A 72,089-nucleotide genomic window follows, 5' to 3' on the forward strand; every position below is an offset into this window, starting at 1 on the left:
TCCATTGTAATTGCGATAGAAAATGCTGATATTATTTATTTTGGCTGGTTTTGAAACAGTTATTACGAAATCATGTTAATTTGTTAAAACCAATCGTTCTCAAGCTGTAACTTCTCTATAAAATCAATCTATAACGATTTGAAAAATATAACCAAGACTAGAATATGAATCCATTGAAAAAGCGTAAGCCACCATACAATTGTTTGAAAATACATTTATTTCGCTTTATAAAAGCGCTTTAAAATGTATTATTAAACGTTCGTTGAAATACCGATTCCACTCAAAGAGTTTAAAAGATTAAAAACGTTCTAACTGATACAATCACAATATAAACCATGTAGCGGTACTAAAGCTTGTACTCAAAAGAATGAATCACCAATATTCCTTTGAAAGGAAAAAAAATCCAATCTACTTATGAAAATACCAATTTACGAATAGTGATGAAAGAGCTCGATTTTGCAACATCGTAAAACACGGCTTTTCTCTTTATTCGACCTCAACAAAGGATTAATCCGATGGTTGATTGGATCCAATAAGGATCTTCGGAGATATACATACATTAATATAAATACGAAGTCAGATAACTTTTATTAGATCGTGGCTATGTTGTTTGAGAATGTACACCTGGCTTCTTTGTTACATTATTTTTGTTTGAGAGTATTCATCAAATCGATATTCTATAAAAGAAAAACTCTTGATAGAACTGTCACATGCACATTCGCAGAAGTATTGCAATCGTAGCACTTTGATTGGTTTTTTTTATATGAAAATATTCAGGAATTTCCGGAATGAATTTTACTGTACGTAAGGTCCATGTTGTGAATCAACTTTTGCTTTTGCTTTATGGCTTACGCCATTTTATTAGGTAAGTTGTTAGTAAACGGAGCTTGATAAATCTAATCTGTTGCAACACAGCTGCGGCAGTGAAGACATAAAATTATTTATTGAAATATGTTAACCAATTCGCTCGTCTTTTGTTTATAGATACTAGAAGACCAGCCATCTCGGTCTGACAGCGATTTTTCATTCAATTAAACCAAAATCGTGTTCCAATGTTTTATATCTAGTTTCATATATTTGGCAATTGGAAATACGGACCAATGACAAAACGGACTTGAGATGTTTTAAGCCCGTACGCTAGGCTTCTACTCTTAAGAATAATCTGCGTACATACGCGCATTTATCATAACTTACATGAAGAGATATCGGATAACCGTCACGTACGTCGCCTAAACGTTCCAAGTTCCAAGTTCTATTGTTATTTACAGCGAACTAAGTCCCTAATCCTCGTAATGGCTTCGGCAAATTGCTGATAGAGAAACTTGCTCCATAACAAATAGACACAATTTGTTAGGCCGTAGGGCGTAAATTGACCAACTTTGACCTAAATTGGTGGGTGCAGCGAATATTAATCACTTCCGTAAAGGTTTTTAACTAACTTCGAATATATACGTAGTGCTGATCAATTTACAAGGCCAAGGCATTTTGGGTCACAGACCCAGTGAACTGAGTGCCTTGGAGTTATACATATAAATAATCGTATTCATTTATTGAATGAAACGTCAGGGCTGGAGAGGGGGGGGGTCCTAATAATAATGCTAATTAGGGTGACGTCACCCAACGCTACATTACGGCCGTTAGATAACGGCACCGCTTTTCTAGAAAACCTAAGCTTTAGTGCACCATGTAGCACCACGATATATCTAAAAAATTGGAAGGCGTTGGATGAAAAGCGTGGCGAAACGGTCGTCCTCGAAATTTAGGTCTAGCAGAGGATGTTAACAGGCTGATTATATAGTAGCTTACACAACAGACCACAGTTTTATTTATTATTTAAAATAATATCTAACATTTAATAATACAATAATTATAATTTTATACAAGTGAGGGTAGAAGTAGAAAAGTATAAAAATGCCAAACGAAAACTGAAAATATATACTATATTGTAAGCCAGTTATCGTACAGCGTTTTGAACAACACTAATAATTGTACAATTAATATGGTTTTATTCTAGATAATCCGTAAATGTACCAAAGTGCTTTAATTGGCAAACGCTTAGAAGTTTGTGTTTGTTAGAAAAGTAATTAAACATTGTTCCCAATAATAATTAGAGTGGAACAAAGTTCATAATTAATTTTATCTTCAGTTGGCCTTTTCCGGTTTGAATGTTAACTTTTTAATGGTTTCTTAAACATATTTTGTTTTAGAAATTATGAACAATAAACAAATATATAAATCACGATCGATTCTTTGATATGCTATATACATTTGGTAAAAGTAGGACAGAACACTGTAGTACATTATTTTTATGTGGCTGATCTGGTCTGGGTTTGCATGGTCAGTTGAAACTGGCTATTTAATGGTCACGCCATGCATTGAGTTAAAGGTATTCTCAGGGCCAGTTGTTTCAAAAAATGTTCGGCTAACTCATGAATTAATCGATTCTATCATCAGAATACCATTTTCCGACTGTCCTTTATTTGTCATATTTTGTCCCTTTTTTTAAATTAATAGTATGATTGTTATATCAAAAATAATCGTTGGATTTGTTTTATTTACAACAAATTTCTTTAAATTAATTCAAGTTCCATTCCCTATCTATTGATACATAAAAACACATTTTATATACAAGTATGTTACAGATCATCATAGCAACAAGAACCGCAAGGCATATAATTTTTTTTCAATATCCATTTTAATCAGATTTTAATAACACTTTAATACATTTTTTGAGCGTTGGAGTAAATAATTACATAACAGTTTTCGACGTGTAGCAACCTAATTTTGTAAATCAATTTTCCGAGCCGCGTTCGTCTCTACATCAGATTAATGGATTAAGGTGGAACCTATTTAATTAATTTGCTGTTTAAATTCATGTACAGATATTAGATATTTTGCTACTATACTATATTGCCCGCATTGGGGTATTAGTTACACAATTATGTCCTATTAGCAAGGTGTTTAGGCTAAAAATACTTTAATTTATAGATACACCTATGTCTGGGAATACACACATAATATTACTTTTCTTATATAAACATATGTATAAATTGGTTTCTATTAATTACGTACGTAAAAATAAAAATAACATTCTGTGAATCTAAACCTAAAAGCATATAACATAATAACTAAAATATATTATTAAAAGGAGTCCCTTTAGGCAAGGTTCCGAAGGTGCTGGCAGCGTTCCCCCTTTGAATAGCTAGACTAATTCTTTGTAAAATATTACTCATTTCATTGTGTGTTTTTGTATGTTTTTTTGCTCGTTAACCAATAATACAACTTATACCTTACATAAGTAAAATATAATAATAAAGAATTTTCGATCGCGTATGTAATAACCATATGTCTTTGTTTTTAGAAGTTACTTACCACTTATGCTGTAAATAATTCTTCTAAAATAATATTTAGAGATAAATATTTCATGCTTTCTCAATCAGACTGTAGAAATCGATAGACTGAATCTTGAATAGCCGAGGCTGAAAATAGAATCTAGAATCGGATTATGATATTTGTGGCCATCTTTAATTAGGGGCATACATTGACGCTACAAAGTAAGTTTTATTATGTACATTGACTTTCGTTTATTGGAGTAACAATTGATTTAGTATAAATAATATAATATTATTGTATTTTATGATCTAATTATAAATAAAACACTATTTCAGCTCAATAAATATGTTTTATCTTTATTGTTTTCTTGTATATAAAGTTGTGTAAATAAATAAATACATAAGAGTGTTTCAATATTGAACTTTACATAATATATAGATTTCGCTTATCGAAACGTTCTAGTTAAGTACACACTCAATAGTTTCACTAATAATTTTATCATTTCTTGTGTGTGTGTGTGTGGCTCTACAGCAACGGCCTAGACCTGTTTGTGTATCTATATCATGTTTCTTAATAGGCAATTAGATAGTCTCTTGTGCCTGGCTCTTGCCCTCGATTTTTGGGTCTAAGGCAAGTCAGTTTGACAATTATTAAGGGTTATATGTATTTTTGTATGCTGTATCATAAAAAATAAAAACAAAAAGTTTTATCTAAAAATTAAAAATATAAATTTAGGGACCACCCTTAACATTTAGGGGGATGAAAAATAGATATTGTCCGATTCTCAGACTTTCTGAATATGCATTTAAAATCTCATAAGAATGGGTCGAGCCGTTTCGGAGGAGTTTGCGAACGAATATTGTGACACGAGTAATTTATATATAATACATAATGAGAGCACATAACATAGTTTATTAATAGTAAAAGCGTTGATGTGAACAACTGTTAAAGGTCACGGAGGGCTGTTAAATAATATAGTTTCGCCGTGGGTGGGTTGGCGCTGCGTTGGAATAGAAATTTAGAATGGTTCATTGATGTATATACAGGAAAACTGACTATTTTAAGCACGCAGTACATTTGAATGGTCCTCGCAAAACTCGCAATGTATTTTAATAAACTACGTATCCAACTAATTAATTAACTTTATTTTACTTTATTTCGGTTAAAATACGCATTCATTTCAGTTGAAATATTAATAATTAATATTAAATGTGATTGAATTTTTGGGGTTATAGTAGTTTGAAACAAAAATATGTATTTGCAAATTAATTTTAAATGAAAAAGTATTATTAATTGTTAGTTGTAATATGTGTATGTTTAAATTTATCAGTATTTAAAGGAGGCGTGCAAACCTGACCTATACCGTTGATTCCTTACGATCTCTACTGCATAAGCTCGTGTTTACCTATTAGTGTACAGCCGGGGATCGAACCTACGTCCTACGAGATTAGAATCGCACGGTGAAGCCTCTAGACCAACACTACTCTCCTTCAGGTTAACATAAACACGCATTTATTTTAACTTGAGTTATTTATTTATTCCACTTAGGGTCCTTCAAGAAAAGAGCATACCAATTCTTAAAAGGCCAGCAACACACTCGCGAGCCCGAGAATATACATTCTTATATGTACGCATTTCACATTCGATCGAACGGTGAAGGAAAAAAGCATGAGGACACCGGCTTGCCTTTTAAATTGACAAATTATCATGAAACAGATGCAAAAATCTGAGCCCCAGACCTAAACAGGTTGTAGCACCACTGATTTATTTATGTTAATTTCGTCGTCTAAAGATCGTCTAAAGATAAAAACTTATCTTTCTGATAAATAATAAATAAATATATAATAAATATAAAAATAATAAATTTTGTATGAATTTAAACAACAGTTATGTTTTAAATTTCCTGAATTAATGATAAATGTCACAGTTAAATTATTTTAATAACATTTCAATGTGGCATGTTCATATTTTAACGATAAATATTGCAAGTCAAGTCAGCAATGTAGTAATTTTGGTAGTAATGAGCACATTGACAGGTCATATATTGTGAATTTATTAGTCATTATATTTTTGCTTTCAAATATTTCACTGTTATCATTTTAAAGATTTTTTTATCATAGCTGCGAAATTAAAAGTATTATTCTAATTATAATGCCAGTTTGTTTTTTACATTAGTAATAACTAATTTATTATGTAGCGTTAGTAACAATTAGATATTAGTTGCTATGTTAGTATTAGTTAGTAATCAATACATACAGTTTAAATTTTTAAATGAAAAAGGCCCTACAATATAATTTCAAATGCTCACAGAAGTTAGATCAAAACGAGAACTTCAAAACTGCGTTTTAACTTCTTGTGGCATGTATTAACTTAAAGATATAACGGTGAGTGCTTCAATTTTAGAACGTGTACAAACAAATCGTGTCGCGTAATAAAACATTCATAAATTATAGATTTTTCAAATGTGAAATTCCAAAAATTTTTTGAAAAATAATTTAAAATTTCTTTTTATAAATTGATCCTCTTCCAATCTTATTTAAAAGTGAAAGGTGGTATCCATGAGTTCACGTAGCCTTTTAAATTGCTGCTGCTAAACTAGTCTTATTCTAATGGCACCATCTCCTTTCGAAGGTTGGCGACCATCATGGATACTTTAATTTTGGATGTCGCGCTTCTGAACAAGGGTTTCGTGTTTGAAACCAATACAAATTTGATTGACGCATTGATGGCATTAATTCAATCTTAGCAACTGATATTATCCGGCTTAACCCAAGTTCGATAAGGTTCTTTCCGCGTCCGCAGACGTCGCAAAGTAATCGCTATTGGAATTGACATGGTAGCCATATTGGAGTTTGAGTATTTGACTTCCGGTTAGCGGTTCCGAGATTCTTGTGTCGTAGTTGATGAATTTATTGATTTATGAGAAATTGAGCCAATCCTTGTGTAAGTAGGCTCGAGACTGCATGATTGTGAATATACCCCTGAAGTGGATGATGTGGTCATAAAAACACATACAAAAATGTGAAAGAACCATATTTCGTTTCATTTAAATTTTACCAGAGTTTATTCAGGGTTAATTTGTAGGTGTAAAAATGTTAAGTCACTCAACTTTATTTAGGTTAATAACATAATTTAAACTCCACTTTCGGCCGTGTAATTAAATTTGTCTTTTTAAGCCTTTTGAGTAATTTTTATTAAAAATTACTAGATTAGATGCAACGCGTTTATATACGGTGTGTATTAAAAAGTCCTAAGGGAAATGTTTCCATGTTTAAATTTCTTAAATATGTAAGGTTAATGAAAATAAATGCGGCCTCGTTACCGCCGAGATTTCGCTTGCGACGTATTTAATAAAGATATCTAATCAAAAGCGAAAGCACTCCAGAGGTACTCCGATGCCTAAGTTTGTGCCTGGTGAGTACATAAGGCAGTGCAGACAGTCAGTCCATACTTTCGGCGAATTAAACTTATAAACTGTATAAAATACTTGACGTTAATAATGCGTTGAGTGAACTAGCAAAAACTTTTCTTTTGTAGTCTATTATTTAACATTTATTTTATACAAAACTGGACAGACCAGCCACAATCCTACCTGATGTTACGTGAGATGCGACCTATTGGAGGGCACGCATGTTCAGGCCTATATGATCAACACTTAAATTTACCCATGTTAAACTGTTGTTGAAGATGGAAGGGGACAAGGAGTTCTTCTCTTTGCTGTATTTACAGAAAACGACAATTTAAAGCGTGCGGCACATGAGTATATCAACTAAGAAGGGGTGATGTACAGCGTGCTTCTAGAAGAGCGTTCTTTGAATGGGGATGACGGAATCAGGTTATCGGATTGAATAAGCATTATTTGTCCACATCGTGTACCTTATATATTTTAGAAATTATTAAAATTAATTGTCTTTACATTTTAATTATTTACATTTGTTTTGTTCTTTTGTTATGATTAAGTTTTGCACCTTGAGCGCGTCTCAATATATTTTTTACAATATACTTTTTTTCTCAAAAGGTTACCTGGAAGAGATCGCTCTACAACAATAAGGCCACCCGTTGCCCTCCTCATTATTTAATTAATATAGCTTGTACTGATTTATGCAACGAAAGTGTTAAATAAAATAATATAGTTGTCCAGTGTAGCTAAGCGGGTATGTTATGATAATTGAATTTTATTTGCTAATTCCTTTTATAATTTTTTTCTATTTCGTGTCTCTGTTGTTATTATACTACTACTACTTTTAAAATGTTGGTCAGTAACACGCGTATTTTTTCGATAAAATCAATTTTTGATGGGTTAATACGTCACCTCTTTACTCGTATGCTACCTTTTTTAAGTTCCTTGAAGTCAATTTTAGTCCTTTGTATCTTAATAAGCGATTGGAGTTTGTAACAGTCTTACGTAGACCAGGATTGCTGCACTCGCAACGTCGAATTAGGTAAATATTATTAATTAAAACTAAATCAATTTAATATCGTAACGATAATAAATTGATTTAGCCTTAATAAGTAACGATAGATAGTACCTCTTTATAGTAAATACAATTTGATAGAGAATCGTCGAATTTGTATTAGTATCGCCATCAAAGGATGAGCATACACCACTTAGGGTTTACAAGATGTTAAACAATCATCTCCTACTAAACTCTCCTTAGTCATTAACAACGAACAGTCGAAAAATCAGTCGTATCACTTTAAGCAAGCACTTAAAATGTAAACAGTAATTTGCATACAAACCGAGTAGTCAAAAAATTCACAAAAAGATCCTAACCGTACCATACCTCAATGAATAATTTCACTTGGGTAAAATACGCGTTTCGGGGACCGGCGTGTGTTATACCTATGTTAATATTAAAATATGCAAATCAAAGTATTACCATGTTCCTTCCAGGTCGACATGTAAATGCACTCGATATTAAAACGCCAGGTGTAAGTGAAATATACAACAATATGTAATCGTTTTTGTGACTTTGAGCGATTTAGTGCCTTATATGATTTATATGTATGAAAAAACAGTGGCGCTACAACCTGTTACGACTGGGATCTTCTTGGGTTTGGTAATAATAAAAAAACCAGTTTCATGACAATTTGTCAATCTAATAGACAAGTAAGTGATAAGCCTTCGGGGCCGTTCAAGTATTACGTAAGCAGATTTACTGCAATTTATCAATTCAATTCAATTCAAAAATCATTTATTCACGTAGGTAACACAATGTACACTTGTGATTCGTCATTAAAGAAATATATATTAATGCTTCTAATTTTACATTTACTGCCAGTTCTCAAATCAAGGGCGTAGAACGGAAGAGAAGAACTGGCAATAAACTCTCCGCCACTCTTTTTAATCGGCATGTTTTTTTTTTTTTTACACAACGTTTGTAAGGAGCTGCAACCATTACACCATGTTCCACATGACATTTTAAGTAATTAATAATAATAACATAAATTAAAAACAAAGACTTGTCCCCTATCAGCAGGAGGCATGGTGAAATAGGAGCACGCACTTACATTCTCGTGGGAACAACACGCAAACACATAGTCGAAATAATTAACATCACCGCATACACAAATTCAAGTACGACCAGTCACCACAAGAAGCACCCGCTCACGAGTATGACGCATGGCCAGCCATCGGCCCCCTCGACATATTTTAGGGAGAGAGACAACCCGACGCATGGACGCCGCCACAAGCAATCCCCCAATATCCCCCCCCCCTTCCTCTTTTCAGCAAAAGTAAACAAAAGTAAACGTATTAACTTTTTGTAGGAATCCTCGAAATGGATTTCGTTTTCAAGCATAGACAAAGTGTGGGTAATATGTGTAAAAAAGTAAATAATTACTGTTGTCGTAATCACCAAATAAGAAAATCAAAGACCCTAAGAAGTGCTTACGTAATACTTGAACGGCCCCTTCTATGCCTGATACACACAGTCGATGTTTTGAATCTAAAACATGCCGGTTTCCTCATAATGTTTTCCTTCACGGTTCGAGCGAGTGTTAAATGTGCACATATACAGAAAGTCCATTAGTGTACAACTGGGGATCATACGTACGACCTCAGGGATGAGGCACTAGACACTCTACACTGCTCTGCTCTATTTATTAACCACATTAATAAAAAAGTTACAATATATTTTTAACTGGAGGTCAAAATATTATTACGTACAAATTACTACGTTATCATGTTAATTCATTTATCAAAGGAAGCTATTATTAACATATGACGTCACATTCAGTAGGGCCTATTAAGCCGGACCTCACAAAGGAGTCTCTTGGGGTCCCTAATATTATTTACTAAGTTGTTTAACTTGTTAGAACCTTATAGAGTGCTTCTTAGGGACATTGTTAACTTTAACGTGATAGTGCAAATCAGAAGATTATTGCTTTCATGGGAATCGAAACCAAATTCCATTTAACGGATATTGAAGAAATTTACGTTTTAAGTGTTTAAGTTATGCTTAATATAAATAAATAAATAATGCGAGTAGCATTTTTTATTTTGAAGTGTGTTTTAACATATTGAAGAAGTGTCAAAAAACCAAAGGTTAATATCCTACCCAATAACACATAATTACGGTAAAAGGGTAGAGTGCGAATCAACAATCATACTTCATACATTTTGCATATACATAATATTATGTTGATACGTACTTAATAGAAAGATTTCAAGAGCTTGTCTAGTTTGAAAATAAAATTTGAAATTTGATCAAAGGTGTTTCAAACATCTTTCGTTAATATCTATAAAAGTGCTAAACTAAATCACTTTGAACTTTTAAATCTTTTTAAAATTATCTTACTGATATATATTTTCATTTTCAAAGAGATATTTTCTATCATAATAATTGTCTAAGACATCGTCCATTTAAAAATAATAATATTTTTCATAGTTTCAAATAAAACTCGCTATTCAAACTCTGAAGTTTGAACAAGTAATCTTTTAACAATTATCTTACCGATAAAATTAAATCATATAACTAACAGATTTTCTTTTTCAATGTGCTTTATTTTGTAACATCAATATAATAATTGTCAAACATCCAATTAATTTAAATAACATTTAAAAATAATCATAATTTAACACCACCACCGACACAGCTGATCATAACATCCGCCATCTTGTCTGTCAAGTTCCAAGGTTATATTTGAGGATTAAACCCCTCTTAAAGAATCTTATCGATGTAAACATTTGAATACTGTTTTAAAAGTTGAGTCTTTTATCAAGCAGTTGGTCTAGAGGAATTATGGTCGTAGTCACAAATAACTTGGATAAACGTGTTACAAAACAAACCCTGTGACTTAGTGGTTAGCGTACTTGGATCCGGAGCTTTTACGCTCAACCCCGCCAAAAAATCTGCTGGCAATACAGCCGTAAGCGTACTATCTTAGTGTCATGGCGCTGGTTAGCATTTTATTCTACATGCCTCGCCTGTTCCATAAAACCTTCATCTGTTAAGACTTCAAAAATACCATCCACATTATTTTTTTAAAAGCATCTAGAATTTGGAGTTATTTTATCATCTTGAATTGAGATAAAAAAGTTCACTTTTAACAATCCCGTTAATATATCAAGCTAAGTGGAAACGATTAAACTGGACCACAAGGCGGACTCCGAAGATTATTCACGTGATAGTGCATAAACAGAATAAAATACTATATGGTTAGGTTAATAACAAACTTAAACAAACTCTTCAGCATTATCTATATCAATATTATAAAGAAGACATAGACGTTACATTTATTACTAACTAAACACACTCACAGAAACACACAACATCTTAAAAGAAAAAAAAAGGAATGAGGTGGATTTTAAGTGTGTAATGTGAGTGCGTTGTGGTAGTAACTGGCCCTGGCTCAGCATTATGCTGTGGAGCAGACGCGTTCCACAGCGCTGGTCATTCTGCCAGGGACCACAACAGTTAGTTTGCGCCACAGACGCAAAAAAAGAAAAAGAATTTAATAATAAAAATATTAGAACAATTAATAATAGTAAACATTAACAGTGTAAGTAAAGAAGAGATATTTGGTTATATGTGTTTCCAACAAACCAACACAAAAATTACTGGACAGATTTTAAAAATTATTTAATTGCATTATATTGAAGTAACATAGACTGCATTTGTTTTTAAAATTTCAAAGCAATTTAAATTTTAAGGCTTGCGAAGCTACAGGCCGTAAGTTATATTATGAATTCTTTTGATATAGTAGCTAGGCTTAAATATGAAACGTAAAATATATACACAAATGTCTAATTAGTTATCTCTTGCTTTGTTCGGAATGTTTCGTTACCACTACTTAGAAATAGTTTTTTCTTCAAATAAACTTTATTTGAAATGACAAAAACTTTATTCATTCTCATCAGTAAATAGTGGTAAAACTCTATAAAGCAAGATTTCAGAAAATAATGTTGTCTATACTAATATTATAAAGAGGAAAGATTTGATTTTTTGTTTGTTTGAAATGAATAGGCTCCGAAACTGTACCGATTTCAAAAATTCTTTCACCGTTGGCAAGCTACACTATTTCTGACATAGGCTATGTTTCATTTTCAAAAAAAATTAGGGATGCTTACTAAAACTTGAATAATCTAACCCAAGGTGTAAAAAAATAAACAAAAAACTTCCTTCAATCGCGTGCGCTGCGAAAACTATTAATGATAGAACAAAATGATGTATTTCAATTTTTCAGGATACATCACTATCTATAAAAAATTAGTATGTCTCTATCTTTTATAGTTACGTCACAATAAGCGTCCTTTTATTATTTTTTTGTTAATTAAAATACCACCGCTAGAAAAGGCTCTTTATTCATACCTAGGTATTGATCCTTATCAAAATAATCACCAACGTTTCATATAAGCTACAATTTAATGGCATAACCACCAAAAAAGCATGGTGGATTGGTGTTCTCCTGCCGTTTCTCTTGAATAGTTTACTACTATGTAATACATATAACAAAAATCTTAGCCACAGCAACGCTTGGCCGAGTCTACTAGTGTTTGAATAAAATATCAATAATTCGTTTTGGTAACACAATAATGAACGTAAAAAATAAACGATTCTAAATTTAGAGTAAATATCAAATCTCAAATCAAGGAACGGTCTAAAACTGGTAATAAAATCTCTGCCACTATTAATTTGATAAGTACAATACTGTGCAGTGTTAGTCAAAATTCAACAATGTATAAGACGAGTATTATTAAGAAAATAAATATCCCATAATACCTTTCCTTTCTACTAATTAATATAGTTCGCATACATTCCTGCTCAAAGTATATCAAAAAGTAATAGTCTACTAACTATTCAACGTAGTTGATACATCGTAAATCGAAAATTCATCAAACGTACTAGTTTAGAGGCTCTACGCCCAAGGCTTTAGTGCATTATTTACAGCGGTGGAAACTCCAAGTAAATTGTGACCATCAAATATCCAACGGCAACCTTTTAACGCAACTATTTTAATACAATACGGAGTTGAATTAAATAACCCATATACAAAATCAACTACTTACAAAATAAAATCTACTATCAAATAAAATATTATTATAATATATTCTAATGTTAAACTCTAATAGAAATTTATGAACTTATCAACATTTAAATTTCTAACTAACCTAACCAAAGCTAATGTAAAATATTTTATAAAATTAAAAAAATATAAGTACCTTTCTTTATCTCCGTAATGCTTATAACATGTCCGAGTTCACAAACAAACACTACGTTATATAATATCGTCTGTACGTTCGAGAGACGCGATAGTACTTTGCACGCGTGCAACCCCGCTTACAGCTGTGAGAATACTGTTTCGCGTCAACTCTGAAGCTTTAAGCTCAAGAAGAATGGTGTGAAATGCGCAAGTCACGCTCTAACTTACCTCAGATTCAAATTGTCACTTATCTCTTTATTTAGTTGACTCGCAATTCAAAACAAGTTCTATTAAATGAAAATTGTAATTCGAGTTAAGATTTTAAATTTATATTCACCTGAAGTTAAGGTGTAAATTATATTTAACGGCTGTGGTGGTAACCAGTTCAGATGTATTTTACAATCTCGTTAGTTTAGCAGATATATATCCGTGTCTGTAATAAATTAAAAACTTAAGCATTGTTATTAATATTGTAATAATTACAAAAATATATTACATATAATACAACAATATGGCTTCCTAACACTTAAAGTGTTACTGTGAGAAACATAATAAGTTTAGGTCATTCATCTTTTGGTTTTAATATAATTCGCTACTTTTCATGTACCGAACTGAGCCTTATATAATTAATAATATAAAATAATTCGTTATATGAAGTTTTAATCAAGTTTTTTATTAATATTTTATTTTTGTTTTATAAATTATATTCCGCATTAAATATTCCGGAAAAAAGGATTGGAAGTAAAACTGTTGGAAGAAGTGACTTCACTTTGTTTTCTTTAATTAGTGGTGTTTGTAAGAAAATCGCTTTGTTTTTCAAGTTTATCGTTATATAATTGTGTTCAAAAAAGTGTGAGTAAGACATAAAATATTAGTTGTAAAGAGTTGTATTTCTCTTACAACAGATAATAGTTTTCTATTTTACGTGGATCAGTTTCAGCAGTTTTCCGAATTACAATATCGACTGTATTCGACCAGCTCAAGTAAAATGAAAACATCGGCCTTTTCCAATATTTTCTTCAAGATAAGATGTATCTTATACAAGCAATAAGATCGTTTTGTTTATGTTGACGACGGTAGAACCCACGGAGAATCGAAGACCAGTTACAGTTGACCTACTTCGGCTATCCCTAACTATTAAAGGTCTGCAAGATGAGGACTTCATTATGTTGTTTCAGGGGTCTAGTTATTATGGACGTATATGTAATGTGTGAAGCCGTACAGAGTACCCAGGGGATAGATCCCAACTCTGCCATACTTTGATATCAGAATGATGGACTGCTTTGGTTTTTAGTTTCGTTGTATTAGTGAATATAAGTCTTGAGAGAGATCTTTGTAATATTTTGTAGGGCTTTCGAATATATGCTGTAGAGAGATATAACGTCAGGGGTGGTAGTGATTCTATTTCCTTACAACATAAAGCGATACGATAAAAACCTGATAGGGCAGGGTAGGGTTTTTACCTTTTCTTATTTTTCGAATCTTCGGGGTTTTTTTTTCGCTCTAGTTTCACAGAGATTCTATTCGATAATTAATATTAAAAAAATACGCTATATTTTTCTATAGGTATTAATAAATTATTTTGTAACAAAAAATGTGGACCTTAGGAAATTTACGTTCTAGGGTCGATTTCAGTTAATTAAATACTTTAAATCGTGAAAATTAATACGCGTGAAGTGAATTATGGAAATTTTTAAATTAATTTTTGATACCGTGAAAATAATACAGAAACAATAAGAATTGGTCGGTCTTTATTGCCAATTGTTATTATAAAGAGGTAAAGTTTGTGAGGGTACCTAATCTCGATCTACTGAAGTAATACAAAATGTTTTATTACCAATAGAAAGCTACGTTATTTGTGAGTGTTATAGGAAATAATAAAAATAAATAAATAAAGCAGTGGCACTATAACCTCTTTAGGTCTTGGCCTCAGACTTCTGAATCTGTTTCGTGATCATTTTTAAATCTAATAGGCAAGTAGGTGATCAGCGTCCAGTGCCTGACGCACGCCGTCCACTTTTCGGGTCTAAGAGATGTCGGTTTCCTCACGAAGTTTTCCTTCACCGTTCGAGCAAATGTTAAATGAGCACATAGAAAGAAATTCCATTGGTGCACAGCCGGGGATCGAACCCACGACCTCAGATATGAGAGCCGCACGCTGAAGCCACTAGGCCAACATTGCTCTCAATAATAATAGCCTTTAATTCAGATACTATTACATCTAAATAAGTTTATATTTCAATCGTTATTTAGGTATCTGTGTGTCCTTTTTTGGAGGAGGCTCCAAATAATAGTCAATAGTCATAGGCAATATATTTACCCAAAAAATAACAAGAAATACTTTGTCGAGGTGGTCAAATTTGCAAAGTAAGTCGGTGTAAAAGGGGTCGAACGATAACGTTTCTTACGAACGCTGAGAATTAAATTGAGTACTGTAGACAAGTTGTAGAGCTTGACCAAAAAATTCAGCGACAGTATAGCGCAGTCTTTTATATTTTATAGAAACAAGTCCTCTGCCGCGTCTATCGGTCTGTTCGCGATAAATTCAACTGCGCGAAATTTATTGCGATTTTTCATATCTAGAACCACGATGAGGAAGGTTTTTGTACATAATTCGTCAATATTTACGGGTTATGGTAGCTCGTGCGTAGCGGGTCGCTAGTTTTTATATATACACACATATGAACACTACAGAATAAAATCGTGTCCAAATACCGTAATTAATCTTCTAAAACACATACAACCATACTTATATGGTTTTTATTTGGAAACAATCTTGGTTAAATTGAACATATAGCTTGGTACACCTAAAATTTTCATTTATAACGACAACTATTAATTGTTTCGCTATCAGATAGATAATTACTTGATATCCGAAACGTATTGAACCGTACATCTAACCATTAGTCAAATGAGAAATAAACAGAATTGTTAGTGGTTAGTTATTGTGGTTAAATATATTAAACGTGATTTAATAGACTGTTTAATTATTGACGGATTAACCACCTACGGTCTGAGTTTAATATTTAAAAAACGTTTTACTTTATGTATACTTTTACATACACGCGATTTTATCTAACTCGATGTTATAAGTGCATTTAGCAATCGTGGTCAGCGAGATGTGTCAAATCAAGTTACAGAAAACTAATGAATAATATAATTAGAGTCTATTGAAATGGTGAACAATTTGTTACCGATTTTAATGACGTAACTATCAAATTTTCAGTGAGAAACAAAAACACATCATCGATGATACACTATTAATTTACATTATTTTTATATTCATACATATCTTATTGCCTACAAAGTATCTCCCTATCTTAATATTTAATTTCTCAAAGGTATCAATCTTTGGCAAAAAATAATTGCTTTAGAGCAGTTATTATAATAATAATAGCGTTTTATTTCATATACTTCTACACTTATATTTCTATTTATATTTCTATCTTTTCAGTTTTCATTCGTTCTAGATAAATGTGTTTTTTGTGCCCTTTTTTGGCAAAAGCCTTCTCCAAATCTCGACATTTCTGTCTGCACTGTGCCACTTTCTGCCATTTACCACCTTCGGTTTCCTTAATCTGGTACGCACCTTCAAACTTGTCTTCCTCTTTTGCGTTTTTGTATCTGGGCACCAGTACTTTATTGAATACTTTCTTGCTCCACTTTTCAGTTTCTCTTGCCATGTGCCCTGCCCATTTCCACTTAAGTAGAGACTCTTGGGCCGTGGGGTTCAAGTGAACTTATTAAAGATATAAGTTGGCACCTGGCGCCGGTGACCCCAGAGCTAATGCTTTCCTGGCTCAACGAATAAGTATCGCAATACAGCGAGGAAATGCTGCGGGCGTTAAAAGTACACTGCGACGGAGACCAAACTTTTAAGTTTGTTTTAATTTTATTTTTAATAATTTTTATTATTACTTTGTAGGTTAAGAAAATTGTTAATACAAACACATAACAAGAAATACTAATTTATTTTTTGCGACATCTGCTACCAAATTATTCTTATATTTGTATTCTTTATTTTATCTATTATTTTCTTCCTCATCATACATCGTCGCATCGATCTTTGACACATCTCTAGCTGTGTATGCTGTACTTTAGTGGGCGCCCAAGTTTGAGATTAAAGAGTCCTAGTTCATACTAAGTGTAACGAAGTAAAAACACCCCTAAAACGAAACCTCCTTTGGGCTTATACATAGACGAAATAAGAGCTACTATTATTCTAATTATACAAGACCTCACCTAAAAACACAGACTGAATCAATACAACTATCAAAGCTTTGTGAAAAGCTTAGTTAAACACTAGTTAACACTAAGAGCGTTATCATCAAAACTTTAGTATTCCGAGCGATTTCTGTGGGAATTGTTTAATTTGTAAACAATAAACACCGGTGGTTCATTATAAGTCTTGGCATGTATTGATACTGTAAATATTGATATATCTTGTAAGTAACTTAATGATAGCTAAGACTTATGTTTAAAGTATATATGTACCATTGCTATATTCTATCCTCTTTTGCCATGTTATAGGTAGTTCATTGATCCCTTTACTAAAAAACCATTCGGACGAGAAGCCCCATCAGAGTTGAATTTTTTACCTTGCAAGAAGGTGTCAAAAAAAGGTAATCTAGATATAAATAGCTGTAAAAAATGATTTGGAATTCCTAATCAAAGTGGAGAGGTCAAAGTGGCCAGTACTACAAAACGCCAATTTCATATGTACGGACCTAATATATGTATGCTATAAAAAGATTTGACCTTGAAAGTAGGTCTTATACAGACGTTTAGATATCCATTGTATCCTCCAATTGGCATTATAATAGAATGTTGTACAAGTCTTGTGTGTATACCAACATTCTGGAAAGAAAATATGTCATAACAATGGCCACAAATATGGACTGTCTTGGAAGAAGTTAAGCTTGAAGATTTGCCAGTGTACGGGCGTAGTTACGGCTCAAATTGTCTCATACAGTTTCATAGTATTACATCTTATTATTATGAGGTAATGGTACTGCAGAATACTAATTTAATTTAATACTAATCTAATTTATAATCTCAGTTCAATAAAGACTATACAATGGTTTAGTTCGCAGTTACTTGTGCAACGTAATGGTGTGGGCCCCATAAGAAGCTAAATACAGTCTCATGTTAGCGAGTACAAAATAAATTCACCCGCCAACTCTACAGTATGGAGTATCCTTTGTATTCGCTAATGTACCCGACTATTTTGTTCTGTAACCATTACAGGGTTATGATCAGTTACGCCTTAGAAGAGAGCTTTCTAGATCAGTGTACCTATTTAGGATATATAATGTGGTTGTCACGAAGAGACTAGTTCTACGGGTTCCATGCAAGAACATGACGCGAAGGTCTGTTGGATGTACTGCGCGCACGCTGTAACTTGGTTGGCGAGCCGCCACTCACGCGAGCGATACACTTAGTTAATTAATAAGATTTCAATCTAGGTAGACCTATTTGTTTGTACTCTGGCTGAGTTCATAAAAGCTGCTTGTTATATTATTAGTTATAATATCAAGGTATATAATTGTATGTTTTATTGTAGAATTATCATTGTATTATTGTACTGGTAATAACTGTACAGATAGAATAATTATGTAGGAAATGAAAAAATCATTAAACTTGCAGCATTAATTAGCTCTGAAGTCGATCAAACCAGGCTGTGCAGTATATTGAGTATTTTAACAATAACATTATTCGCAGTACAGTTGACTACTTAGACTGAATAGGAAATCCATATATTCTATTCTATTTTAAGTATATCTTTGCGAGACCAGATTACCTTTATATAACATAAATCTGATATTTTATTCTCTTACCTATTCTTAACTTTTATATCTCGAAGAGAAATATTATTGAAATAAATCCTAAAAGCCGACAACGGGTATCAATTTTAAAACGCATCAAGCTATTTTCCCAGCAAATATCTTAAGATTATTTAAATAAACATCAAGTAAATTTTATTAAGTCTCTTTGAAATGTCAACATTTGCTTATAATAAGCGTAGTCGATACGTAAAAGCTCTCTGATTCTTTGTACTTTTTTGTGAGATTCAGGTTCATTGGTACCGAATCACGACACCATTGTATTTTCTTTTTACGTATACAATTAGTACTCACTTGATAAACACAATGAGAAAACCGCCATACCTTATATATATCGGCCTGTGTCAGGCATATTATGCTGATCTATGACGGATACTATAAACGTAGGCTCAACATTGTATTATTTATTGTCAACAACGTAATGATTAATACCAATGGCCACATGCCTTCAATTATCAAGCAATGGTAAGTAAATAATAATAATTACAATCAAATTTGCCTAATATTAAGTAATGAAAAACAGAAAATCGAAAATGTTTTAAAAGTGAAAAGTCTTTGATGCCTGTAAATTACCGTGCCGGATATACGCATGTCAAACACAAACTAAGATTATGTCAAAATAGTATCGGAAGGAATATTCTAGGTCTGAAATTGATAGATAGAGTAAAACTTCAAGAAATAAAAGACATAATAATAATCTTTCACATTATGGGAGAAGATAAAGATAAATGGACAAAAGAATCGACGGAATTGTTTCCTCGCTATGACAAAGGAAAACAAGGAAGTCAAAAAAAAATATGGGAAGAGGATATAAGTAGAGTAGCTGGCTCTATGTGGCTACATAAAGCTAGACACCGAGACGAGTGGAGGCTCTTAGAGGCAGGCCTCTTGGCCTCATGTCCAAGGACAAGCTGTAACACGGAAATTAATAGACTTGCCAAATAATTATTAGTGTACTTCACACTTCAATAAATGCTATTATTATTATATTATATCAAGGTATAATAAACTTTGGTTTAATAATTTTTAAGCTGTTTTAGTAGTTTCCAAAATGACAAACCAGCCCCCGCACTTAACCGCTAAAATATATAGTATGAATAATAATTTAGTGGTTCTACAATCCTTTATGGGTGTAGGCCGCAGATAACATCATCAGTCTTCAGTGCCTGACAGAATCTATTGGTGCATCCTTGATTCGAACGAACAACCTCAGGGATAAATTCGTACACCACTAGGCCAACAATGCTCATATAGTATATGAGAACTTATTTTAACGTTTGAGAAAAATAAAAGGCCGGGCTAGTCATGTATTTGAGCGCAACGGTTTACGCTTCGATTATGCGTCTTTTTATAGAACAAACGAACAGAGGGCTCATCTGATGTTAAGTGGTACCACCGCGCATGGATACTGTCAACGCCAAAGCGAGTGCGTTGCCGGCCTTTTAAGAATTGGTACGTTCTTTTCTTGAAAGATCCTTCGTTGAATTAGAGAATGGGTAGCGTTAAGTCAATAAAAAAAACAACTACGTAAACCTACCACAGCGTCTCTATAACCAAAAAATACCATAAACGTTTCCAGTCTGAAACGAGCGAGTAGTTGGAAAGTCTGAGTAGAACAGACGTCCCGCCTCCAGTCCTGGGACGCGTAAAATTAATTAAATGAAATGCAAAGCATTATTCTGCGCGAATTGCAGTGACGTGCTAATCCCGGGAAACCCTGGGCTTGAGTTAGGACAAAATTGTTTGTACGTGCTCAGTTATAGGACTTTGCATGTAGGGCGGAAATATCAAAGGGCTTGGGTGTGATTTATTTTATAGGTTATGTTAAGGTTACGTTTTTGGTTCTGGGTGGGGCAAGTTTTGTTACTAGTATGTTTCTTTCATTTAAAAAGAATATATGAATATCTGATTTTATAAAGAGGATTTTGAGGGTTTTGGGTAACTTGTAACAACTACAGCGATTTTGGAACGAAGTTCCTTATCGCGCGTTGTGAAAGGGGGCTAGACGGAAAAAATTCTTACGAAAAGTTGTCACGACACTTTTTTGCTATTTGCTATTGTAATACACCGGTTCTCGTCCGATCACCGAAGTTAAGCAAGGTCGGGCGAGGTCAGTACTTAGATGGGTGACCGCCTGAGAACACCTCGTGATGTTGGCTTTTTTGTAGGAATAAGAAATGAAAATTATTTTTGGAATCACTTAACTAAATTAGTCTTGTTGAAACGAAGTTATCGAGCGTTGCGAAAGGGGCTAGGCGGAATAAATTAAGACCAAAAGTTGTAACGACACTTTTTGCTTTAGTTGTTATATTTAACATTTTCGATTTAGCTATCGCCAACGTCCATACCACGTTGAATACACCGGTTCTCGTCCGATCACCGAAGTTAAGCAACGTCGGGCGAGGTCAGTACTTGGATGGGTGACCGCCTGGGAACACCTCGTGATGTTGGCTTTTTTTTTCGTCGTAAGATTGGTGTCGAGAAAATCTATCATACTGTTATGATACCAATTAACATACAAATTAATCGAAAGGAATTTCGTTCCATCCGGGTGTCCCTTGACACCTCTAAAGTTTTTTAAAATTATTTCGTCATTAGAATTCTATAATATTCTTGAGTACATTATTAATTTCTAAACATTATACCAAACATCCACCAATGCGAATTCGAGAAGCTTAGATAGACAGATAAAAGCATAAAGAATGTACAAATTATAATGAAATGATATTTGGACTATTGTCGAAAAAAATGTTTTATACATTTTTTAGGAACTAAAGCGCGACGCGGCCAAATATTCATATACTAACCTAACCTAACCCATCTAAATAATATTTGTTTTTTTGGACAGCTCCGATCTAAATAATAATTGTTTATTCAAGCCTCGGCTTCTCGGCGTCCTGGTCGCCTTTGGCGACCAACTATTCATATACTAACCTAACCTAACCCATCTAAATAATATTTATTTTTTTGGACAGCTCCGATCTAAATAATAATTGTTTATTCAAGCCCCGGAAACTCGGCGACCAAATATTCATATACTAACCTAACCTAACCTAACCTAACCTAACCTAACCTAACCTAACCTAACCTAACCTAACCCATCTAAATAATATTTGTTTTTTTGGACAGCTCCGATCTAAATAATAATTGTTTATTCAAGCCTCGGCTCCTCGGCGTCCTGGTCGCCTTTGGCGACCAACTATTCATATACTAACCTAACCTAACCCATCTAAATAATATTTATTTTTTTGGACAGCTCCGATCTAAATAATAATTGTTTATTCAAGCCCCGGAAACTCGGCGACCAAATATTCATATACTAACCTAACCTAACCTAACCTAACCTAACCTAACCTAACCTAACCTAACCCATCTAAATAATATTTGTTTTTTTGGACAGCTCCGATCTAAATAATAATTGTTTATTCAAGCCTCGGAAACTCGGCGACCAAATATTCATATACAAACCTTACCTTTCCTAACCTAACCCATCTAAATAATATTTGTTTTTTTGGACAGCTCCGTTCTAAACAATAATTGTTTATTCAAGACACGGCTTTTCGGCGTCCTGGTCGCCTTTGGCGACCAAATATTCATAAACTAACCTAACCTAACCTAACCTAACCCATCTAAATAATATTTGTTTTTTTGGACAGCTCCGATCTAAATAATAATTGTTTATTCAAGCCTCGGAAACTCGGCGACCAAATATTCATATACTAACCTTACCTTTCCTAACCTAACCCATCTTAATAATATTTGTTTTTTTGGACAGCTCCGATCTAAATAATAATTGTTTATTCAAGCCCCGGAAACTCGGCGACCAAATATTCATATACTAACCTAACCTAACCTAACCTAACCTAACCTAACCTAACCCATCTAAATAATATTTATTTTTTTGGACAGCTCCGATCTAAATAATAATTGTTTATTCAAGCCCCGGAAACTCGGCGACCAAATATTCATATACTTACCTAACCTAACCTAACCTAACCTAACCTAACCTAACCTAACCTAACCTAACCTAACCTAACCTAACCTAACTCATCTAAATAATATTTGTTTTTTTGGACAGCTCCGATCTAAATAATAATTGTTTATTCAAGCCTCGGAAACTCGGCGACCAAATATTCATATACAAACCTTACCTTTCCTAACCTAACCCATCTAAATAATATTTGTTTTTTTGGACAGCTCCGTTCTAAACAATAATTGTTTATTCAAGACACGGCTTTTCGGCGTCCTGGTCGCCTTTGGCGACCAAATATTCATAAACTAACCTAACCTAACCTAACCTAACCCATCTAAATAATATTTGTTTTTTTGGACAGCTCCGATCTAAATAATAATTGTTTATTCAAGCCTCGGAAACTCGGCGACCAAATATTCATATACTAACCTTACCTTTCCTAACCTAACCCATCTAAATAATATTTGTTTTTTTGGACAGCTCCGATCTAAATAATAATTGTTTATTCAAGCCTCGGAAACTCGGCGACCAAATATTCATATACTAACCTAACCTAACCCATCTAAATAATATTTGTTTTTTTGGACAGCTCCGATCTAAATAATAATTATTTATTCAAGCCTCGGAAACTCGGCGACCAAATATTCATATACTAACCTAACCTAACCTAACCTAACCTAACCTAACCCATCTAAATAATATTTGTTTTTTTGGACAGCTCCGTTCTAAACAATAATTGTTTATTCAAGACACGGCTTTTCGGCGTCCTGGTCGCCTTTGGCGACCAAATATTCATAAACTAACCTAACCTAACCTAACCTAACCCATCTAAATAATATTTGTTTTTTTGGACAGCTCCGATCTAAATAATAATTGTTTATTCAAGCCTCGGAAACTCGGCGACCAAATATTCATATACTAACCTTACCTTTCCTAACCTAACCCATCTAAATAATATTTGTTTTTTTGGACAGCTCCGATCTAAATAATAATTGTTTATTCAAGCCTCGGAAACTCGGCGACCAAATATTCATATACTAACCTTACCTTTCCTAACCTAACACATCTAAATAATATTTGTTTTTTTTGGACAGCTCCGATCTAAATAATAATTGTTTATTCAAGCCTCGGAAACTCGGCGACCAAATATTCATATACTAACCTAACCTAACCCATCTAAATAATATTTGTTTTTTTGGACAGCTCCGTTCTAAATAATAATTGTTTATTCAAGCCACGGCTTCTCGGCGTCCTGGTCGCCTTTGGCGACCAAATATTCATATACTAACCTAACCTAACCTAACCTAACCCATCTAAATAATATTTGTTTTTTTGGACAGCTCCGATCTAAATAATAATTGTTTATTCAAGCCTCGGAAACTCGGCACCCAAATATTCATATACTAACCTTACCTTTCCTAACCTAATCCATCTAAATAATATTTGTTTTTTTGGACAGCTCCGATCTAAATAATTATTGTTTATTCAAGCCTCGGAAACTCGGCGACCAAATATTCATATACAAACCTTACCTTTCCTAACCTAACCCATCTAAATAATATTTGTTTTTTTGGACAGCTCCGTTCTAAACAATAATTGTTTATTCAAGACACGGCTTCTCGGCGTCCTGGTCGCCTTTGGTGACCAAATATTCATAAACTAACCTAACCTAACCTAACCTAACCCATCTAAATAATATTTGTTTTTTTGGACAGCTCCGATCTAAATAATAATTGTTTATTCAAGCCTCGGAAACTCGGCGACCAAATATTCATATACTAACCTTACCTTTCCTAACCTAACCCATCTAAATAATATTTGTTTTTTTGGACAGCTCCGATCTAAATAATAATTGTTTATTCAAGCCTCGGAAACTCGGCGACCAAATATTCATATACTAACCTAACCTAACCCATCTAAATAATATTTGTTTTTTTGGACAGCTCCGTTCTAAATAATAATTGTTTATTCAAGCCACGGCTTCTCGGCGTCCTGGTCGCCTTTGGCGACCAACTATTCATATACTAACCTAACCTAACCCATCTAAATAATATTTATTTTTTTGGACAGCTCCGATCTAAATAATAATTGTTTATTCAAGCCCCGGAAACTCGGCGACCAAATATTCATATACTAACCTAACCTAACCTAACCTAACCTAACCTAACCTAACCTAACCTAACCCATCTAAATAATATTTGTTTTTTTGGACAGCTCCGATCTAAATAATAATTGTTTATTCAAGCCTCGGAAACTCGGCGACCAAATATTCATATACAAACCTTACCTTTCCTAACCTAACCCATCTAAATAATATTTGTTTTTTTGGACAGCTCCGTTCTAAACAATAATTGTTTATTCAAGACACGGCTTTTCGGCGTCCTGGTCGCCTTTGGCGACCAAATATTCATAAACTAACCTAACCTAACCTAACCTAACCCATCTAAATAATATTTGTTTTTTTGGACAGCTCCGATCTAAATAATAATTGTTTATTCAAGCCTCGGAAACTCGGCGACCAAATATTCATATACTAACCTAACCTAACCTTTTTTTTTTTTTTTTTTTTATGAAGGAGGTTAAAATGCACAATTGCAGGCCCGCGGGCGTATGCAGTCGCTACCGCGGGGACTGTGGGGATGGTTATCTCTTATCCCTCTGCTAACCAGAGGGGAGAAACCCGACCCACTAAAAATTCCTCCTAGGCCCTCCATATCACCTGCAGTGCCAGACACATCCATTCTGAATGAATGACATCTGGCACCGCATTGAATTCCCCGGGGGTCGCACAAGGCATTCAACCCAGGGAATTCAGGCGAATATGTCCGCATAAGGGCTCAACGACGGCGCAGCTGAACGCTGTTGGGCGTACGCTCTTCGCGTCCAGCCCCCGCGCCCACGCCACGCCTTCGCCGAGCACAACCCCTCCGGCCATCGCCACACACCTCCCGCTGACGCTCAGCAGCCTCCTTCTGCAGCAAAACGCGCTCACAGAAGAAAGCTACCGCTCGCCATGCCTCTTGGCTACCAAGCATTGCTGCAACAACGCTCGGTAGCGAGAGGTCCGTCCCGATGACCGACACTAGGTCGTGGCGTTGCCTCGACCAAGTGGCACATTCAGCCAGGGTGTGCTCCGCCGTGTCCTCCGGGGCGCCACAATGGTGGCAGATGGGATGGATTTCCCGTCCCGCTACCTTGTGCAGAAACCGTCCGAAGCACCCATGCCCGGACAGCATCTGCGCCATCCGAAAGGACACAGCCCCACCCGGACGATTCACCCATTCCCGTAAAAATGGGCGAATCGCCTCCACTGTTCTTAAACCCGCCCTTGGCATAGCCAGATCATGGGCCCACCTATTAAAGGTGTCCTCCCTGGCTTGCCTCCTCGCTGGTCCGACCAATTCGGCCCATCGGCCATCTGCTCTCGTCTCACACTTGAGACGATACAGGCCACTTAGGGCCACCGCCTCGAACTCCCAGGGCGGAGTCCCCGCCAACAGGCACGCCGCCTCGAATGAGACAGTCCGATAGCAGCGAGCTGCCCGAACCGCCATCACTCGCTGCGGCCTCCTGAGCAGGGCGCGGTTCTTCGCCCCCAGCCTATCATCCCATATTGGGGCCCCATACAAGGCCATACTGCGTATGACACCGCAGTACAGCCTCCGTACACTCTGCTGAGGGCCCCCAATATTAGGCAGAAGCCTTGCTAGCGCCCCCGCTGCCCCCACTAACTTCCCCCCGAGAGCCTTAAAGTGGGCCTCAAAGTTCCAGCGACCGTCCAAGACGAGACCAAGGTATTTCATCTTGGACGACACCGGAACCCTTACTCCTTCCACCATCAGGACCGCCCCAGGAGGTGGACCATTCCTAGGGCCATGGAACAATAGGGCGTCCGTCTTATCGAGAGACACCCTAAGTCCCAGGGCCCCTATCCGTCTAACAGTAAGGGAGGTGCCAACCGTTGCAAGTCGAGCCACCTCCCCATAGCTTGCCCCACTGGCCACTACGACGGTATCGTCTGCATAGCAGAAGACGCGCAATCCTGGCAGAAGCGCGCCCCGCAATACCCAATCGTAGGCCATGTCCCACAGGAGTGGCCCTAGGACCGAGCCTTGAGGTACCCCACACCGCACAGGGTGGTAACAGACCGTGCCCTCTCTATTGGAGTACACGATCCGTCTCTCCGCAAAATAGTCCCCCACTATCCGGCGCAGATACAGAGGGACCTCAAAAAATTCAAGGGCCTCTCCAACCACGCCAAAAGGGAGACTATTGAAGGCATTGGCAATATCTAATGATACTGCCAATGCCCTTCCACCCCCGCTAACCACCCCACCGGTGTGAGACCTCAGGTCCCGAAGAGCATCTAGCGTCGACCGACCCGCCCGAAAGCCGTACTGTGCCTCGCTCAGATCCGGCCCCTCAACAGAGAGGTGCCGGCACAACCGAGACGCCACGACCCACTCCAGCGCCTTGCCCGCCTCGTCCAAAAGGACAATAGGGCGGTAAGCCGCCGAACTGTCCGCCGGGCGGTCCTCCTTCCGCACGAGACACAGTCGTCCCGTCTTCCAAGCCACCGGGAACCGTCCACCGCGCAAACACGCGGTGTACAACTCCCGGACGGAGACCTCCATATGAGGGAGGACTACTGCCAGGACACGCGCATGCACACCATCCGGGCCAGGTGCTTTCTTGCGGGCTTTGAGACGGGTAAGGATAGCCTCCATCTCTATATCAGAGACTTCCGGAGCTATCCCTTCCTCTCCGCCCGCCACATCCCCCACAGACGCCGCCATATTCAGAGGGATAGTGTCAGAAGGCAAAGGAAACAGATCCGCCACCACCCGCTTCAGGAAGGTCGGTTCCAGACTCTCCACGAGAGGCATCCCCGTACCTTTCAGCCTCTTACGAGCCGATCGGTAGGGGCGCCCCCATGGATCATCATTCAACCCCCGAAGCATCTCCTGATGAGTCCTTTCCTTTGCCTCACAGATAGCCCCCTGGAGAGCCTTCTTGCGATCATTATAGATCAACCGAAGGCCCTCCGTGACATTGGGGCTATCTCCCCTCCTCCGGCGGCTCCTGTAGTAGGCCCTTCTGGCTTCACCACATGCGCCTCGGAGATTGCCAATCTCCGATGTCCACCAGTAGACCGCTCTCCTCCCCTTCGGCGGCCTCCATTTGGGCATTGCCGCATCCGACACCCTTCGGAGACTTAGGCTCAGTCTGCCAGCTCCTTCATCTACATCCAGAACACCAGTGGGCGCACACCACCCCTCGACAATTGCCACCTCCTGCGCAATCTGACGGTCCAGTCGGCCTATGGACCAGCGAGGAAATCTCATCCGAGTCTGCCCCCGCACATCCCACCTCATCGAAGTGGAGACCCACATCTGGATATAACGATGATCCGATAGGGTCTCCACTCCGTCCAGCACAGTCCATGCCGTCGTTACCCGGGCCGCCGCCGCAGAAGCAAGGGTCACATCCACCCTTGAACTGCCCTGTGGGCGAACACAGGTGGGCTCCGTTCCCTCGTTTAAGAATACGAGGCCCAACTCCGCCGCCCACTCCTCCAGAACCGGGCCCCTCCGACACGACACCCTGTCACCCCAGGTGGGAGACCTCGCATTAAGGTCTCCCATGAGGATAAGGGGCCGCGGAAGAGCCCCCCGTATGGCCAGGCCCATGGCATCAAGGAAACCCTCGAAATGGCTCAGACGCTCATTGGGGGAAAAATACGCTCCGACGAACGTCCATTCCCCCCAATCAGCCAGAACAAACCCAGAACCTCTCTCTCTTAGAGAGAGAGGAGGTCCATGCGGCCGAGCAATCACAGCCGCATCACCTCGAAGGTCCCCCACCCATGAGCTCTGTCGCGACACATAGTAGGGCTCAGTAACAACGGCCGCCATCACCCCCCACTCCGCCATCGACTGCAGGAACAAGTCCTGAGCCGCAGCGGAGCGCCTTAAATTCCCCTGAAGGAGGCTAGTAAGGCTGTCAGACATTTTATTTGTATGACAGCTCTACACCAACCTCCATGGGAGCATTCCCCACCATCGTGCTGGACGCTACAGGGGCATACGGGGCCCCCCTCCGCCTTGGAGGGTTGCAGGCCCTACCCCCCATTTTGTGGTCTGCCGGCTTCCCAGCCGCTGAGCAGACCACACAATGCAGCTCTTTCGAGCTGCACTCATGGGCCTTGTGACCTACAACCCCACATCTAAAGCACGCCTCCGCCATGTCCACCGCCGAGGTACAGGTGACCCGCACGTGACCAAACTCCTGGCACTTAAAGCACCTCAAAGGGCGATCCTCTCGGATTTCAACCCGACAGGAGCTCCACCCAATGAGGAGCTTTCCTTGGCACACTTTCTCGGCGGCGGCGACCGGACACAGGAGGAACATCTCCCCCAAGCCCCGTATCCCACGCCTCCAAATCTTACCTGGCTTGATCGCTTCAGCCAAGCACCCACCCATGGCAGCCACCGCCTCCGTCACATCCCTCTCAGTGATGCTGTCGTCGAGGTCCCTAAAAGGAATGTTGAATTACTTAACCACTTGTAATTGCCATCCTCACACAGGAGTATCGATATAGTTGGGTGCCCACTGCACACTATAGAATCTCAACTGTGCCCACTATGTACGGTTTAAACACTCGCCCGGCACCGTACAGCCCTACCAAAGGCCGAGAATAAATATAAATTTACACTCGGACCGGGAATCGAACCCGGAACCTCACACCCACCACGGTCACATACAAAGCCGTTTGGCTATGAGGCCCTTAACCTAACCTAACCTAACCTAACCTAACCTAACCTAACCTAACCCATCTAAATAATATTTGTTTTTTTGGACAGCTCCGATCTAAATAATAATTGTTTATTCAAGCCTCGGAAACTCGGCGACCAAATATTCATATACTAACCTAACCTAACCCATCTAAATAATATTTGTTTTTTTGGACAGCTCCGTTCTAAATAATAATTGTTTATTCAAGCCACGGCTTCTCGGCGTCCTGGTCGCCTTTGGCGACCAAATATTCATATACTAACCTAACCTAACCTAACCTAACCCATCTAAATAATATTTGTTTTTTTGGACAGCTCCGATCTAAATAATAATTGTTTATTCAAGCCTCGGAAACTCGGCGACCAAATATTCATATACTAACCTTACCTTTCCTAACCTAACCCATCTAAATAATATTTGTTTTTTTGGACAGCTCCGATCTAAATAATTATTGTTTATTCAAGCCTCGGAAACTCGGCGACCAAATATTCATATACTAACCTAACCTTTACTAACCTAACCTTTACTAACCTAACCAATCTAAATAATATTTGTTTTTTTGGACAGCTCCGATCTAAAAAATAATTATTTATTCAAGCCTCGGAAACTCGGCGACCAAATATTCATATACTAACCTAACCTAACCTTTTTTTTTTTTTTTTTTTTATGAAGGAGGTTAAAATGCACAATTGCAGGCCCGCGGGCGTATGCAGTCGCTACCGCGGGGACTGTGGGGATGGTTATCTCTTATCCCTCTGCTAACCAGAGGGGAGAAACCCGACCCACTAAAAATTCCTCCTAGGCCCTCCATATCACCTGCAGTGCCAGACACATCCATTCTGAATGAATGACATCTGGCACCGCATTGAATTCCCCGGGGGTCGCACAAGGCATTCAACCCAGGGAACCTAACCTAACCTAACCTAACCTTACCTAACCTAACCTAACCTAACCTAACCCATCTAAATAATATTTGTTTTTTTGGACAGCTCCGATCTAAATAATAATTGTTTATTCAAGCCTCGGAAACTCGGCGACCAAATATTCATATACAAACCTTACCTTTCCTAACCTAACCCATCTAAATAATATTTGTTTTTTTGGACAGCTCCGATCTAAATAATAATTGTTTATTCAAGCCTCGGAAACTCGGCGACCAAATATTCATATACTTACCTAACTTTTACTAACCTAACCAATCTAAATAATATTTGTTTTTTTGGACAGCTCCGATCTAAATAATAATTATTTATTCAAGCCTCGGAAACTCGGCGACCAAATATTCATATACTAACCTAACCTAACCTAACCTAACCTAACCTAACCCATCTAAATAATATTTGTTTTTTTGGACAGCTCCGTTCTAAACAATAATTGTTTATTCAAGACACGGCTTTTCGGCGTCCTGGTCGCCTTTGGCGACCAAATATTCATAAACTAACCTAACCTAACCTAACCTAACCCATCTAAATAATATTTGTTTTTTTGGACAGCTCCGATCTAAATAATAATTTTTTATTCAAGCCTCGGAAACTCGGCGACCAAATATTCATATACTAACCTTACCTTTCCTAACCTAACCCATCTAAATAATATTTGTTTTTTTGGACAGCTCCGATCTAAATAATAATTGTTTATTCAAGCCTCGGAAACTCGGCGACCAAATATTCATATACTAACCTTACCTTTCCTAACCTAACCCATCTAAATAATATTTGTTTTTTTGGACAGCTCCGATCTAAATAATAATTGTTTATTCAAGCCTCGGAAACTCGGCGACCAAATATTCATATACTAACCTAACCTAACCCATCTAAATAATATTTGTTTTTTTGGACAGCTCCGTTCTAAATAATAATTGTTTATTCAAGCCACGGCTTCTCGGCGTCCTGGTCGCCTTTGGCGACCAAATATTCATATACTAACCTAACCTAACCTAACCTAACCCATCTAAATAATATTTGTTTTTTTGGACAGCTCCGATCTAAATAATAATTGTTTATTCAAGCCTCGGAAACTCGGCACCCAAATATTCATATACTAACCTTACCTTTCCTAACCTAATCCATCTAAATAATATTTGTTTTTTTGGACAGCTCCGATCTAAATAATAATTGTTTATTCAAGCCTCGGAAACTCGGCGACCAAATATTCATATACAAACCTTACCTTTCCTAACCTAACCCATCTAAATAATATTTGTTTTTTTGGACAGCTCCGTTCTAAACAATAATTGTTTATTCAAGACACGGCTTCTCGGCGTCCTGGTCGCCTTTGGTGACCAAATATTCATAAACTAACCTAACCTAACCTAACCTAACCTAACCTAACCTAACCCATCTAAATAATATTTGTTTTTTTGGACAGCTCCGATCTAAATAATAATTGTTTATTCAAGCCTCGGAAACTCGGCGACCAAATATTCATATACTAACCTTACCTTTCCTAACCTAACCCATCTAAATAATATTTGTTTTTTTGGACAGCTCCGATCTAAATAATAATTGTTTATTCAAGCCTCGGAAACTCGGCGACCAAATATTCATATACAAACCTTACCTTTCCTAACCTAACCCATCTAAATAATATTTGTTTTTTTGGACAGCTCCGTTCTAAACAATAATTGTTTATTCAAGACACGGCTTCTCTGCGTCCTGGTCGCCTTTGGCGACCAAATATTCATAAACTAACCTAACCTAACCTAACCTAACCTAACCTAACCTTACCTAACCTAACCTAACCTAACCTAACCTAACCTAACCTAACCTAACCCATCTAAATAATATTTGTTTTTTTGGACAGCTCCGATCTAAATAATAATTGTTTATTCAAGCCTCGGAAACTCGGCGACCAAATATTCATATACTAACCTAACCTAACCCATCTAAATAATATTTGTTTTTTTGGACAGCTCCGTTCTAAATAATAATTGTTTATTCAAGCCACGGCTTCTCGGCGTCCTGGTCGCCTTTGGCGACCAAATATTCATATACTAACCTAACCTAACCTAACCTAACCCATCTAAATAATATTTGTTTTTTTGGACAGCTCCGATCTAAATAATAATTGTTTATTCAAGCCTCGGAAACTCGGCGACCAAATATTCATATACTAACCTTACCTTTCCTAACCTAACCCATCTAAATAATATTTGTTTTTTTGGACAGCTCCGATCTAAATAATAATTGTTTATTCAAGCCTCGGAAACTCGGCGACCAAATATTCATATACAAACCTTACCTTTCCTAACCTAACCCATCAAAATAATATTTGTTTTTTTGAACAGCTCCGTTCTAAACAATAATTGTTTATTCAAGACACGGCTTCTCGGCGTCCTGGTCGCCTTTGGCGACCAAATATTCATAAACTAACCTAACCTAACCTAACCTAACCTAACCTAACCTAACCTAACCTAACCTAACCTAACCTAACCTAACCTAACCCATCTAAATAATATTTGTTTTTTTGGACAGCTCCGATCTAAATAATAATTGTTTATTCAAGCCTCGGAAACTCGGCGACCAAATATTCATATACTAACCTAACCTAACCCATCTAAATAATATTTGTTTTTTTGGACAGCTCCGTTCTAAATAATAATTGTTTATTCAACCCACGGCTTCTCGGCGTCCTGGTCGCCTTTGGCGACCAAATATTCATATACTAACCTAACCTAACCTAACCTAACCTAACCCATCTAAATAATATTTGTTTTTTTTGGACAGCTCCGATCTAAATAATAATTGTTTATTCAAGCCTCGGAAACTCGGCGACCAAATATTCATATACTAACCTAACCTTTCCTAACCTAACCCATCTAAATAATATTTGTTTTTTTGGACAGCTCCGATCTAAATAATAATTGTTTATTCAAGCCTCGGAAGCTCGGCGACCAAATATTCATATACTAACCTAACCTAACTTAACCTAACCTAACCTAACCCATCTAAATAATATTTGTTTTTTTGGACAGCTCCGATCTAAATAATAATTGTTTATTCAAGCCTCGGAAACTCGGCGACCAAATATTCATATACTAACCTTACCTTTCCTAACCTAACCCATCTAAATAATATTTGTTTTTTTGGACAGCTCCGATCTAAATAATAATTGTTTATTCAAGCCTCGGAAACTCGGCGACCAAATATTCATATACTAACCTAACCTAACCCATCTAAATAATATTTGTTTTTTTGGACAGCTCCGTTCTAAATAATAATTGTTAATTCAACCCACGGCTTCTCGGCGTCCTGGTCGCCTTTGGCGACCAAATATTCATATACTAACCTAACCTAACCCATCTAAATAATATTTGTTTTTTTGGACAGCTCCGTTCTAAATAATAATTGTTTATTCAAGCCACGGCTTCTTGGCGTCCTGGTTGCCTTTGGCGACCAAATATTCACATACTAACCTAACCTAACCTAACCTAACCCATCTAAATAATATTTGTTTTTTTGGACAGCTCCGATCTAAATAATAATTGTTTATTCAAGCCTCGGAAACTCGGCGACCAAATATTCATATACTAACCTAACCTTTCCTAACCTAACCCATCTAAATAATATTTGTTTTTTTGGACAGCTCCGATCTAAATAATAATTGTTTATTCAAGCCTCGGAAGCTCGGCGACCAAATATTCATATACTAACCTAACCTAACCTAACCCATCTAAATAATATTTGTTTTTTTGGACAGCTCCGATCTAAATAATAATTGTTTATTCAAGCCTCGGAAACTCGGCGACCAAATATTCATATACTAACCTAACCTAACCCATCTAAATAATATTTGTTTTTTTGGACAGCTCCGTTCTAAATAATAATTGTTTATTCAAGCCTCGGAAACTCGGCGACCAAATATTCATATACTAACCTAACCTAACCCATCTAAATAATATTTCTTTTTTTGGACAGCTCCGTTCTAAATAATAATTGTTTATTCAAGCCACGGCTTCTCGGCGTCCTGGTCGCCTTTGGCGACCAAATATTCATATACTTACCTAACCTAAACTAACCTAACCCATCTAAATAATATTTGTTTTTTTGGACATCTCCGATCTAAATAATAATTGTTTATTCAAGCCTCGGAAACTCGGCGACCAAATATTGATATACTAACCTAACCTTTTCTAACCTAACCCATCTAAATAATATTTGTTTTTTTGGACAGCTCCGATCTAAATAATAATTGTTTATTCAAGCCTCGGAAACTCGGCGACCAAATATTCATATACTAACCTAACCTAACCCATCTAAATAATATTTCTTTTTTTGGACAGCTCCGTTCTAAATAATAATTGTTTATTCAAGCCACGGCTTCTCGGCGTCCTGGTCGCCTTTGGCGACCAAATGTTCATATACTAACCTAACCTAACCTAACCTAACCCATCTAAATAATATTTGTTTTTTTGGACAGCTCCGATCTAAATAATAATTGTTTATTCAAGCCTCGGAAACTCGGCGACCAAATATTCATATACTAACCTAACCTTTCCTAACCTAACCCATCTAAATAATATTTGTTTTTTTGGACAGCTCCGATCTAAATAATAATTGTTTATTCAAGCCTCGGAAGCTCGGCGACCAAATATTCATATACTAACCTAACCTAACCTAACCCATCTAAATAATATTTGTTTTTTTGGACAGCTCCGATCTAAATAATAATTGTTTATTCAAGCCTCGGAAACTCGGCGACCAAATATTCATATACTAACCTAACCTAACCCATCTAAATAATATTTGTTTTTTTGGACAGCTCCGTTCTAAATAATAATTGTTTATTCAAGCCTCGGAAACTCAGCGACCAAATATTCATATACTAACCTAACCTAACCCATCTAAATAATATTTCTTTTTTTGGACAGCTCCGTTCTAAATAATAATTGTTTATTCAAGCCACGGCTTCTCGGCGTCCTGGTCGCCTTTGGCGACCAAATATTCATATACTTACCTAACCTAACCTAACCTAACCCATCTAAATAATATTTGTTTTTTTGGACAGCTCCGATCTAAATAATAATTGTTTATTCAAGCCTCGGAAACTCGGCGACCAAATATTGATATACTAACCTAACCTTTTCTAACCTAACCCATCTAAATAATATTTGTTTTTTTGGACAGCTCCGATCTAAATAATAATTGTTTATTCAAGCCTCGGAAACTCGGCGACCAAATATTCATATACTAACCTAACCTAACCCATCTAAATAATATTTGTTTTTTTGGACAGCTCCGTTCTAAATAATAATTGTTTATTCAAGCCACGGCTTCTCGGCGTCCTGGTCGCCTTTGGCGACCAAATATTCATATACTAACCTAACCTAACCTAACCTAACCCATCTAAATAATATTTGTTTTTTTGGACAGCTCCGATCTAAATAATAATTGTTTATTCAAGCCTCGGAAACTCGGCGACCAAATATTCATATACTAACCTTACCTTTCCTAACCTAACCCATCTAAATAATATTTGTTTTTTTGGACAGCTCCGATCTAAATAATAATTGTTTATTCAAGCCTCGGAAACTCGGCGACCAAATATTCATATACTAACCTAACCTAACCCATCTAAATAATATTTGTTTTTTTGGACAGCTCCGATCTAAATAATAATTGTTTATTCAAGCCTCGGAAACTCGGCGACCAAATATTCATATACTTACCTAACCTTTCCTAACCTAACCCATCTAAATAATATTTGTTTTTTTGGACAGCTCCGATCTAAATAATAATTGTTTATTCAAGCCTCGGAAACTCGGCGACCAAATATTCATATACTAACCTAACCTAACCCATCTAAATAATATTTGTTTTTTTGGACAGCTCCGATCTAAATAATAATTGTTTATTCAAGCCTCGGAAACTCGGCGACCAAATATTCATATACTAACCTTACCTTTCCTAACCTAACCCATCTAAATAATATTTGTTTTTTTGGACAGCTCCGATCTAAATAATAATTGTTTATTCAAGCCTCGGAAACTCGGCGACCAAATATTCATATACTAACCTAACCTAACCCATCTAAATAATATTTGTTTTTTTGGACAGCTCCGTTCTAAATAATAATTGTTTATTCAAGCCACGGCTTCTCGGCGTCCTGGTCGCCTTTGGCGACCAAATATTCATATACTAACCTAACCTAACCTAACTCATCTATATAATATTTGTTTTTTTGGACAGCTCCGATCTAAATAATAATTGTTTATTCAAGCCTCGGAAACTCGGCGACCAAATATTCATATACTAACCTTACCTTTCCTAACCTAACCCATCTCAATAATATTTGTTTTTTTGGACAGCTCCGATCTAAATAATAATTGTTTATTCAAGCCTCGGAAACTCGGCGACCAAATATTCATATACTAACCTAACCTAACCCATCTAAATAATATTTCTTTTTTTGGACAGCTCCGTTCTAAATAATAATTGTTTATTCAAGCCACGGCTTCTCGGCGTCCTGGTCGCCTTTGGCGACCAAATATTCATATACTTACCTAACCTAAACTAACCTAACCCATCTAAATAATATTTGTTTTTTTGGACATCTCCGATCTAAATAATAATTGTTTATTCAAGCCTCGGAAACTCGGCGACCAAATATTCATATACTAACCTTACCTTTCCTAACCTAACCCATCTAAATAATATTTGTTTTTTTGGACAGCTCCGATCTAAATAATAATTGTTTATTCAAGCCTCGGAAACTCGGCGACCAAATATTCATATACAAACCTTACCTTTCCTAACCTAACCCATCAAAATAATATTTGTTTTTTTGAACAGCTCCGTTCTAAACAATAATTGTTTATTCAAGACACGGCTTCTCGGCGTCCTGGTCGCCTTTGGCGACCAAATATTCATAAACTAACCTAACCTAACCTAACCTAACCTAACCTAACCTAACCTAACCTAACCCATCTAAATAATATTTGTTTTTTTGGACAGCTCCGTTCTAAATAATAATTGTTTATTCAAGCCTCGGAAACTCAGCGACCAAATATTCATATACTAACCTAACCTAACCCATCTAAATAATATTTCTTTTTTTGGACAGCTCCGTTCTAAATAATAATTGTTTATTCAAGCCACGGCTTCTCGGCGTCCTGGTCGCCTTTGGCGACCAAATATTCATATACTTACCTAACCTAACCTAACCTAACCCATCTAAATAATATTTGTTTTTTTGGACAGCTCCGATCTAAATAATAATTGTTTATTCAAGCCTCGGAAACTCGGCGACCAAATATTGATATACTAACCTAACCTTTTCTAACCTAACCCATCTAAATAATATTGGTTTTTTTGGACAGCTCCGATCTAAATAATAATTGTTTATTCAAGCCTCGGAAACTCGGCGACCAAATATTCATATACTAACCTAACCTAACCCATCTAAATAATATTTGTTTTTTTGGACAGCTCCGTTCTAAATAATAATTGTTTATTCAAGCCACGGCTTCTCGGCGTCCTGGTCGCCTTTGGCGACCAAATATTCATATACTAACCTAACCTAGCCTAACCTAACCCATCTAAATAATATTTGTTTTTTTGGACAGCTCCGATCTAAATAATAATTGTTTATTCAAGCCTCGGAAACTCGGCGACCAAATATTCATATACTAACCTTACCTTTCCTAACCTAACCCATCTAAATAATATTTGTTTTTTTGGACAGCTCCGATCTAAATAATAATTGTTTATTCAAGCCTCGGAAACTCGGCGACTAAATATTCATATACTAACCTAACCTAACCCATCTAAATAATATTTGTTTTTTTGGACAGCTCCGATCTAAATAATAATTGTTTATTCAAGCCTCGGAAACTCGGCGACCAAATATTCATATACTTACCTAACCTTTCCTAACCTAACCCATCTAAATAATATTTGTTTTTTTGGACAGCTCCGATCTAAATAATAATTGTTTATTCAAGCCTCGGAAACTCGGCGACCAAATATTCATATACTAACCTAACCTAACCCATCTAAATAATATTTGTTTTTTTGGACAGCTCCGATCTAAATAATAATTGTTTATTCAAGCCTCGGAAACTCGGCGACCAAATATTCATATACTAACCTTACCTTTCCTAACCTAACCCATCTAAATAATATTTGTTTTTTTGGACAGCTCCGATCTAAATAATAATTGTTTATTCAAGCCTCGGAAACTCGGCGACCAAATATTCATATACTAACCTAACCTAACCCATCTAAATAATATTTGTTTTTTTGGACAGCTCCGTTCTAAATAATAATTGTTTATTCAAGCCACGGCTTCTCGGCGTCCTGGTCGCCTTTGGCGACCAAATATTCATATACTAACCTAACCTAACCTAACTCATCTATATAATATTTGTTTTTTTGGACAGCTCCGATCTAAATAATAATTGTTTATTCAAGCCTCGGAAACTCGGCGACCAAATATTCATATACTAACCTTACCTTTCCCAACCTAACCCATCTCAATAATATTTGTTTTTTTGGACAGCTCCGATCTAAATAATAATTGTTTATTCAAGCCTCGGAAACTCGGCGACCAAATATTCATATACTAACCTAACCTAACCCATCTAAATAATATTTCTTTTTTTGGACAGCTCCGTTCTAAATAATAATTGTTTATTCAAGCCACGGCTTCTCGGCGTCCTGGTCGCCTTTGGCGACCAAATATTCATATACTTACCTAACCTAAACTAACCTAACCCATCTAAATAATATTTGTTTTTTTGGACATCTCCGATCTAAATAATAATTGTTTATTCAAGCCTCGGAAACTCGGCGACCAAATATTCATATACTAACCTTACCTTTCCTAACCTAACCCATCTAAATAATATTTGTTTTTTTGGACAGCTCCGATCTAAATAATAATTGTTTATTCAAGCCTCGGAAACTCGGCGACCAAATATTCATATACAAACCTTACCTTTCCTAACCTAACCCATCAAAATAATATTTGTTTTTTTGAACAGCTCCGTTCTAAACAATAATTGTTTATTCAAGACACGGCTTCTCGGCGTCCTGGTCGCCTTTGGCGACCAAATATTCATAAACTAACCTAACCTAACCTAACCTAACCTAACCTAACCTAACCTAACCTAACCTAACCCATCTAAATAATATTTGTTTTTTTGGACAGCTCCGATCTAAATAATAATTGTTTATTCAAGCCTCGGAAACTCGGCGACCAAATATTCATATACTAACCTAACCTAACCCATCTAAATAATATTTGTTTTTTTGGACAGCTCCGTTCTAAATAATAATTGTTTATTCAAGCCACGGCTTCTCGGCGTCCTGGTCGCCTTTGGCGACCAAATATTCATATACTAACCTAACCTAACCTAACCTAACCCATCTAAATAATATTTGTTTTTTTGGACAGCTCCGATCTAAATAATAATTGTTTATTCAAGCCTCGGAAACTCGGCACCCAAATATTCATATACTAACCTTACCTTTCCTAACCTAACCCATCTAAATGATATTTGTTTTTTTGGACAGCTCCGATCTAAATAATAATTGTTTATTCAAGCCTCGGAAACTCGGCGACCAAATATTCATATACAAACCTTACCTTTCCTAACCTAACCCATCTAAATAATATTTGTTTTTTTGGACAGCTCCGTTCTAAATAATAATTGTTTATTCAAGCCACGGCTTCTCGGCGTCCTGGTCGCCTTTGGCGACCAAATATTCATATACTAACCTAACCTAACCTAACCTAACCCATCTAAATAATATTTGTTTTTTTGGACAGCTCCGATCTAAATAATAATTGTTTATTCAAGCCTCGGAAACTCGGCGACCAAATATTCATATACTAACCTTACCTTTCCTAACCTAACCCATCTAAATAATATTTGTTTTTTTGGACAGCTCCGATCTAAATAATTATTGTTTATTCAAGCCTCGGAAACTCGGCGACCAAATATTCATATACTAACCTAACCTTTACTAACCTAACCTTTACTAACCTAACCAATCTAAATAATATTTGTTTTTTTGGACAGCTCCGATCTAAATAATAATTATTTATTCAAGCCTCGGAAACTCGGCGACCAAATATTCATATACTAACCTAACCTAACCTTTTTTTTTTTTTTTTTTTTATGAAGGAGGTTAAAATGCACAATTGCAGGCCCGCGGGCGTATGCAGTCGCTACCGCGGGGACTGTGGGGATGGTTATCTCTTATCCCTCTGCTAACCAGAGGGGAGAAACCCGACCCACTAAAAATTCCTCCTAGGCCCTCCATATCACCTGCAGTGCCAGACACATCCATTCTGAATGAATGACATCTGGCACCGCATTGAATTCCCCGGGGGTCGCACAAGGCATTCAACCCAGGGAACCTAACCTAACCTAACCTAACCTTACCTAACCTAACCTAACCTAACCTAACCCATCTAAATAATATTTGTTTTTTTGGACAGCTCCGATCTAAATAATAATTGTTTATTCAAGCCTCGGAAACTCGGCGACCAAATATTCATATACAAACCTTACCTTTCCTAACCTAACCCATCTAAATAATATTTGTTTTTTTGGACAGCTCCGATCTAAATAATAATTGTTTATTCAAGCCTCGGAAACTCGGCGACCAAATATTCATATATTTACCTAACTTTTACTAACCTAACCAATCTAAATAATATTTGTTTTTTTGGACAGCTCCGATCTAAATAATAATTATTTATTCAAGCCTCGGAAACTCGGCGACCAAATATTCATATACTAACCTAACCTAACCTAACCTAACCCATCTAAATAATATTTGTTTTTTTGGACAGCTCCGTTCTAAACAATAATTGTTTATTCAAGACACGGCTTTTCGGCGTCCTGGTCGCCTTTGGCGACCAAATATTCATAAACTAACCTAACCTAACCTAACCTAACCCATCTAAATAATATTTGTTTTTTTGGACAGCTCCGATCTAAATAATAATTTTTTATTCAAGCCTCGGAAACTCGGCGACCAAATATTCATATACTAACCTTACCTTTCCTAACCTAACCCATCTAAATAATATTTGTTTTTTTGGACAGCTCCGATCTAAATAATAATTGTTTATTCAAGCCTCGGAAACTCGGCGACCAAATATTCATATACTAACCTTACCTTTCCTAACCTAACCCATCTAAATAATATTTGTTTTTTTGGACAGCTCCGATCTAAATAATAATTGTTTATTCAAGCCTCGGAAACTCGGCGACCAAATATTCATATACTAACCTAACCTAACCCATCTAAATAATATTTGTTTTTTTGGACAGCTCCGTTCTAAATAATAATTGTTTATTCAAGCCACGGCTTCTCGGCGTCCTGGTCGCCTTTGGCGACCAAATATTCATATACTAACCTAACCTAACCTAACCTAACCCATCTAAATAATATTTGTTTTTTTGGACAGCTCCGATCTAAATAATAATTGTTTATTCAAGCCTCGGAAACTCGGCGACCAAATATTCATATACAAACCTTACCTTTCCTAACCTAACCCATCTAAATAATATTTGTTTTTTTGGACAGCTCCGTTCTAAACAATAATTGTTTATTCAAGACACGGCTTCTCGGCGTCCTGGTCGCCTTTGGTGACCAAATATTCATAAACTAACCTAACCTAACCTAACCTAACCTAACCTAACCTAACCCATCTAAATAATATTTGTTTTTTTGGACAGCTCCGATCTAAATAATAATTGTTTATTCAAGCCTCGGAAACTCGGCGACCAAATATTCATATACTAACCTTACCTTTCCTAACCTAACCCATCTAAATAATATTTGTTTTTTTGGACAGCTCCGATCTAAATAATAATTGTTTATTCAAGCCTCGGAAACTCGGCGACCAAATATTCATATACAAACCTTACCTTTCCTAACCTAACCCATCTTAATAATATTTGTTTTTTTGGACAGCTCCGTTCTAAACAATAATTGTTTATTCAAGACACGGCTTCTCTGCGTCCTGGTCGCCTTTGGCGACCAAATATTCATAAACTAACCTAACCTAACCTAACCTAACCTAACCTAACCTAACCTAACCTATTCTAACCTAACCTAACCTAACCTAACCTAACCTAACCCATCTAAATAATATTTGTTTTTTTGGACAGCTCCGATCTAAATAATAATTGTTTATTCAAGCCTCGGAAACTCGGCGACCAAATATTCATATACTAACCTAACCTAACCCATCTAAATAATATTTGTTTTTTTGGACAGCTCCGTTCTAAATAATAATTGTTTATTCAAGCCACGGCTTCTCGGCGTCCTGGTCGCCTTTGGCGACCAAATATTCATATACTAACCTAACCTAACCTAACCTAACCCATCTAAATAATATTTGTTTTTTTGGACAGCTCCGATCTAAATAATAATTGTTTATTCAAGCCTCGGAAACTCGGCGACCAAATATTCATATACTAACCTTACCTTTCCTAACCTAACCCATCTAAATAATATTTGTTTTTTTGGACAGCTCCGATCTAAATAATAATTGTTTATTCAAGCCTCGGAAACTCGGCGACCAAATATTCATATACAAACCTTACCTTTCCTAACCTAACCCATCAAAATAATATTTGTTTTTTTGAACAGCTCCGTTCTAAACAATAATTGTTTATTCAAGACACGGCTTCTCGGCGTCCTGGTCGCCTTTGGCGACCAAATATTCATAAACTAACCTAACCTAACCTAACCTAACCTAACCTAACCTAACCTAACCTAACCTAACCTAACCTAACCTAACCTAACCTAACCCATCTAAATAATATTTGTTTTTTTGGACAGCTCCGATCTAAATAATAATTGTTTATTCAAGCCTCGGAAACTCGGCGACCAAATATTCATATACTAACCTAACCTAACCCATCTAAATAATATTTGTTTTTTTGGACAGCTCCGTTCTAAATAATAATTGTTTATTCAACCCACGGCTTCTCGGCGTCCTGGTCGCCTTTGGCGACCAAATATTCATATACTAACCTAACCTAACCTAACCCATCTAAATAATATTTGTTTTTTTTGGACAGCTCCGATCTAAATAATAATTGTTTATTCAAGCCTCGGAAACTCGGCGACCAAATATTCATATACTAACCTAACCTTTCCTAACCTAACCTAACCTAACCCATCTAAATAATATTTGTTTTTTTGGACAGCTCCGATCTAAATAATAATTGTTTATTCAAGCCTCGGAAACTCGGCGACCAAATATTCATATACTAACCTTACCTTTCCTAACCTAACCCATCTAAATAATATTTGTTTTTTTGGACAGCTCCGATCTAAATAATAATTGTTTATTCAAGCCTCGGAAACTCGGCGACCAAATATTCATATACTAACCTAACCTAACCCATCTAAATAATATTTGTTTTTTTGGACAGCTCCGTTCTAAATAATAATTGTTAATTCAACCCACGGCTTCTCGGCGTCCTGGTCGCCTTTGGCGACCAAATATTCATATACTAACCTAACCTAACCCATCTAAATAATATTTGTTTTTTTGGACAGCTCCGTTCTAAATAATAATTGTTTATTCAAGCCACGGCTTCTTGGCGTCCTGGTTGCCTTTGGCGACCAAATATTCACATACTAACCTAACCTAACCTAACCTAACCCATCTAAATAATATTTGTTTTTTTGGACAGCTCCGATCTAAATAATAATTGTTTATTCAAGCCTCGGAAACTCGGCGACCAAATATTCATATACTAACCTAACCTTTCCTAACCTAACCCATCTAAATAATATTTGTTTTTTTGGACAGCTCCGATCTAAATAATAATTGTTTATTCAAGCCTCGGAAGCTCGGCGACCAAATATTCATATACTAACCTAACCTAACCTAACCCATCTAAATAATATTTGTTTTTTTGGACAGCTCCGATCTAAATAATAATTGTTTATTCAAGCCTCGGAAGCTCGGCGACCAAATATTCATATACTAACCTAACCTAACCTAACCCATCTAAATAATATTTGTTTTTTTGGACAGCTCCGTTCTAAACAATAATTGTTTATTCAAGACACGGCTTCTCGGCGTCCTGGTCGCCTTTGGCGACCAAATATTCATAAACTAACCTAACCTAACCTAACCTAACCTAACCTAACCTAACCTAACCTAACCTAACCTAACCTAACCTAACCTAACCTAACCCATCTAAATAATATTTGTTTTTTTGGACAGCTCCGATCTAAATAATAATTGTTTATTCAAGCCTCGGAAACTCGGCGACCAAATATTCATATACTAACCTAACCTAACCCATCTAAATAATATTTGTTTTTTTGGACAGCTCCGTTCTAAATAATAATTGTTTATTCAACCCACGGCTTCTCGGCGTCCTGGTCGCCTTTGGCGACCAAATATTCATATACTAACCTAACCTAACCTAACCCATCTAAATAATATTTGTTTTTTTTGGACAGCTCCGATCTAAATAATAATTGTTTATTCAAGCCTCGGAAACTCGGCGACCAAATATTCATATACTAACCTAACCTTTCCTAACCTAACCTAACCTAACCCATCTAAATAATATTTGTTTTTTTGGACAGCTCCGATCTAAATAATAATTGTTTATTCAAGCCTCGGAAACTCGGCGACCAAATATTCATATACTAACCTTACCTTTCCTAACCTAACCCATCTAAATAATATTTGTTTTTTTGGACAGCTCCGTTCTAAATAATAATTGTTAATTCAACCCACGGCTTCTCGGCGTCCTGGTCGCCTTTGGCGACCAAATATTCATATACTAACCTAACCTAACCCATCTAAATAATATTTGTTTTTTTGGACAGCTCCGTTCTAAATAATAATTGTTTATTCAAGCCACGGCTTCTTGGCGTCCTGGTTGCCTTTGGCGACCAAATATTCACATACTAACCTAACCTAACCTAACCTAACCCATCTAAATAATATTTGTTTTTTTGGACAGCTCCGATCTAAATAATAATTGTTTATTCAAGCCTCGGAAACTCGGCGACCAAATATTCATATACTAACCTAACCTTTCCTAACCTAACCCATCTAAATAATATTTGTTTTTTTGGACAGCTCCGATCTAAATAATAATTGTTTATTCAAGCCTCGGAAGCTCGGCGACCAAATATTCATATACTAACCTAACCTAACCTAACCCATCTAAATAATATTTGTTTTTTTGGACAGCTCCGTTCTAAATAATAATTGTTAATTCAACCCACGGCTTCTCGGCGTCCTGGTCGCCTTTGGCGACCAAATATTCATATACTAACCTAACCTAACCCATCTAAATAATATTTGTTTTTTTGGACAGCTCCGTTCTAAATAATAATTGTTTATTCAAGCCACGGCTTCTTGGCGTCCTGGTTGCCTTTGGCGACCAAATATTCACATACTAACCTAACCTAACCTAACCTAACCCATCTAAATAATATTTGTTTTTTTGGACAGCTCCGATCTAAATAATAATTGTTTATTCAAGCCTCGGAAACTCGGCGACCAAATATTCATATACTAACCTAACCTTTCCTAACCTAACCCATCTAAATAATATTTGTTTTTTTGGACAGCTCCGATCTAAATAATAATTGTTTATTCAAGCCTCGGAAGCTCGGCGACCAAATATTCATATACTAACCTAACCTAACCTTACCCATCTAAATAATATTTCTTTTTTTGGACAGCTCCGTTCTAAATAATAATTGTTTATTCAAGCCACGGCTTCTCGGCGTCCTGGTCGCCTTTGGCGACCAAATATTCATATACTTACCTAACCTAAACTAACCTAACCCATCTAAATAATATTTGTTTTTTTGGACATCTCCGATCTAAATAATAATTGTTTATTCAAGCCTCGGAAACTCGGCGACCAAATATTGATATACTAACCTTACCTTTTCTAACCTAACCCATCTAAATAATATTTGTTTTTTTGGACAGCTCCGATCTAAATAATAATTGTTTATTCAAGCCTCGGAAACTCGGCGACCAAATATTCATATACTAACCTAACCTAACCCATCTAAATAATATTTCTTTTTTTGGACAGCTCCGTTCTAAATAATAATTGTTTATTCAAGCCACGGCTTCTCGGCGTCCTGGTCGCCTTTGGCGACCAAATATTCATATACTAACCTAACCTAACCTAACCTAACCCATCTAAATAATATTTGTTTTTTTGGACAGCTCCGATCTAAATAATAATTGTTTATTCAAGCCTCGGAAACTCGGCGACCAAATATTCATATACTAACCTAACCTTTCCTAACCTAACCCATCTAAATAATATTTGTTTTTTTGGACAGCTCCGATCTAAATAATAATTGTTTATTCAAGCCTCGGAAGCTCGGCGACCAAATATTCATATACTAACCTAACCTAACCTAACCCATCTAAATAATATTTGTTTTTTTGGACAGCTCCGATCTAAATAATAATTGTTTATTCAAGCCTCGGAAACTCGGCGACCAAATATTCATATACTAACCTAACCTAACCCATCTAAATAATATTTGTTTTTTTGGACAGCTCCGTTCTAAATAATAATTGTTTATTCAAGCCTCGGAAACTCAGCGACCAAATATTCATATACTAACCTAACCTAACCCATCTAAATAATATTTCTTTTTTTGGACAGCTCCGTTCTAAATAATAATTGTTTATTCAAGCCACGGCTTCTCGGCGTCCTGGTCGCCTTTGGCGACCAAATATTCATATACTTACCTAACCTAACCTAACCTAACCCATCTAAATAATATTTGTTTTTTTGGACAGCTCCGATCTAAATAATAATTGTTTATTCAAGCCTCGGAAACTCGGCGACCAAATATTGATATACTAACCTAACCTTTTCTAACCTAACCCATCTAAATAATATTTGTTTTTTTGGACAGCTCCGATCTAAATAATAATTGTTTATTCAAGCCTCGGAAACTCGGCGACCAAATATTCATATACTAACCTAACCTAACCCATCTAAATAATATTTGTTTTTTTGGACAGCTCCGTTCTAAATAATAATTGTTTATTCAAGCCACGGCTTCTCGGCGTCCTGGTCGCCTTTGGCGACCAAATATTCATATACTAACCTAACCTAGCCTAACCTAACCCATCTAAATAATATTTGTTTTTTTGGACAGCTCCGATCTAAATAATAATTGTTTATTCAAGCCTCGGAAACTCGGCGACCAAATATTCATATACTAACCTTACCTTTCCTAACCTAACCCATCTAAATAATATTTGTTTTTTTGGACAGCTCCGATCTAAATAATAATTGTTTATTCAAGCCTCGGAAACTCGGCGACCAAATATTCATATACTAACCTAACCTTTCCTAACCTAACCCATCTAAATAATATTTGTTTTTTTGGACAGCTCCGTTCTAAATAATAATTGTTTATTCAAGCCACGGCTTCTCGGCGTCCTGGTCGCCTTTGGCGACCAAATATTCATATACTTACCTAACCTAACCTAACCTAACCCATCTAAATAATATTTGTTTTTTTGGACAGCTCCGATCTAAATAATAATTGTTTATTCAAGCCTCGGAAACTCGGCGACCAAATATTGATATACTAACCTAACCTTTTCTAACCTAACCCATCTAAATAATATTTGTTTTTTTGGACAGCTCCGATCTAAATAATAATTGTTTATTCAAGCCTCGGAAACTCGGCGACCAAATATTCATATACTAACCTAACCTAACCCATCTAAATAATATTTGTTTTTTTGGACAGCTCCGTTCTAAATAATAATTGTTTATTCAAGCCACGGCTTCTCGGCGTCCTGGTCGCCTTTGGCGACCAAATATTCATATACTAACCTAACCTAGCCTAACCTAACCCATCTAAATAATATTTGTTTTTTTGGACAGCTCCGATCTAAATAATAATTGTTTATTCAAGCCTCGGAAACTCGGCGACCAAATATTCATATACTAACCTTACCTTTCCTAACCTAACCCATCTAAATAATATTTGTTTTTTTGGACAGCTCCGATCTAAATAATAATTGTTTATTCAAGCCTCGGAAACTCGGCGACCAAATATTCATATACTAACCTAACCTAACCCATCTAAATAATATTTGTTTTTTTGGACAGCTCCATTCTAAATAATAATTGTTTATTCAAGCCACGGCTTCTCGGCGTCCTGGTCGCCTTTGGCGACCAAATATTCATATACTAACCTAACCTAGCCTAACCTAACCCATCTAAATAATATTTGTTTTTTTGGACAGCTCCGATCTAAATAATAATTGTTTATTCAAGCCTCGGAAACTCGGCGACCAAATATTCATATACTAACCTAACCTTACCCATCTAAATAATATTTGTTTTTTTGGACAGCTACGTTCTAAATAATAATTGTTTATTCAAGCCTCGGAAACTCGGCGACCAAATATTCATATACTAACCTAACCTTTCCTAACCTAACCCATCTAAATAATATTTGTTTTTTTGGACAGCTCCGTTCTAAATAATAATTGTTTATTCAAGCCACGGCTTCTCGGCGTCCTGGTCGCCTTTGGCGACCAAATATTCATATACTAACCTAACCTAGCCTAACCTAACCCATCTAAATAATATTTGTTTTTTTGGACAGCTCCGATCTAAATAATAATTGTTTATTCAAGCCTCGGCTTCTCGGCGTCCTGGTCGCCTTCGACGACCAAATATTCATATACTAACCTAACCTAACCCATCTTAATAATATTGATTTTTTTGGACAGCTACGATCTAAATAATAATTGTTTATTCAAGCCTCGGCTTCTCGGCGTCCTGGTCGCCTTTGGCGACCAAATATTCATATACTAACCTTACCTTTCCTAACCTAACTCATCTAAATAATATTTGTTTTTTTGGACAGCTCCGATCTAAATAATAATTGTTTATTCAAGCCTCGGAAACTCGGCGACCAAATATTCATATACTAACCTAACCTTTCCTAACCTAACCCATCTAAATAATATTTGTTTTTTTGGACAGCTCCGATCTAAATAATAATTGTTTATTCAAGCCTCGGAAACTCGGCGACCAAATATTCATATACTAACCTAACCTAACCCATCTAAATAATATTTGTTTTTTTGGACAGCTCCGATCTAAATAATAATTGTTTATTCAAGCCTCGGAAACTCGGCGACCAAATATTCATATACTTACCTAACCTTTCCTAACCTAACCCATCTAAATAATATTTGTTTTTTTGGACAGCTCCGATCTAAATAATAATTGTTTATTCAAGCCTCGGAAACTCGGCGACCAAATATTCATATACTAACCTAACCTAACCCATCTAAATAATATTTGTTTTTTTGGACAGCTCCGATCTAAATAATAATTGTTTATTCAAGCCTCGGAAACTCGGCGACCAAATATTCATATACTAACCTTACCTTTCCTAACCTAACCCATCTAAATAATATTTGTTTTTTTGGACAGCTCCGATCTAAATAATAATTGTTTATTCAAGCCTCGGAAACTCGGCGACCAAATATTCATATACTAACCTAACCTAACCCATCTAAATAATATTTCTTTTTTTGGACAGCTCCGTTCTAAATAATAATTGTTTATTCAAGCCACGGCTTCTCGGCGTCCTGGTCGCCTTTGGCGACCAAATATTCATATACTAACCTAACCTAACCTAACCTAACCCATCTAAATAATATTTATTTTTTTGGACAGCTCCGATCTAAATAATAATTGTTTATTCAAGCCTCGGAAACTCGGCGACCAAATATTCATATACTAACCTAACCTTTCCTAACCTAACCCATCTAAATAATATTTGTTTTTTTGGACAGCTCCGATCTAAATAATAATTGTTTATTCAAGCCTCGGAAGCTCGGCGACCAAATATTCATATACTAACCTAACCTAACCTAACCCATCTAAATAATATTTGTTTTTTTGGACAGCTCCGATCTAAATAATAATTGTTTATTCAAGCCTCGGAAACTCGGCGACCAAATATTCATATACTAACCTAACCTAACCCATCTAAATAATATTTGTTTTTTTGGACAGCTCCGTTCTAAATAATAATTGTTTATTCAAGCCTCGGAAACTCAGCGACCAAATATTCATATACTAACCTAACCTAACCCATCTAAATAATATTTCTTTTTTTGGACAGCTCCGTTCTAAATAATAATTGTTTATTCAAGCCACGGCTTCTCGGCGTCCTGGTCGCCTTTGGCGACCAAATATTCATATACTTACCTAACCTAACCTAACCTAACCCATCTAAATAATATTTGTTTTTTTGGACAGCTCCGATCTAAATAATAATTGTTTATTCAAGCCTCGGAAACTCGGCGACCAAATATTGATATACTAACCTAACCTTTTCTAACCTAACCCATCTAAATAATATTTGTTTTTTTGGACAGCTCCGATCTAAATAATAATTGTTTATTCAAGCCTCGGAAACTCGGCGACCAAATATTCATATACTAACCTAACCTAACCCATCTAAATAATATTTGTTTTTTTGGACAGCTCCATTCTAAATAATAATTGTTTATTCAAGCCACGGCTTCTCGGCGTCCTGGTCGCCTTTGGCGACCAAATATTCATATACTAACCTAACCTAGCCTAACCTAACCCATCTAAATAATATTTGTTTTTTTGGACAGCTCCGATCTAAATAATAATTGTTTATTCAAGCCTCGGAAACTCGGCGACCAAATATTCATATACTAACCTAACCTTACCCATCTAAATAATATTTGTTTTTTTGGACAGCTACGTTCTAAATAATAATTGTTTATTCAAGCCTCGGAAACTCGGCGACCAAATATTCATATACTAACCTAACCTTTCCTAACCTAACCCATCTAAATAATATTTGTTTTTTTGGACAGCTCCGTTCTAAATAATAATTGTTTATTCAAGCCACGGCTTCTCGGCGTCCTGGTCGCCTTTGGCGACCAAATATTCATATACTAACCTAACCTAGCCTAACCTAACCCATCTAAATAATATTTGTTTTTTTGGACAGCTCCGATCTAAATAATAATTGTTTATTCAAGCCTCGGCTTCTCGGCGTCCTGGTCGCCTTCGACGACCAAATATTCATATACTAACCTAACCTAACCCATCTTAATAATATTGATTTTTTTGGACAGCTACGATCTAAATAATAATTGTTTATTCAAGCCTCGGCTTCTCGGCGTCCTGGTCGCCTTTGGCGACCAAATATTCATATACTAACCTTACCTTTCCTAACCTAACTCATCTAAATAATATTTGTTTTTTTGGACAGCTCCGATCTAAATAATAATTGTTTATTCAAGCCTCGGAAACTCGGCGACCAAATATTCATATACTAACCTAACCTTTCCTAACCTAACCCATCTAAATAATATTTGTTTTTTTGGACAGCTCCGATCTAAATAATAATTATTTATTCAAGCCTCGGAAACTCGGCGACCAAATATTCATATACTAACCTAACCTAACCTAATCTAACCCATCTAAATAATATTTGTTTTTTTGGACAGCTCCGATCTAAATAATAATTGTTTATTCAAGCCTCGGAAACTCGGCGACCAAATATTCATATACTAACCTTACCTTTCCTAACCTAACCCATCTAAATAATATTAGTTTTTTTGGACAGCTCCGTTTGTTGTTGCTCGTTTGTTTGTTGGACAGCTCAGTCTGTTTGGCTTGAATAAACAATTATTATTTAGATCGGAGCTGTCCAAAAAAACAAATATTATTTAGATGGGTTAGGTTAGGTTAGCTTAGGTTAGTATATGAATATTTGGTCGCCAAAGGCGACCAGGACGCCGAGAAGCCGTGGGTTGAATAAACAATTATTATTAAGAACGGAGCTGTCCAAAAAAACAAATATTATTTAGATGGGTAAGGTTAGGTTAGTATATGAATATTTGGTCGCCGAGTTTCCGAGGCTTGAATAAACAATTATTATTTAGATCGGAGCTGTCCAAAAAAACAAATATTATTTAGATGGGTTAGGTTAGGAAAGGTTAGGTTAGTATATGAATATTTGGTCGTCGAGTTTCCGAGGTTTGAATAAACAATTATTATTTAGATCGGAGCTGTCCAAAAAAACAAATATTATTTAGATGGGTTAGGTTAGGTTAGGTTAGTATATGAATATTTGGTCGCCGACTTTCCGAGGCTTGAATAAACAATTATTATTTAGATCGGAGCTGTCCAAAAAAACAAATATTATTTAGATGGGTTAGGTTAGGTTAGGTTAGGTTAGGTTAGGTTAGGTTAGGTTAGATTTGGTTAGGTTAGGTTAGGTTAGGTTAGGTTAGTATATGAATATTTGGTCGCCGAGTTTCCGAGGCTTGAATAAACAATTATTATTTAGATCGGAGCTGTCCAAAAAAACAAATATTATTTAGATGGGTTAGGTTAGGTTAGGTTAGGTTAGGTTAGGTTAGGTTAGTATATGAATATTTGGTCGGCGAGTTTCCGAGGCTTGAATAAATAATTATTATTTAGATCGGAGCTGTCCAAAAAAACAAATATTATTTAGATGGGTTAGGTTAGGAAAGGTTAGGTTAGTATATGAATATTTGGTCGCCGAGTTTCCGAGGCTTGAATAAACAATTATTATTTAGATCGGAGCTGTCCAAAAAAAAAATATTATTTAGATGGGTTAGGTTAGGTTAGGTTAGGTTAGGTTAGGTTAGGTTAGGTTAGGTTAGGTTAGGTTAGTATAAGAATATTTGGTCGCCGAGTTTCCGAGGCTTGAATAAACAATTATTATTTAGATCGGAGCTGTCCAAAAAAACAAATATTATTTAGATGGGTTAGGTTAGGAAAGGTTAGGTTAGTATATGAATATTTGGTCGCCGAGTTTCCGAGGCTTGAATAAACAATTATTATTTAGATCGGAGCTGTCCAAAAAAACAAATATTATTTAGATGGGTTAGGTTAGGTTAGTATATGAATATTTGGTCGCCCAGTTTCCGAGGCTTGAATAAACAATTATTATTTAGATCGGAGCTGTCCAAAAAAACAAATATTATTTAGATGGGTTAGGTTAGTATATGAATATTTGGTCGCCAAAGGCAACCAGGACGCCGAGAAGCCGTGGCTTGAATAAACAATTATTATTTAGAACGGAGCTGTTCAAAAAAACAAACATTATTTAGATGGGTTAGGTTAGGTTAGGTAAGGTTAGGTTAGTATATGAATATTTGGTCGCCAAAGGCAACCAGGACGCCGAGAAGCCGTGGCTTGAATAAACAATTATTATTTAGAACGGAGCTGTTCAAAAAAACAAACATTATTTAGATGGGTTAGGTTAGGTTAGGTAAGGTTAGGTTAGGTTAGTATATGAATATTTGGTCGCCAAAGGCAACCAGGACAACGAGAAGCCGTGGCTTGAATAAACTATTATTATATAGATTGGAGCTGTCCAAAAAAACAAATATTATTTAGATGGGTAAGGTTAGGTTAGTATATGAATATTTGGTCGCCGAGTTTCCGAGGCTTGAATAAACAATTATTATTTAGATCGGAGCTGTCCAAAAAAACAAATATTATTTAGATGGGTTAGGTTAGGAAGGGTTAGGTTAGGTTAGGTGAGGTTAGGTTAGTATATGAATATTTGGTCGCCGAGTTTCCGAGGCTTGAATAAATAATTATTATTTAGATCGGAGCTGTCCAAAAAAACAAATATTATTTAGATGGGTTAGGTTAGGAAAGGTTAGGTTAGTATATGAATATTTGGTCGCCGAGTTTCCGAGGCTTGAATAAACAATTATTATTTAGATCGGAGCTGTCCAAAAAAACAAATATTATTTAGATGGGTTAGGTTAGGTTAGGTTAGGTTAGGTAAGTATATGAATATTTGGTCGCCGAGTTTCCGAGGCTTGAATAAATAATTATTATTTAGATCGGAGCTGTCCAAAAAAACAAATATTATTTAGATGGGTTAGGATAGGAAAGGTTAGGTTAGTATATGAATATTTGGTCGCCGAGTTTCCGAGGCTTGAATAAACAATTATTATTTAGATCGGAGCTGTCCAAAAAAACAAATATTATTGAGATGGGTTAGGTTAGGAAAGGTAAGGTTAGTATATGAATATTTGGTCGCCGAGTTTCCGAGGCTTGAATAAACAATTATTATTTAGATCGGAGCTGTCCAAAAAAACAAATATTATATAGATGAGTTAGGTTAGGTTAGGTTAGTATATGAATATTTGGTCGCCAAAGGCGACCAGGACGCCGAGAAGCCGTGGCTTGAATAAACAATTATTATTTAGAACGGAGCTGTCCAAAAAAACAAATATTATTTAGATGGGTTAGGTTAGGTTAGTATATGAATATTTGGTCGCCGAGTTTCCGAGGCTTGAATAAACAATTATTATTTAGATCGGAGCTGTCCAAAAAAACAAATATTATTGAGATGGGTTAGGTTAGGAAAGGTAAGGTTAGTATATGAATATTTGGTCGCCGAGTTTCCGAGGCTTGAATAAACAATTATTATTTAGATCGGAGCTGTCCAAAAAAACAAATATTATTTAGATGGGTTAGGTTAGGTTAGTATATGAATATTTGGTCGCCGAGTTTCCGAGGCTTGAATAAACAATTATTATTTAGATCGGAGCTGTCAAAAAAACAAATATTATTTAGATGGGTTAGGTTAGGAAAGGTTAGGTAAGTATATGAATATTTGGTCGCCGAGTTTCCGAGGCTTGAATAAACAATTATTATTTAGATCGGAGCTGTCCAAAAAAACAAATATTATTTAGATGGGTTAGGTTAGGTTAGTATATGAATATTTGGTCGCCGAGTTTCCGAGGCTTGAATAAACAATTATTATTTAGATCGGAGCTGTCCAAAAAAACAAATATTATTTAGATGGGTTAGGTTAGGAAAGGTTAGGTTAGTATATGAATATTTGGTCGCCGAGTTTCCGAGGCTTGAATAAACAATTATTATTTAGATCGGAGCTGTCCAAAAAAACAAATATTATTTAGATGGGTTAAGTTAGGTTAGGTTAGGTTAGTATATGAATATTTGGTCGCCAAAGGCGACCAGGACGCCGAGAAGCCGTGGCTTGAATAAACAATTATTATTTAGAACGGAGCTGTCCAAAAAAACAAATATTATTTAGATGGGTTAGGTTAGGTTAGGTTAGGTTAGATTTGGTTAGGTTAGGTTAGGTTAGGTTAGGTTAGTATATGAATATTTGGTCGCCGAGTTTCCGAGGCTTGAATAAACAATTATTATTTAGATCGGAGCTGTCCAAAAAAACAAATATTATTTAGATGGTTTTTTTTTTTTTTTTTTTTTTTTTTTTTTTTTTTTACCTAATAGCCTACCCCCGGACGTTGGGCAACTCCGGGCCGTGGAATGTCTGATTTAATTTGTTAGTGGCTTCTTTATTTGGTTATTCAAAGTTCAATTACATTTCAATTACATTATTACATTATCTATTTTACAATTTCACTTATTTCTATTAATTACTACATTTCTTCTTCTATACAATATTTTATTATAATATCTCATTTTTAACGCTATGTTCGATTTATCTATTTTCCTATATTATCTTTCTTACTGTTTCATTTATTTCTATTATTTACTAACATTCCTACTTCTATACAGTATTTTATTATAATGTCTCGTTTTTCCTTATTGGCTATTTCTAACGCTATGTTCGATTTATCTATTCTTTCTACATTTATTTGTTTTTCTAACTTCATTCTATTGTAGAGGTGGACGGGGCAGTCAAAAAGGATGTGTGGGACGTCTTCCTCTGCGTGTCCGCATACGCACCCCGGGCTCTCTTTTAGTTTAAACCTATGCAAATAGGCAGAAAACCCCCCGTGCCCTGTAAGTATCTGGGTGAGCGCACTGCTAAATTTTATACTTCTGGTGATCTTGTGTGCAGCGATGGCATCCGGGAGGAACATTTTTGTGATTTTCCCTGTCGGTTCATTTTTGTATCTTGTAGCCCACTTTTGCAGTGTTCCCGCTCTTATGAGGCGCTTTAAATGCGACAGCGGGCAGCGATCGTAGGTCGGTCTGTTCTTATGGTTCCTTGTCGCTTCTTTCGCCAGCTCGTCCGCTCTCTCATTTCCCTCCCTGCCCGCGTGGGCTTTCACCCAGAAAAGTTTTATTTCCTTCTCCGGGTGTTTTCCGAGCTCTTCGCGTATTTCAGTAACGAGGGGATTGAGGGAGCGACTGCGCGATACTGCGTCAAGTGCTGACCTAGAGTCGCTATAGATGTTGAAGCCGACCTCCTTTCGCCGCACCGCCAAGTGCACTGCTTTTTTCAAGGCCAATAATTCGGCTTGGTAAACACTGCAAAAGCCGGCCAGGGTTAATTTATGTTTTAGGATCTCACGATCGTTTCTCCAGAATGTCACCGCCGCTCCCACGCCCTCGCTTGTTTTACTGCCATCTGTGTAGACGTGTATTTTGTCTTCATTATTTACCTCTTCATTTGCTAAAACTCGATAACTAATTTGGGGGATTTTTGCAGGGTGTGGAGTGTTTTGGTAGGGCGTTTTTAGTTCTATCTCCACATCTTTCAGCACTTCTAAGGTGTCGTGTCCTTTTTTCATTTTAAAAAATGTTGCCTCCTCTACAACTCTTAGGTCGAGGGGTAGCAGCCCGGCGAGCACTCTAACTGAATTAAGCGACGCGGTTTTATGGGCTTTACATATTTTTGCCGCAAAACCTCGTTGGACTGAGTCCAACCTTTTCTTTATGTATAGTTTACTAACGGATGGGGACCAAGCGCTTGCTGCGTATAGGATTACTGGTTCAACCACCGCTGTATAAATCGTTCGGATTATGTCCGGATTTAGGCCCCAGCTCACTTTTGCTGTTTTGGCTAACTGCTTGTAAATGTTTATTGCCTTTTTTGCCACCACTGCTGTATGTTCGCCAAAAGTCATTTTGTTGTCTATAGTTAAGCCCAGTATCTTTATACTTTTAAAAGTTTCGATGTCCACACCAGCCATGGTGAGTCTCGGGACATCGTATTTGGTCCGATTAGTTATCACCATCGACTTTGTTTTGTGTGGTGCGAACTTTAGTTTGTTGCGCTGTCCCTACCTTTGGACAAGTGTTAGTGCTTGGTTGGCACTTTTTTCCGTTTCCAGCGCGGTATCATTTGTGAAGACCAACACAATGTCGTCAGCGAAGGCTTGTACGTATACATTTTGATGTTCTAGCTCTTTTAGCAGGGGGTCCACCAGTAAATTCCAAAATGTCGGTCCGCTGATGGAGCCTTGAACACACCCTTTACTTGTGGTTTTTTCCCAGGCTGTACCTCCATATATAACTCTGATCTTCCTGTCCCTAAGGTAGCTGTCGATAATCCTCCCGACACCGAGGGGGCAGTCTTCTTCGGCTAGTCTAGTTTTAATTGCCGGCCACCAAGCGTTGTCAAAAGCCCCCTCGATATCGAGAGAGACTACCGTCACCACCTTTTTTGCCTTCAGACCTTCCCTAATATGTTTTGTCAGCGTATACAGCGCGTCCTCCGTGCCCTTTTGTGGGACGAAGCCATATTGCCTCTCCGACATTCTTGGTATCAAATGCCAGTTCAGCCTTTTGACTATCATCTTTTCCATGATCTTGCCTAGTACAGGAAGCAGCCCTATGGGGCGATATGCCTTGGGCTGGTCATATGCTTCCCTGTCCGGTTTCCTCAGTATAATAACTGTGGCTTTTTTCCATCGGGCAGGAAAGTATCCGAGTGTTAGGCATTTGTTTGCCAACGTTAGATAGATGGATGGATTTGCTGATATCGCATGTTCGCATATTTCCGCAGTGAACCCATCTTCCCCGGGTGCCTTTTTTGGGTTAAAGCTGGCAACACTTTCGGTTAGTTCCGTGTGAGTAAACAGTGGGTCATAGTTGGCATTATGTTCCATATTGTTTATCTTTTCGGCTCTGCTCCTTATGTCTGAGTGTTCCCTGCTTTCTCCCATTTTCGTGTCCTCTGGGAAGAGGGTCTCCGCCAGATATTGTGCTGACTCTTCAGGCGTCAGAACCCTTCCATCTTTTTTCAGCATTTGATCTTTCTTCCTTTCGTTGGTTTGTTTTATGACTCTATATATGCCATCCCAAAGGCTCTCCCGGTCCTGCCTGCTGCAAAAGGATTTCCAGCTGTCTGTCATTGCTTTCTCAATTTCTTCCTTATAGTTCTGTTTCGCTTTTAGGTACTCCGCAACGACCACGGTACGGCGAGCTGGCGCTGCGCATCGTATTCTCCTCTTTTTCCTGGCGACATCTTTCTTCATCTGATAGAGCGTTTCGGACCACCAGGGGGGGGAGGTGAGTATTTTGCGTTTTTTAATTTTTGGTATATGTGTGTTACATGCCTCTGTGATGATGTTTGTGTAGTGTGTGAGTGTGTTTTCCAAATCTTGTGTTGAGTGTATACTGTTTATGTGTTCTATTGAGAGATTGCGTTCGGAGAGCAACTGGCTAATTTTCTCATGAAAATGGGTCCAGTTCGCCCTTCTCACGTTGTAAACCCTGGTTGTGCTGTCAACGCTTACTTTTTGTGTTAGTTCTAATTTGATGGTAAATGTAAGAGCGTTGTGGTCAGAGCCTGTCACGTCATGATCGACCCTCCACTTTTCGATAAGTCCGAGAAGATCATGAGTGACGGCAGTGATATCAACACAACTCGAGTATCTTGTGTTTCCTCTGATAGTGTCGAATGTGTATTCCCCGCCCTGGTTTACGATCTCCATACTTGCTTCGTCGAGAGTCGCTTCGACCTCCTCGCCTCTGTCGTTCGTGGTATTGCTGCCCCACCATGGGCTACTTGCGTTGGTGTCTCCTCCTATCAGAATCTTCTGGCGGAGTGTTTGGATAGCCCTCTCTATCTCATCCAGGAACGGTTTTATTGGCTTGGGTTTTGGCTCGATGTAGAAGGAGACCAGGTGTACCACGCCTCTGGCTGTTTTAAGACCGATGGGTACCACGTTTTTAGTTGTGATTTCGGGGTATTGCAGTACCTCGATAGTATCATCGAGCACAACAATAGCGGCTTTGTTGTGGCCTCCCATCGTATCTACATTTTGGTACACACTGGTTCCCCTATACTCTTTCATTCTGCCCTTCGACCCGACATATGGTTCCTGGATTAGGGCTATCGCTACGCGACGCTTTTGTGCTTCCAGGATGAGTTCTTCAGTGGTGATTTTTGCTCTTTGCAGGTTTGCCTGTATCACCCTGATAGATTTTTGCTCAACTCTGGCGTTAGCAGTACGCCACCGTCGACCTTGCCAATGCCTCCCATCTCGCTCTCGTTGGGCAGTCGGTGTCAAACGCATTGTGGTCAGCATTCACGTTCAGCATTTTACAGTTTACGCACATTGGGGGGTCTCCTGCTTTGTATTTTTGGCAATCTGCCTTTTTATGTTCCTCCCCGCAATGAGCGCAGACCTCTTTCGTGCTTTCACAATATTTCCGCGTATGACCATAGCCCAAACAATTGGTGCACTGTATCAATGGTGTCTGGTCGTGGACCACCACTCTTTGTAGTTCGACGTGCACTCTTCCCACCTCCACCATTCTTCTCCAGATTGTAGGGGACACTTGTAGTATAATATTCTGCAGGTGAGGGTTTCTTGCTGTCTTGCGTCTTTTGACAGTCATCCTTCGTTCCTCCTCTTTTATACCTGAGAATATTTGTTTGTTTTGTGCCTCTATATATTCGATTATCTCATCGTCTTTATGGATTTGGAGAACGCCCCTCAGCATAACTAGTGGGTCCTTGTATTTCAACGTTTCCACTGTTAGTGTTTTGTCCCCTAGCAGTCTTTCCGTCAGTTCCTTTATTTTGTCTTCCGCTCGGCACCCCACTATCACTTTCTGATCCTTGGTTTTGCGGATGGTATCCAACCGAAGGCCAGTAGTTTTCGGGTCTATTGCCGAGCGAATCCTATCGTAAACCTCTGAATTAGTTTCTTGGCTAGAGGACTTAACTACTAGCTTATGTAGCTTTGGTTTGTACGTGAGGGGGTGATTTAATCTATTCTGGTTGGTCAAGGTGGTGGGGGGATTTTGTTGTTGGGCTATTTTATTGTTAGCTGCCAAGACGTTGGCGTACGTCCGCTCGATGTTCCGGTCTCTTTCATCAGTTTTTTCAATCTGTGTTTCTATAAGTTCCTTGATTTCTTTTAGCTCTCCTTGTTTTCCTATCCTTTCCCTTAATTCATCGAGCTTCCTTGCGTTTCCCTCGACGTGATGAAGTATCTTCTGCCTTCTTTGTTCGTCTAGGGTGGCGTCTGGTTTTCTTTTGTATTGCTTTATGTTGTCCTGGAGTAATTTGCTGATATCTTCCAGCTTTTTGGTTTCTTTTTCCAATCGCTTTAGGTGCTCGTCCATTTCGTGGGTTTTACTTTGCGGTGTGGTGTCTATGTTGTAAGTTTTATTACTGTCATTCTCCTTTTCTACCGCTACCTCGCTTCCCCTTTCCTTTTCCTTCTTCTTATCCTTTCCTTCCTTAGTTTGAGACTCGGCCTCTTTTACCAGTTCATACAGTCTTTTTACCGCCGAGGTAACAGCTGCTTTTATTTCGCCCTTTAGATTTCTGGCAGCGTCAAGCTGGAGAAGAGCGCTCTGTTGGACTGCTGCGGCTTCAGTGAGTCTATTTTTGTATAACTTCTGCTTTTTTGACCCTTCTGCACTCTGAGCTATAGCTGCTTCCAGCTCTCCGATGCTCTTTCTCACCGCTGGGGTTAAGGTCGGGGTCGGTGGCTGTATAGGGGCCGATCCTTCCCTCTCCTCTATTCCAGTAGCATGGGGTGGCGGGGTGGTAATTTTTGTTGGGGTGCGTATACCAAACATTGTTTGTGTTTTATTTTATATGTGGAGTAGGGTAGGCTATGGTGTGTCAAAGTATAATAAAATGCGATCTATACAGGGTGGCCAAAAAGTCGTGGATCAAACGCAAATAGGGGATAGATGAGGTCATCAGCGGCAAAAAATTGTTCTACGGGAGGTCTCTAAGGTCAACCCCTGCAGAGTTATGATTTATTTTGGTTTTTATATGAAAATTGACTTTTTTTTACTAATTCTTCTTAAAATTCGAAAATATCTACATCCTGTATCTTTCTCATAATATCCACTAGATTGGTACTGATGAGTTCTTGCGTTAGACATACTATTTATAGTTATTTATTGAATGTATTGAAGATAATATTTAGTTATACGATATAACATTTTTTCAAATCATAAATTTTTCTTTACTTTGGACCCCACTGTGAAAAAAAATTACTCCACCGAAAAGTGACCCTGTACTACAAGTTTTGGCGCATTTAATACGGATTCTGAAAAGGTATTACACGTGGCCATGAGTCGCTCTAATATCTTTCTAGGAAGAATTACAAACAACGATTTGGAAATAATAATTGTATTAAAACAATTATTTCTCAATCGTTGTTTGTAGGAAACAAAATATTTTACAATAAAATATGCTCAAAATTCCTGACTCTGACCATAATACTTAATCTGCATCGTCTAATCAAATTTGTACGTGGGTTACAGACATCTGTCCAATTATTTGAATCTAGTCCGATTCACACAGTACTGGTCACAGGTAGGTAAATAATCTATCATAAGTCCGAATCGTTGTTGTCTTTTCGTCCTAGAAAGATATTAGAGCGACTCATGGCCATGTGTAATACCTTTTCAGAATCCATATTAAATGCGCCAAAACTTGTAATACAGGGTCACTTTTCGGTGGAGTAATTTTTTTTCACAGTGGGGTCCGAAATAAACAAAAAGTTATGATTTGAAAAAAATTTATATCGTATAACTTAATATTATCTTCAATACACTCAATCAACAACTATAAATAGTATGTCTAACGCAAGAACTCATCAGTACCAATCTAGTGGGTATTATTAAAAAGATACAGGATGTAGATTTTTTCGAATTTTAATAAGAATTAGCAAAAAAAAGTTAATTTTCATATAAAAATCAAAATAAATCATAACTCTGCAGGGGTTGACCTTAGAGACCTCCCGTAGAACAATTTTTTGCCGCTGATGACCTCATCTATCCGCTATTTGCGTTTGATCCACGACTTTTTGGCCACCCTGTATAATGCGTCTTACTTTTGTATGTTTACAAAAACGTATTGTTCTGGGTTTGTCAAGATTAAATTATTTTTATTTATAATTTCAATATACATAAATGTTCTATGTCCATTCGCAAAATTATTTAACTTATATTAGGGTCTGCCCCCAATAGGGTGGCAGCCGTCAAGGATGTCAAAATTATTTTAAAACTTAGTCTAAGGTCTACCCCCAATAGGGTGGTAGCCGTGTCAATATTATATTATTATTTTACAATATTTGAAATATACAATATAATAACAGTTCCCAATAGGGGAAAGTTATGTCAGTAGTTTTACTTAGCCTACTTTCTTATCTAACTTAAAACTAGTGTCTTTTCCCAAAAGGGAAAAGGCAGTCAATAATTTAGTTAAAATGGTCTATTCTAATTGGGTAGTTGCTGTCAATATTTTGATATAAATTTTTTGTTACAATTCGATTAATAATTATTTTCTATCATTATTTATGACTAGTACTTTGTTTAGCTTATCTCTTATTAACTATCCCAATATAAATCGCAGTCAGGTACTTGAAGGGCGATTTGTTTCAGGTCCTCGGGAAGGGCTGGTATAATTTAGAAATAAATATATACGCGCGCTGGACCGTCCGCCCTAGTCGACGATGTGTGTGTGTGTGTATAAGTGTGGTGGTTGTCAGGTGACTCCCCTCTTTGAGTGGAGTCAAATGAGCCGTCACACTTAGTGTTTATGGTGTTTTGTGTGTGTGTGTGTGTGTGTGTAAGTCACTTGTGTGTGTGTGTAGTTAGGTGCGGTAGCTATAAAAAGACTCCCCTCTTTGAGTGGAGTCGTTTGAGCCGTCGCACCTGTATGTTGTTATTTTGACGGGTGGTCAGGCGGACGTGTCCGTGGGTTAGGTGCGTTTTTTGTATATTTATATTCCCCTAATTTGTCCAAACTTGCTAAGTATACGTATACTACGTATACAAGTCCGCTGCCAAAATTGCCGAAAAACGCACCGTTTTCGAGTTATTTACTGCCAAAAGATTTTAATATTTCAAAAGTTTTAGAAATTTTTAATAAATTTAATAAATTTTGAAAATTTTGAATTTAAAAATTTTGAATTTCGATCCTGGTAGGGGCGGGCCAGGCGGACAAATCCAATATATTAATGTATATTAATATATTGATCTGCCCTTAAAAACGCGAAAAAACCAACCGTTCCCGAGATATTTGTGTTTTCTTCCTGATTTCTTCCCGTCGCTGCAGCTCCGCTCGGGTTGGTCCGATCTTCTGGTTCGAACCGTCGTTAAGTTCAGCTCGCAGAGGGCTATCCAACGACGTATCGCACCTTTCCAGAAAATTCGGATTTCGCCGACCACCGTGCCACGTGGTTTTTGGGTTTTTATGTCGTAACTTTTTTATTTTTGAAGGTAAAAATCCTTGCGACACTTCAGCAGACGCGTCTTCGTGAGTTCTATCGAGTGACGTTATTTAAATTGGGGGTCACCGCTTTGGTTTTTAAGTTTTTGAGCTTTAAGTTGTTTTTTATTAGGTTATTTTTGGTTTTTCAGTTATATAATTTTTTCCCCAAGGCATATATTTTAGAAAATTATGTCAATCGACTCGACTTGATGAGCCGCGTCTTTTGGTGTATAGCACTTGTGGGGGACGGCTCTAATTCTCCGACCAGTGGACACGCCCCTTTTTTATTTTATTTAAATTTCTCAAAAACCTTTATCCGTAAAAATCCAAGATTGGTGTCAAAAGATGCGGCTTAGCAAGGCGCATCCAGCGATGCGAAGAACAGCACAGGTCACCGATCAAATACGTGCGTCGCACTCACTTTTGTCACTGTTTTTTCACTTTTTTGTTGTTTTTCGAACTTTTTTGTCACTTATATTCACTTTTTATTAGACAATATTTATATATTTAGATTCGCCGTCGCGAGACGCACAAAATGATATATCGCGCTGTTTATTTCGCGATAAAAATCCTATTTTTGGGATTTTTAGTTTGCGGAGCTAAGCGGTTTTGCTGCTTACGCGACGGCGGTTCGACTGCGACTCTATTTAGATGGGTTAGGTTAGGTTAGGTTAGGTTAGGTTAGGTTAGGTTAGGTTAGGTTAGGTTAGGTTAGGTTATTATATGAATATTTGGTCGCCAAAGGCGACCAGGACGCCGAGAAGCCGTGGCTTGAATAAACAATTATTATTTAGAACGGAGCTGTCCAAAAAAACAAATATTATTTAGATGGGTTAGGTTAGGTTAGTATATGAATATTTGGTCGCCGAGTTTCCGAGGCTTGAATAAACAATTATTATTTAGATCGGAGCTGTCCAAAAAAACAAATATTATTGAGATGGGTTAGGTTAGGAAAGGTAAGGTTAGTATATGAATATTTGGTCGCCGAGTTTCCGAGGCTTGAATAAACAATTATTATTTAGATCGGAGCTGTCCAAAAAAACAAATATTATTTAGATGAGTTAGGTTAGGTTAGGTTAGGTTAGTATTTGAATATTTGGTCGCCAAAGGCGACCAGGACGCCGAGAAGCCGTGGCTTGAATAAACAATTATTATTTAGAACGGAGCTGTCCAAAAAAAAAAATATTATTTAGATGGGTTAGGTTAGGTTAGTATATGAATATTTGGTCGCCGAGTTTCCGAGGCTTGAATAAACAATTATTATTTAGATCGGAGCTGTCCAAAAAAACAAATATTATTGAGATGGGTTAGGTTAGGAAAGGTTAGGTTAGTATATGAATATTTGGTCGCCTAAGGCGACCAGGACGCCGAGAAGCCGTGGCTTAAATAAACAATTATTATTTAGAACGGAGCTGTCCAAAAAAACAAATATTATTTAGATGGGTTAGGTTAGGTTAGTATATGAATATTTGGTCGCCGAGTTTCCGAGGCTTGAATAAACAATTATTATTTAGATCGGAGCTGTCCAAAAAAACAAATATTATTTAGATGGGTTAGGTTAGGAAAGGTTAGGTTAGTATATGAATATTTGGTCGCCGAGTTTCCGAGGCTTGAATAAACAATTATTATTTAGATCGGAGCTGTCCAAAAAAACTAATATTATTTAGATGGGTTAGGTTAGGAAAGGTTAGGTTAGTATATGAATATTTGGTCGCCGAGTTTCCGAGGCTTGAATAAACAATTATTATTTAGATCGGAGCTGTCCAAAAAAACAAATATTATTGAGATGGGTTAGGTTAGGAAAGGTAAGGTTAGTATATGAATATTTGGTCGCCAAAGGCGACCAGGACGCCGAGAAGCCGTGGCTTAAATAAACAATTATTATTTAGAACGGAGCTGTCCAAAAAAACAAATATTATTTAGATGGGTTAGGTTAGGTTAGTATATGAATATTTGGTCGCCGAGTTTCCGAGGCTTGAATAAACAATTATTATTTAGATCGGAGCTGTCCAAAAAAACTAATATTATTTAGATGGGTTAGGTTAGGAAAGGTTAGGTTAGTATATGAATATTTGGTCGTCGAGTTTCCGAGGCTTGAATAAACAATTATTATTTAGATCGGAGCTGTCCAAAAAAACAAATATTATTTAGATGGGTTAGGTTAGGTTAGTATATGAATATTTGGTCGCCGAGTTTCCGAGGCTTGAATAAACAATTATTATTTAGATTGGAGCTGTCCAAAAAAACAAATATTATTTAGATGGGTTAGGTTAGGTTAGGTTAGGTTAGGTTAGGTTAGGTTAGGTTAGGTTAGGTTAGGTTAGTATATGAATATTTGGTCGCCGAGTTTCCGAGGCTTGAATAAATAATTATTATTTAGATCGGAGCTGTCCAAAAAAACAAATATTATTTAGATGGGTTAGGTTAGGTTAGTATATGAATATTTGGTCGCCGAGTTTCCGAGGCTTGAATAAACAATTATTATTTAGATCGGAGCTGTCCAAAAAAACAAATATTATTTAGATGGGTTAGGTTAGGAAAGGTTAGGTTAGTATATGAATATTTGGTCGCCGAGTTTCCGAGGCTTGAATAAACAATTATTATTTAGATCGGAGCTGTCCAAAAAAACAAATATTATTTAGATTGGTTAGGTTAGTAAAGGTTAGGTTAGTATATGAATATTTGGTCGCCAAAGGCGACCAGGACGCCGAGAAGCCGTGGCTTGAATAAACAATTATTATTTAGAACGGAGCTGTCCAAAAAAACAAATATTATTTAGATGGGTTAGGTTAGGTTAGTATATGAATATTTGGTCGCCGAGTTTCCAAGGCTTGAATAAACAATTATTATTTAGATCGGAGCTGTCCAAAAAAACAAATATTATTTAGATGGGTTAGGTTAGGAAAGGTTAGGTTAGTATATGAATATTTGGTCGCCGAGTTTCCGAGGCTTGAATAAACAATTATTATTTAGATCGGAGCTGTCCAAAAAAACTAATATTATTTAGATGGGTTAGGTTAGGAAAGGTTAGGTTAGTATATGAATATTTGGTCGCCGAGTTTCCGAGGCTTGAATAAACAATTATTATTTAGATCGGAGCTGTCCAAAAAAACAAATATTATTGAGATGGGTTAGGTTAGGAAAGGTAAGGTTAGTATATGAATATTTGGTCGCCAAAGGCGACCAGGACGCCGAGAAGCCGTGGCTTAAATAAACAATTATTATTTAGATCGGAGCTGTCCAAAAAAACAAATATTATTTAGATGGGTTAGGTTAGGTTAGGTTAGGTTAGGTTAGGTTAGGTTAGGTTAGGTTAGGTTAGGTTAGTATATGAATATTTGGTCGCCGAGTTTCCGAGGCTTGAATAAATAATTATTATTTAGATCGGAGCTGTCCAAAAAAACAAATATTATTTAGATGGGTTAGGTTAGGTTAGTATATGAATATTTGGTCGCCGAGTTTCCGAGGCTTGAATAAACAATTATTATTTAGATCGGAGCTGTCCAAAAAAACAAATATTATTTAGATGGGTTAGGTTAGGAAAGGTTAGGTTAGTATATGAATATTTGGTCGCCGAGTTTCCGAGGCTTGAATAAACAATTATTATTTAGATCGGAGCTGTCCAAAAAAACAAATATTATTTAGATTGGTTAGGTTAGTAAAGGTTAGGTTAGTATATGAATATTTGGTCGCCAAAGGCGACCAGGACGCCGAGAAGCCGTGGCTTGAATAAACAATTATTATTTAGAACGGAGCTGTCCAAAAAAACAAATATTATTTAGATGGGTTAGGTTAGGTTAGTATATGAATATTTGGTCGCCGAGTTTCCAAGGCTTGAATAAACAATTATTATTTAGATCGGAGCTGTCCAAAAAAACAAATATTATTTAGATGGGTTAGGTTAGGAAAGGTTAGGTTAGTATATGAATATTTGGTCGCCGAGTTTCCGAGGCTTGAATAAACAATTATTATTTAGATCGGAGCTGTCCAAAAAAACTAATATTATTTAGATGGGTTAGGTTAGGAAAGGTTAGGTTAGTATATGAATATTTGGTCGCCGAGTTTCCGAGGCTTGAATAAACAATTATTATTTAGATCGGAGCTGTCCAAAAAAACAAATATTATTGAGATGGGTTAGGTTAGGAAAGGTAAGGTTAGTATATGAATATTTGGTCGCCAAAGGCGACCAGGACGCCGAGAAGCCGTGGCTTAAATAAACAATTATTATTTAGAACGGAGCTGTCCAAAAAAACAAATATTATTTAGATGGGTTAGGTTAGGTTAGTATATGAATATTTGGTCGCCGAGTTTCCGAGGCTTGAATAAACAATTATTATTTAGATCGGAGCTGTCCAAAAAAACAAATATTATTTAGATGGGTTAGGTTAGGAAAGGTTAGGTTAGTATATGAATATTTGGTCGCCGAGTTTCCGAGGCTTGAATAAACAATTATTATTTAGATCGGAGCTGTCCAAAAAAACAAATATTATTTAGATGGGTTAGGTTAGGTTAGGTTAGGTTAGTATATGAATATTTGGTCGCCAAAAGCGACCAGGACGCCGAGAAGCCGTGGCTTGAATAAACAATTATTATTTAGAACGGAGCTGTCCAAAAAAACAAATATTATTTAGATGGGTTAGGTTAGGTTAGTATATGAATATTTGGTCGCCGAGTTTCCGAGGCTTGAATAAACAATTATTATTTAGATCGGAGCTGTCCAAAAAAACTAATATTATTTAGATGGGTTAGGTTAGGAAAGGTTAGGTTAGTATATGAATATTTGGTCGTCGAGTTTCCGAGGCTTGAATAAACAATTATTATTTAGATCGGAGCTGTCCAAAAAAACAAATATTATTTAGATGGGTTAGGTTAGGTTAGTATATGAATATTTGGTCGCCGAGTTTCCGAGGCTTGAATAAACAATTATTATTTAGATCGGAGCTGTCCAAAAAAACAAATATTATTTAGATGGGTTAGGTTAGGTTAGGTTAGGTTAGGTTAGGTTAGGTTAGGTTAGTATGGGCCATGGGACTTAGGGTGTCTCTCGATAAGACGGACGCCCTATTGTTCCATGGCCCTAGGAATGGTCCACCTCCTGGGGCGGTCCTGATGGTGGAAGGAGTAAGGGTTCCGGTGTCGTCCAAGATGAAATACCTTGGTCTCGTCTTGGACGGTCGCTGGAACTTTGAGGCCCACTTTAAGGCTCTCGGGGGGAAGTTAGTGGGGGCAGCGGGGGCGCTAGCAAGGCTTCTGCCTAATATTGGGGGCCCTCAGCAGAGTGTACGGAGGCTGTACTGCGGTGTCATACGCAGTATGGCCTTGTATGGGGCCCCAATATGGGATGATAGGCTGGGGGCGAAGAACCGCGCCCTGCTCAGGAGGCCGCAGCGAGTGATGGCGGTTCGGGCAGCTCGCTGCTATCGGACTGTCTCATTCGAGGCGGCGTGCCTGTTGGCGGGGACTCCGCCCTGGGAGTTCGAGGCGGTGGCCCTAAGTGGCCTGTATCGTCTCAAGTGTGAGACGAGAGCAGATGGCCGATGGGCCGAATTGGTCGGACCAGCGAGGAGGCAAGCCAGGGAGGACACCTTTAATAGGTGGGCCCATGATCTGGCTATGCCAAGGGCGGGTTTAAGAACAGTGGAGGCGATTCGCCCATTTTTACGGGAATGGGTGAATCGTCCGGGTGGGGCTGTGTCCTTTCGGATGGCGCAGATGCTGTCCGGGCATGGGTGCTTCGGACGGTTTCTGCACAAGGTGGCGGGACGGGAAATCCATCCCATCTGCCACCATTGTGGCGCACCGGAGGACACGGCGGAGCACACCCTGGCTGAATGTGCCACTTGGTCGAGGCAACGCCACGACCTAGTGTCGGTCATCGGGACGGACCTCTCGCTACCGAGCGTTGTTGCAGCAATGCTTGGTAGCCAAGAGGCATGGCGAGCGGTAGCTTTCTTCTGTGAGCGCGTTTTGCTGCAGAAGGAGGCTGCTGAGCGTCAGCGGGAGGTGTGTGGCGATGGCCGGAGGGGTTGTGCTCGGCGAGGGCGTGGCGTGGGCGCGGGGGCTAGACGCGAAGAGCGTACGCCCAACAGCGTTCAGCTGCGCCGTCGTTGAGCCCTTATGCGGACATATTCGCCTGAATTCCCTGGGTTGAATGCCTTGTGCGACCCCCGGGGAATTCAATGCGGTGCCAGATGTCATTCATTCAGAATGGATGTGTCTGGCACTGCAGGTGATATGGAGGGCCTAGGAGGAATTTTTAGTGGGTCGGGTTTCTCCCCTCTGGTTAGCAGAGGGATAAGAGATAACCATCCCCACAGTCCCCGCGGTAGCGACTGCATACGCCCGCGGGCCTGCAATTGTGCATTTTAACCTCCTTCATAAAAAAAAAAAAAAAAAAGGTTAGGTTAGTATATGAATATTTGGTAGCCGAGTTTCCGAGGCTTGAATAAACAATTATTATTTAGATCGGAGCTGTCCAAAAAAACAAATATTATTTAGATGGGTTAGGTTAGGTTAGGTTAGGTTAGTATATGAATAATTGTTCGCCAAAGGCGACCAGGACGCCGAGAAGCCGTGGCTTGAATAAACAATTATTATTTAGAACGGAGATGTCCAAAAAAACAAATACTATTTAGATGGGTTAGGTTAGGTTAGTATATGAATATTTGGTCGTCGAGTTTCCGAGGCTTGAATAAACAATTATTATTTAGATCGGAGCTGTCCAAAAAAACAAATATTATTTAGATGGGTTAGGTTAGGTTAGTATATGAATATTTGGTCGCCGAGTTTCCGAGGCTTGAATAAACAATTATTATTTAGATCGGAGCTGTCCAAAAAAACAAATATTATTTAGATGGGTTAGGTTAGGTTAGGTTAGGTTAGGTTAGGTTAGGTTAGGTTAGTATATGAATATTTGGTCGCCGAGTTTCCGAGGCTTGAATAAACAATTATTATTTAGATCGGAGCTGTCCAAAAAAACAAATATTATTTAGATGGGTTAGGTTAGGTTAGGTTAGGTTAGGTTAGTATATGAATATTTGTTCGCCAAAGGCGACCAGGACGCCGAGAAGCCATGGCTTGAATAAACAATTATTATTTAGAACGGAGCTGTCCAAAAAAACAAATATTATTTAGATGGGTTAGGTTAGGTTAGTAAATGAATATTTGGTCGCCAAGTTTCCGAGGCTTGAATAAACAATTATTATTTAGATCGGAGCTGTCCAAAAAAACTAATATTATTTAGATGGGTTAGGTTAGGAAAGGTTAGGTTAGTATATGAATATTTGGTCGTCGAGTTTCCGAGGCTTGAATAAACAATTATTATTTAGATCGGAGCTGTCCAAAAAAACAAATATTATTTAGATGGGTTAGGTTAGGTTAGTATATGAATATTTGGTCGCCGAGTTTCTTAGGCTTGAATAAACAATTATTATTTAGATCGGAGCTGTCCAAAAAAACACATATTATTTAGATGGGTTAGGTTAGGTTAGATTAGGTTAGGTTAGGTTAGTATATGAATATTTGGTCGCCGAGTTTCCGAGGCTTGAATAAACAATTATTATTTAGATCGGAGCTGTCCAAAAAAACAAATATTATTTAGATGGGTTAGGTTAGGTTAGGTTAGGTTAGGTTAGGTTAGGTTAGTATATGAATATTTGGTCGTCGAGTTTCCGAGGCTTGAATAAACAATTATTATTTAGATGGGAGCTGTCCAAAAAAACAAATATTATTTAGATGGGTTAGGTTAGGTTAGTATATGAATATTTGGTCGCCGAGTTTCTTAGGCTTGAATAAACAATTATTATTTAGATCGGAGCTGTCCAAAAAAACACATATTATTTAGATGGGTTAATTTAGGTTAGGTTAGGTTAGGTTAGGTTAGTATATGAATATTTGGTCGCCGAGAAGCCGTGGCTTGAATAAACAATTATTATTTAGAACGGAGCTGTCCAAAAAAACAAATATTATTTAGATGGGTTAGGTTAGGTTAGTATATGAATATTTGGTCGCCGAGTT

At 37.2% G+C, this 72,089-nt stretch overlaps 1 non-coding gene across 1 annotated transcript; it reads left to right on the forward strand.

The window, feature by feature from the left end:
* The first annotated feature begins 21,155 nt into the window (after window positions 1–21,155).
* Window positions 21,156–21,274, forward strand: LOC125050000. Its single transcript, XR_007117084.1, has one exon. It is a non-coding gene; the product is annotated as a 5S ribosomal RNA (ribosomal RNA).
* Window positions 21,275–72,089: the final 50,815 nt, after the last annotated feature.

This window comes from Pieris napi, chromosome 5 (assembly GCF_905475465.1).
Source record: "Pieris napi chromosome 5, ilPieNapi1.2, whole genome shotgun sequence".
NCBI lineage: Eukaryota > Metazoa > Arthropoda > Insecta > Lepidoptera > Pieridae > Pieris > Pieris napi.